This window comes from Oncorhynchus mykiss, chromosome 13, assembly GCF_057628025.1.
Source record: "Oncorhynchus mykiss isolate SJ-2025 chromosome 13, ASM5762802v1, whole genome shotgun sequence".
In the NCBI taxonomy this organism is placed as follows: Eukaryota; Metazoa; Chordata; class Actinopteri; order Salmoniformes; family Salmonidae; genus Oncorhynchus; species Oncorhynchus mykiss.
In genome coordinates, this window is record NC_143034.1 from 56,519,438 (window position 1) to 56,591,526 (window position 72,089).

A 72,089-nucleotide genomic window follows, 5' to 3' on the forward strand; every position below is an offset into this window, starting at 1 on the left:
TGTCTCTCACTTAATGTATTTGTCAAAGAAGAAAGAGTAGGGCACAACTGCTAAAAGCAGATAAGTGGTGTGACTTGAACATTCAATAGTGAATTGAAGGAAGTGTGTCTTTCTCTCCTGACGTACACCACTAAGTCCAACTCCTTATCCTGGGGTTCCATTGTGTATTCAACCTTATGCACTTGTTCTGCCCTTTGTTGATTGTTTAAACTGCTTTGAGGGCAGGTTTGCCTAGGATTACATTTCATTAATTTGCAGTGAATGAAATGTGTTCGTGATAAGGATAATAAATATTGTTTATGTATTATATAAATAAGTTACAGTATTAACATCTACTTAATATGTTTTCTAATATTACAATCTATTCATTATTTGTTGTTGTTTTGTACCTCTGTCAGGATCAAATTATGTAGCTGCCAAAGGTGACATCACTGTACGCTTTGACAGCTGAGAAATCACTTCCACCGTTTCTTCCACTATGTAGTAAAGTCCAAATAATCTGCATAACAGTGCTCAGTTGGCCAACAGAATCAATACTCCATTCTACCTTCCAATACATACATTCCCAAAGGTAAAAGGAAGTTGGACTCTCCTGTTTGACTTGGTTTAAAATAGCACAGACTCGGAGGTATATTTATAGGCAGCATTTGCGTTGCTATGCGTCCCTGTGACACCAGACACTACAACTAAATGGTTTGCTTGCGTCAGAGGAGCACCTACAACACACTTTGTCACTTTTGAGGGCGAACCTTACCCCACGCATAGGGAAGCTCCTTATAGGGGGAGAAAGGAGTCATTCAGACACCTGACTCTGAGACCAAATGTTAATCACTTAGTAAGATGTGTCCCTTTTCCACATGACAGGTTACCAGCAGCTAGGGCTAAGAAGCAGTGAAGTTGGAAAAAAGGGGTGACCTGATATGGGATTTAACAGGTGCTCTCCACAACCGTACCCTCTTTCTGAATTTGTTGTACGTCACTTTTTTTTTGTTCCAGGGACTGCCAAGCAGATAATTATGTTTATGAATAAGACAAAAGTGAGATTGGATCAAATTCTTTGAATTGAATCGAAGAAGCCCATAATGGCTAGCTGTTACAAGCCAGAATGGGATGAGCACAATTAAAAGTAATGAGGCCAACATTACAGGGATCCTTTTCAGTCAGTTACCTCCAATCAAATACTTGATTAAAAAAACCCCAGAGAAGCATGACTTAACCATAAACAGCTTGAAATAATCAAAATATGTGGTACCAGAGGAGCAAAGGGCTTATTTATTACAGCTTCTATTTCAAATGACGTCCAATCAATGACCTTGGTTGACCTGGAATATGAGGTCAATGTTTTAGAAATATTTTTTTCATCGTTGCTTGTGAGCTCACCCTGTTATCATCAGGCTGTTAGGGCTGTTGGTGTAAAGGAAGACAAATTCTCACATTAGGTGTCTGCACACAAATAAGACGGCTCATGTTCTTGAACAGTCCAGCCCAAATGGAAAAACAGCTAACCATATCCTAATAATTGTGGATTGTTCACTTGAAAACAGTGTTACAATTATTCACTTCAAGAGATACGTTGCTGTTATGAATATTAGAACTGGGTTTCTGATCAATGTGAAACTGTCATTTGAAGTATTCTGTGGTCAGAGCTTCTCATATGTCCAAACCATTGTAAATTCATTTTGAGGTGACCTTTAAGTTGCTCTACAAGAGCTGGTGGGTTAAAGAGCTGGGAAGTGACTGTTAGTTGCTCTACAAGGGCTGGTGGGTTAAAGATCTGGGAGTGACTGTTTAGTTGTTCTACAGGGGCTGGTGGGTTAAAGAGATGGAGAGTGACTGTTTAGTTTCTCTACAAGGGCTGGTGGGTTAAGAGCTGGGGAGTGACTGTTTAGTTGCTCTACAAGGGCTGGTGGTTTAAAGAGATGGAGAGTGACTGGTTAGTTGCTCTACAAGGGCTGGTGGGTTAAAGAGCTGGGGAGTGACTGTTTAGTTACTCTACAAGGGTTTGTTGGTTAAAGAGTTGGGGAGTGACTGTTTAGTTGCTCTACAAGGGCTGGTGGGTTAAAGAGATGGAGAGTGACTGTTTAATTGCTCTACAAGGGTTTGTTGGTTAAAGAGCTGGGGAGTGACTGTTTAGTTGCTCTTCAAGGGCCGGAGGGTTAAAGAGCTGGAGAGTGCGTCAGCCACCTTTCCCCTGGACGATTGGCCCATGTCACTACTTCCTCTGTAAACTCACCCCACCTGACACTCAGCGACCATGGGCACAGGCCAGCTGATGCAGGAAACAATAGGCAGCTTGCCTGCTTATCAGACACAACCCTCCCATTTCTTGAACGTGAGCAGTTCTTTGATGGTTATGTCAGTGGATACAACAAAAGTGGAACCTTGGCAATCAGGAGAGGGTTTTGATTAGATTGTTGCAGTAGTCGCTTGTAAGAATGCTTGCCTTCCCAAATCTTCACTGTCAGAAATATTTGTTCACTTGGAGTTTCAAACTTTTAAGTTTGTGCCTCTGCTGAATTTCAACATTGGCCCATGTTCTTGAAAACTGAAAGAGCAACCACTGAAACATGCTAAATTCCATGTATTGGTTCAGCCCTTCAGATATTCCAATCTATATTTCAAGCGCCTCGTCAAGCAATGTTTTCTTCCTGCTCCTTCTGAAAGGTACTAAGTGCACACCGTCCAAGGTAAATAAATCGCTTATCAAAAAGTATTTCAAGGCAATCGTTAACCACAATTATGGTGGTGGTTCTCTTAAACAAATGATTATTGTGATAGCTGGGAGAGGATAAACATATTAATAACTTTTTATTGGAAGAAATCCAGACTACATCCATTATCCAAGAAGCACATTTTACCTTAAAAGGAACAGAAAAGCCACTATGGCATTCACAACAGTTATCTTCACTGGCACTGCCCAAGACTGTCTTTTCTTTCATGCTGTGCCAACAGCTCTCAAAGAGGTGTCTGAAGTGCTGCCTGCCCCGCTGCCTCTGGGGTCCTAACCCATGGTATGTCCTCATTCCCATGCACACTGGAGGTAAAGCCCTTCCTGACAAACTCAACAACTCAGAGGGATAGAGGATGCACTGGATCGCCATTAAATCTCAGTTCAACCCAAGATTTCCCACTGTTGTTTTAAAAGAAAAACTTAAGCACAGCTTTTTAAAGACTTTTTTAAAACTGTAAAGTTCTTCACCCTCTTGTATCTGGCAGTTTAACTTGAGTTTTGAATCTTGATTCAACTTGACATGAACAACTCTCAGCAGAGTAAAATAAGTCTGAACAACAAACAATGCAAGATCAGTAGACACTGTGACGTTATTGAGTCTGGACATTGTGTAGAACCTTGGTGGGTCAGGGTCTCTAGAAACAACTCTTTTTTTGTTTTGTATTATTTCCCTAAATTTTTATTCAGACTACAGGGCTCTCTTCAGCCATAACAAAAGGCCATCTTGACTGATACAATCTTGACGATTGAAGCAGCTGCAGCTCCCCCAATGCCCAACAACGACCAACTGTTGAACGAGCACATTCATCTTCTAATCGATTGTGCTGTGTAGTATCTTACCTCTTGTCTCCTTGTAGCCAGCCACCCTTCTGTCTCTCTCCCCACAGACTTCCTAATTAAACCAAGGAGTGTACTGCTAACAGGGTTTTCCCTTTGTTTCTCTTTCCTCATCAAGACCTCTCTCAAACATAGTGAGCCTCAACCAGCTGCCTGCTGGAAAAGGGTGAAAATGATTCCCATCATGCAACAAAGACGGAAGGACGTCAAAACGGCACAAAGGGAAACCACAAAAGTGACATCCTATCGTGACTGTATTGTTGACTCCGTCAAGCATGAAGATACATTTAATCCATTTGTCTGAAAAGAGGAATGAGAACAGACTTGGTCAGAGTTTGGTTTCACTGTGATACATAATACAGGATAGTTGGCCGACTTCCTGTTGAACCATGGTGTATGTTGTATCTTGTGATTTACAATGCATTGCAAAAAGCTTAGAGAAATAAATAGTATGAACAAGGCAGTGACGGATATGTTATTCATGGTCAATATGTTGGCTCAATGTTGATCTTGAAAGAAGTTCTCACCCTGAAACAATCTAATCCTCGTACCCTTGTTGGAACAACAGTGGAACAATCACTCCTGTCACGGTGTAAAAGACCAACAGGGCTGTTTCATGTCAATCTCTGACACCAACAGGAAAAAAGCGACTTCCACAGTGTTTACCAACTCTGCCTCAGGAAATCTGTTTGTAATTTGCAAGTTCTCCTTTGAAACCAGGGATTTGGAAACAGCTGTAATTGAAGAGTTATCTATTAATCAGTGTTTATTTTTTGCACTTCCACCTTAATTAAAGTGTGTGTGTGTGTGTATATTTGTGTGTGTGTGTATGTGCACGCGCATGTGCGTGCATTGTGGACAGTGAGTTAATGCCGGAAGACCTCAAGTGTAATTGGTTAAACTGCAATAATACATGCAAGGTGTTCACTCTTTCCAGTACCATATTCTTGCATGTGTGCCAAGAAACATCTTGGCAAGCATGGCCAGTCTTTTTCCCCTAAGTAAATTAACTAAATAATTGGAATGGTTCAGAGAGGAAATGACAAGGTGTGTCTGACACAGCTGCAGAGGTCATTTAACAAACAATGATGTCATGGGAAGTAGCTTCTTCACAGCACTTGGTTTCCTTTCATCTGAACAGCTGAGCTACTTTGTAAAAGGTTGGATTTTCCTCTATAGGCGTTCAAAAACTCCATTGCATAGATCTTTTTGAATGGTAAGTAGAAACTTCTACTTCTGCTGTTGGTTAGGTTACCACCTTGATATTCCTCAACAGATAAACTAACACAGTTATGCTATAAATGTATTGATCTTTGGGGGGAAATGAAAAAAATTCAAGGAAATAACCTAAACACTTCATCCTTGAATGCATTAATGGAGACCAAGACAGGAATGTATATTTATTTACCTTCTTCTGCCCTTATGTGACATGAAGTGAAAGCCCAGAGGCTCTCCTATTTGCCACGCTCTGTCAGGTAACTTTCACACCCAGAAGCTATGGCCCCATAAACCTGCCTGGGAGCCTAGGACTTGGTCAGACTTGGTCACACAGAGCACAACAAGGGAATGTGGCCCATATGAGAGTAGTGGGACCCCAGCTCCAAGCACCACCTAATCTTGAACAGGTGTGAATAGGTTACTGTGGGAAACAGTGGGGGAGCGTTTAATGTGGTCTCGGGGTGTAAATCGGCATGCTTTTAATCAGCTCTGGACGTTCTTCTGAGCGCTGCCTATGGAAGAGAACGGCAGCATTCCTGATGACGTATGCAGGGCAATGGAGAGGGGACACAGTCAGGGCATCTGTTTTGTAGTGCCCCAATGACTTATTACTGTGGCCAATGGGACCCTCATGTAAATCTGAGCTCCTCTGGAGCTGCAAGGTGAAAGAGTCTCTTTGATGGTGAGTGAGATTTAAAACAAATAAAACAAGTCAACAATGCATTAGACGGAGAAAGAAAACCCTTCGACAGCTCTCTGTCCTCCTGAGTATGTAGAACATTGCTATAGGTTGCAATGTGTTCTGAGAAATATGGTCAGGAAGAGTGTTACAAAGGATTACACAGGCTTCATGTAGAGTAAAACAGTTAATTGAAATCCTATTACTCCATATTACATACGTGTCTAAGTAGGCTACAGATGTAGGATCTTAATTTGAGCCAGTTTAGTACAGCAGGAAACATTTTGTTAGGGCAAATCATGCATATAAAGTCTGATATGTGGAAATGACTAACTTTAGAATCCTTTTAAAACCATGAATACACTACAAGTTTGCATTTCCTCTTGTGCAAGAAAATTCTCAGCAACAAAAGAGTGAAATTAAAATCCTACATCTGTAATTTAGTGCTGTCTAAAAACCATTTCAATGATTCATGTGGTGTTTCGGTAAGGGTCTTTACATGTGTCACATGCGCTTTAACACCACTGTAAAAGCACTCCTCTCCCAGGCTAGGCTTTAAATGTAAGTCACATGGTACACAGACTGGTGGTGCTTTGTGGGGTCCTTGACTAGAGGAAGCCATGAGCTCTGGGAGGAGCAGGTTCCCACACCCAGAAGAAGAGATGGAGGACAGGCTAACACAAACAGTCCGCCTTTCAGGAAGGAAAAGGCTCCCTTTAGGCCTTTATCAGATCTGCGAGCGCCTCAGTCCGCCAGTCGCCTGCCAGCTGCTGTCCCCCCGAGAGGTACGGCTTCACCCTGGTCCAATTTAATGGTCCCTTTACTCTGAAATAATCAGTCATCATAATGCACTACTAATATATCAGGCTAGCTGCTAGGTCACTCCCTTATTTGGGTCTGAGGACAAAATGCATACAGGGGTAAAGTCTGGAACTAGTCTGTGAGTTTTGGGACCAATTTCAAGAATGCAGGCTAATGGCAACACTATCAGATAGGGCTAGACCGGCAGTGCAATGTGTGATGACCTGTGCACGGTAGGCCTACACCCCCTAACACATGTTCAGGAAGGTCTGGCCAACATGATACAGCAATGTGGTAACAATTACTATAGAATGAACAAAATAACAGATCTGTGGGTAGAGTGTGGGTAAGCTTGGTTTACCACACCACACATGGATTCCTTCCCGTTCAGGTCTAATTTCCTGATCAAACAAGTTATACTATTCATAAAAACAATTCTGAAGGAAATAAACACAGCACGAAACAAATCCTCAACCCCCTGGTTCCTCAGTCTAGATCCCCTCTACTCTCTGTGCCCATGGACCAGTATGTCTCTCCTGTGGTATTCGTACACAATGCGGCCGAACAGGAGCTGCCCTCGGCTGTCTTTTGATTGCATAACCCTGCCTCTTTGCTTACCTCATGGAACATCTCTGGAGTAACTCATGGAGACTGAAGACACAAAGAACAGGGACACGTTCACAACGTCTGCTGGCTTCAGCACCTCATGACTGTGTATGCCGCTTGGACAACTCCGAGTGAGTAATAGTTCCCTTATGTCCAGTAAAGAGGGCTGTGTCTATGTTGATCTTTTTTCTAAACTTACTAAACCATTATGTAAAGGAATCGGGTGTGGAACGGTATATTTAATGGGGGAAGGAAACTTTGATACTTTGAAACTTCAGTTTAGTTAAACCTTTCAGCAACAAATGTTTTCTTGGTTGACTCCTCCATTCTTTAGATAGAAACAGATCTCAGCAACAGTCATGTAGGATAGGGACTAGGAGAAGATGATATCCCACTAACGTCATAGGGAAACCTTTGCCACATCGAGGAGGTCTCGATTTTATGGGTTGTTGAGAGAAATTGATACACTAACGCATTACAAAATTAGCACTCTGGTTTAAAAAAAAACCTCTGCCTGAAACCTCTGCAATATTTTTTACTGGCATGGCTAAACTCTCCAAACTTGTATAAAATATATCTTACATTCGTTAATAGTAGAAAGAACACAGTGTACGCCACTGTCCGCCGATTGAATTTCAATATTACCAGATCTGTAAAACAGAGCATTTTAACCTAAAATGTAAACATGCTGCCTTTTGATTGATGTCAGTTAAGTTGTAACAACTGTCTACATTTGGCGCACCCTCATGGTTGCCCACAGAGGCACCATGGCAACAAAGACAAGAGTGCTTGAATACATACATGTCAAGACAAAGGTCTATGCTGTTCAGTATTTGAACGTGAAGCTAGTATAGGCAAGAAAGGCTCTTGGGGCCCTGTAGTGCCGATTTATCACATTGTGTTGGATTGCAGAGAGGGAGGGACCTTTTGAATGTGTATGCCTTGTAACTCATTTGTTGTGGACTTGGAGGGCTGAGGGTGGGGGGTCAGGATATGTCTGATGGAGGGAGGGACACCACCGAGTATTAGTGGCATGCTGGGAAAATAAACAAACATGGAGCAGAATTGTGTCTCTTTCCCTTGGAGGTAAAGTCTTTGTGCTCTAGCAGAAAGTGAGGCTTTTGTTAACAGAAAAGTCAAAGAAAAGACTAACCCCCCTAGCGCCCTCAGACATCTACACACAGAAAGGTTCCATCCAGACAGAGACGACAGATGGGAAGGCCCAAGGCCCTCCGGCAGGTTTCTTTACATACATATCCTTTCTCCCCAGCACTCTCAGGACGTCTGTCTGCTTCCAGTCCCGTGGAGACAGCCGGACACCCTGGCACCAGGTCTGGAGCTGGGAAAGATCGCCGGCCCAGATGTAAACAGGAGAGAGACCCCACCCATGGGCATTGGACAGACAGACAAACCTGACATATCCTCTCCTGTAATCACTTCCAAAGAACTCAACAAAAACATCCCTCAGCTTTTCCTTCAACCCAATGTTAATGTGCTACTTTTTGTTTAGCAATCTTGAAAATGAAGCTATATGGATTGCAACGCACAAAGTAATCTCATTGATGCTGCAAATGACCGTACCAATATTAAACCATACCCACAATGTCATTTCATTGCCAAAATGTACCATTTCCCAGAAGGAAATTCTGGCCTCCAAAAATAAGGTTGATGTTTGCTAAAAAAATGCATGTTGACTATGTTCTGCATATCAATTCACAGACAGACAGGCTGACTGTATTAATGCTGAGGCCGCCACACAAGGGCGTAGCCTTTTCCAGATGCTCATTTTGGGAATTTGACCAGATTAACAAGTGATGACGAACTGACTGACGTACAGAGGACTGTCAGAGGACATGGTTGCTCAATGAGGACTTTTTACTCAAAGACAGAGAAGGCATTAGTCTTCTTCATAAGCTTTCATGAAATATTGTGCCGATTGTCCTTCAGAAGCCAAAATAACCCTCTAGTTTTAAATCAATGTCCAAATGGACAGTTAGATCATGACATGTTGGTGTGGCTATGAAAAATCTTTGTAACCTTTGACATTGGTCACAAGAACATTAAAAACGTATTAAAGGCATGAAAATCCAGTTCTGCTATGAAGTAACAGTGAATCCTAACTAAGCCTCTGATGGTATTTGGAAACATGAAACCTATTTTTCAAAGAAATCCTTACTTTTTCGAATTAAAACAGCTCTGTCCTTTGTTCTAAAAGCCCATGTCATCTGTTTGGGGCTTGTCCACAATCATCCTGATAAATGGCAAAATGAGCCAGAGGAACATGAACTCTAAAAACAGAGCTGTTAGAAGTTCATCAATTCACATAGGATCTATCTGGTTTTATCTAAAACTCATGCACTCATAAAAATGCACCAATTATCTTTGTATTGAAGCGCCTAATAAACAAATATTTATTACGAACGACATCAAGTTACATTACAGTTTGCCTGTCCACATACATTTAACCTTTATTTAACTAGGCAAGTCAATTAAGAACAAATTCTTATTTTCAATGAAAGCCTAGGAACAGTAGGTTAACTGCCTGTTCAGGGGCAGAACGACAGATTTGTACCTTATCAGCTCCGGGGTTTGAACTTGCAACCTTCCAGTTACTAGTCCAACACTCTAACCCCTAGGCTACCCTGCCGACAGACACAGGAGTGTGTGTATGTGTGTAGGTGTGTGTGTGTGTGTGTGTGTGTGTGTGTGTGTGTGTGTGTGTGTGTGTGTGTGTGTGTGTGTGTGTGTGTGTGTGTGTGTGTGTGTGTGTGTGTGTGTGTGTGTGTGTGTGTGTGTGTGTGTGTGATGGCAGTCTGGGTCAAAGTTCAGATTATCATCCTATAGATGGTGCTGTTCCTACTGCGCAGCTCATGTTGGCGATGATGACTGCCCTCTGCTGCTCATCTAACCCTCTCGCTTGAAAGCAAAAGGATGAAAACCATACCACAGGAACAACATTAGCTTCACTCAGTAAAAATATATCAGTAAATAAATATGGTAAAGAAATGTCCTTGTGGTGGACGTTTTGTCTTCCACAGAGCATGTGTATTTGAAAATGAAAAATGGCACTGCCTTAATTGACATGCGTCAGCACAGATTATTGACCTCATAGGAACGCTTTCAATTCCGTTAATCCGCCCTCTGATATCTCTGCAGCGGCAGCCTACAACGACTGTGTCAATCCTCTGCTACACACAGTGAACAGAAGAGTACTGATCACACATATTTACCACAATAAATATGCCTGCATTGATATTTAACATTGAAATATGAAAGTCAAAGACCCCTCTTTCACATCTGAGTAGCTTTTTAAGTCTCCATCTCGGGTCTCTATTTAGCCAGATGGCTCCTCTCTCAATCCCCACTCACAATCAAGATTAAGATTACACACACACACACACACACACACACACACACACACACACACACACACACACACACACACACACACACACACACACACACACAGAACACAGTACTCATAAATGCGTCATACACATGTTCATACTAACGACAGACTGTCCGTCCCCACCCTGCTTTTTCTGTTAATTCTCTAAATCCGTGCTGTTTCCGACATTAATATGCCCTTGATAAACAGATTCTGGTGATATAACACAGGCTTTCAAAAATGGCCTTTTTAAATGGGCAGAATCCTATATGAGATTCAGTTGTTGAAATTACAACTGAGGCTTAAGTTATTAAACAGAGCAGCTTTAATCATTGATCACAGAAATTCAAGGTTGGAGGAATGGCATGGATTAAAGTATTTTTACCACAAAGCCACATATCCACTGTGATCTGAGAGAGAGAGAGAGAGAGAGAGAGAGAGAGAGAGAGAGAGGGGAGATTGACGAGGATAGATTGACAAGGATAGAGAGACAGCCCTACTGTCACTTGCTAGTTTAGTGATTCCAGCTCCACTGAAGGCGACCGTCTTCCATTCTCCGTCCCATCCACCAGCTGTTTCTTCTGGGCCTGTGGGCCGCACAGTATGAGGCAGCTACCATGGGCTTTAAGGAAAACTTCTCGGAGATTGATCCTGTCACTTTGAACCTCTGCATCCTTATCGCCAGCTATGTTATCTTGCTTCTGGTGTTCCTGATATCTTGTATAATGTATGACTGCCGGGGCAAGGATCCAACCAAGGAGTACGCGCCGGACCCTGTGCCGACCCAATCCCCCATCAGACTGGTGGTGATGCAGCAGACCACCCCTTCTCCGCAACATCAACGCTGGGACCAGACCAATATGGTCACCTCATATGAGCCTCAGCCCAGTCCAGACTTCAGGGAGAAGAAGAGCACCATGGTCTAGATTCTAGAAGGGCTACTGTGGTGCTGAATAACTCAGTCCACAACCCGTTGGAATTATCGCAGCGGAATAAACTTTTGTACATATATGTTTTTTTTAAATCTGTTTCTACATTTATTTTTTAGATTATATTTTTCCCTGGTGGCCAGGACAATGCTAGGATTGGACCTGCAGAAGACCAGTCTGAGACGGTAAGAGAGAAGCATGTGTGTGCAGTGTTGATGCACATGAAATCCGTCTTTTAGAAAGCTCTGGTGGATCACAGAAGCCTACAGCCTGTTCTAAAACAAGAAATGTCACAACTGATAATCAACATGGAATTCAGGAGCTGTACTATTAACAGTGGTTTGTGTTACACAACATGAGAGGGAAATGCAATTGACTGAAAAAGGGTTGCAGTTTTCAAACCATATCTTTGCACGTAGCTCAACTATTTACTACATCACAAAATGCCTCAGTGTTTAAATGTGATACAAAGTATTACCAGTTATAATTGTTCATTTTTAAAGAGAGACAGGTCTGTCCCCTCTCAGTGAACGTTCATTGTCATCTTGCTTCACTACTTTGTCAAATGTTACTTGATAGACATTTGTATGATGCTCTGCTAGTATAATGTTTTCATCGATGACAGACTTGTTGTCCTATCTCAACCAGGACTCAGGAGGAGTGTATTACAAAGTGTCCCCTGGCATTTTCAGATTAGGAGACTGCCCAACATTTCCTCGTATTGTTTATAGGCAAACTAAGGTAGCCATTAGCCAATTACATAACTTGACAGTGTTGAGTCTTTATGAAGTAACCAACCACAGTTCAGCCAAGTGCTGTCCAACCATGGTCCTGACCTGTGAGGCCCAGATTATTCTGCTATTTTGAGACTTGCTTCTTTAATCGCTCTCCCACCCGCCATGAGAAACAGGTTATTTATGGAGCCCTTTTCAGATATGTACCTGCTAACCCTTTGATGTCAAGACATGTGACTTGATTCAGCCAACGGTATATTGTGAGACAGAGGTTGTAGCTAACACTTATCCAATTATTCAGTCAATCTCCTTGAATTAGGATCTCTAAAAGAGAGTGCAAGCTGAAGCTATTAACTGAATTAAGTCCTTGCATGTAATATAATTAAACACCAGTAATCAGACATTCACTCGAAGGTGTGACGGAAACCCGTAGTAGTCACTGCCAAAACTAGCACCTGTACACACCGAAATAGCTTTGCCCATGCCGTCTTATCTGGAGCATAAACAAATTAAGCTGTTTTAGTCCTTATACTTAGAAATGCTACATGTATGCACCTTGCCCTGAGCTGACACACCTGGCAAAGCAGCTCCAATAGCTTGATTACAGTACAACAACATCAACACCTACAGTACCAACAGAAGATTACAGTACAGCAACATCAACACCTACACTACCAATATAATATTACAGTACAACAACATCAACACCTACAGTACCAATATAATATTACAGTACAACAACATCAACACCTACAGTACCAATAGAAGATTACAGTACAACAACATCAACACCTACAGTACCAATATAATATTACAGTACAACAACATCAACACCTACAGTACCAATAGAATATTACAGTACAACAACATCAATACCTACAGTACCAATAGAAGATTACAGTACAACAACATCAACACCTACAGTACCAATAGAAGATTACAGTACAACAACATCAACACCTACAGTACCAACAGAAGATTACAGTACAACAACATCAACACCTACAGTACCAATAGAAGATTACAGTACAACAACATCAACACCTACAGTACCAACAGAAGATTACAGTACAACAACATCAACACCTACACTACCAATATAATATTACAGTACAGCAACATCAACACCTACAGTACCAATAGAAGATTACAGTACAACAACATCAACACCTACAGTACCAATAGAATATTACAGTACAACAACATCAATACCTACAGTACCAATAGAATATTACAGTACAACAACATCAACACCTACAGTACCAATAGAAGATTACAGTACAACAACATCAACACCTACAGTACCAATAGAAGATTACAGTACAACAACATCAACACCTACAGTACCAACAGAAGATTACAGTACAACAACATCAACACCTACAGTACCAATAGAAGATTACAGTACAACAACATCAACACCTACAGTACCAACAGAAGATTACAGTACAACAACATCAACACCTACACTACCAATATAATATTACAGTACAGCAACATCAACACCTACAGTACCAATAGAAGATTACAGTACAACAACATCAACACCTACAGTACCAATAGAAGATTACAGTACAACAACATCAACACCTACAGTACCAATAGAAGATTACAGTACAACAACATCAACACCTACACTACCAATAGAAGATTACAGTACAACAACATCAATACCTACAGTACCAACAGAAGATTACAGTACAACAACATCAACACCTACACTACCAATAGAAGATTACAGTACAACAACATCAACACCTACACTACCAATATAATATTACAGTACAGCAACATCAACACCTACAGTACCAATAGAAGATTACAGTACAACAACATCAACACCTACACTACCAATAGAAGATTACAGTACAACAACATCAACACCTACAGTACCAATAGAATATTACAGTACAACAACATCAATACCTACAGTACCAATAGAAGATTACAGTACAACAACATCAACACCTACAGTACCAATAGAAGATTACAGTACAACAACATCAACACCTACAGTACCAACAGAAGATTACAGTACAACAACATCAACACCTACAGTACCAATAGAAGATTACAGTACAACAACATCAACACCTACAGTACCAATAGAAGATTACAGTACAACAACATCAACACCTACAGTACCAATAGAATATTACAGTACAACAACATCAATACCTACAGTACCAATAGAAGATTACAGTACAACAACATCAACACCTACAGTACCAATAGAAGATTACAGTACAACAACATCAACACCTACAGTACCAATAGAATATTACAGTACAACAACATCAACACCTACAGTACCAATAGAAGATTACAGTACAACAACATCAACACCTACAGTACCAATAGAATATTACAGTACAACAACATCAATACCTACAGTACCAACAGAAGATTACAGTACAACAACATCAACACCTACAGTACCAATAGAAGATTACAGTACAACAACATCAACACCTACAGTACCAATAGAAGATTACAGTAGAACAGCATCAACACCTACAGTACCAATAGAAGATTACAGTAGAACAGCATCAACACCTACAGTACCAATAGAAGATTACAGTACAACAACATCAACACCTACAGTACCAATAGAAGATTACAGTACAACAACATCAACACCTACAGTACCAATAGAAGATTACAGTACAACAACATCAACACCTACACTACCAATAGAAGATTACAGTACAACAACATCAATACCTACAGTACCAACAGAAGATTACAGTACAACAACATCAACACCTACACTACCAATAGAAGATTACAGTACAACAACATCAACACCTACACTACCAATATAATATTACAGTACAGCAACATCAACACCTACAGTACCAATAGAAGATTACAGTACAACAACATCAACACCTACACTACCAATAGAAGATTACAGTACAACAACATCAACACCTACAGTACCAATAGAATATTACAGTACAACAACATCAATACCTACAGTACCAATAGAAGATTACAGTACAACAACATCAACACCTACAGTACCAATAGAATATTACAGTACAGCAACATCAACACCTACACTACCAATATAATATTACAGTACAACAACATCAACACCTACAGTACCAATAGAAGATTACAGTACAACAACATCAACACCTACAGTACCAATAGAAGATTACAGTACAACAACATCAACACCTACAGTACCAATAGAAGATTACAGTACAACAACATCAACACCTACAGTACCAATAGAATATTACAGTACAACAACATCAACACCTACAGTACCAATAGAAGATTACAGTACAACAACATCAACACCTACAGTACCAATAGAATATTACAGTACAACAACATCAATACCTACAGTACCAACAGAAGATTACAGTACAACAACATCAACACCTACAGTACCAATAGAAGATTACAGTACAACAACATCAACACCTACAGTACCAATAGAAGATTACAGTAGAACAGCATCAACACCTACAGTACCAATAGAAGATTACAGTAGAACAGCATCAACACCTACAGTACCAATAGAAGATTACAGTACAACAACATCAACACCTACAGTACCAATAGAAGATTACAGTAGAACAGCATCAACACCTACAGTACCAATAGAAGATTACAGTAGAACAGCATCAACACCTACAGTACCAATAGAAGATTACAGTACAACAACATCAACACCTACAGTACCAATAGAATATTACAGTACAACAACATCAACACCTACAGTACCAATAGAAGATTACAGTACAACAACATCAACACCTACAGTACCAATAGAATATTACAGTACAACAACATCAACACCTACAGTACCAATAGAATATTACAGTACAACAACATCAACACCTACAGTACCAATAGAATATTACAGTACAACAACATCAACACCTACAGTACCAATAGAAGATTACAGTAGAACAACATCAACACCTACAGTACCAATAGAATATTACAGTACAACAACATCAATACCTACAGTACCAATAGAATATTACAGTACAACAACATCAACACCTACAGTACCAATAGAATATTACAGTACAACAACATCAACACCTACAGTACCAATAGAAGATTACAGTAGAACAACATCAACACCTACAGTACCAATAGAATATTACAGTACAACAACATCAACACCTACAGTACCAATAGAAGATTACAGTACAACAACATCAACACCTACAGTACCAATAGAATATTACAGTACAACAGCATCAACACCTAGGGAATCACACCATCTCTTTATCAGTTATTGACAGAGAGAGACACATAGATTATTGAAGTAATTTACTTGGGAAAATGTATTTCTCAAAAGCTGGAGAGACTCCAACTGATGAGAAACTAGCAATCTGAAAGGATCATGATCAGCTGAGTATTAAGATGTAAAAATAATTACCACTAAGATAGAATACCACGGAATCCCATCTAAGAATATACTGTATGGGAACAAATAATTGTACCATTTAGAAAAGGCAACATGTTGCAGGACAATGGGGCTCCAAAGGTCTAATATGAACATAAATCCAAATGTTCCAAGTATCTGAAAATGCTTGCAGTGTTTTTGTCAACAGTGAAGAGCAATGTTGCACCAATGTATTAGCTAGGTGCAGGTCGACTGTCATGCCTCTATGCAGACACTACACCAGTAATCCTTTGCTACAGGGGGAAATGTGCTTTACAGTCTAAGAACACGCCATACTCAGCTTGTTAGCTACTAGATCAATTCTGATCTCTGTTGAGGCTGGGACACAACACAGGCTCTATCTTACTTTACAGAAGTTTGATTTATTGATTGAAATGGGAATTGACAGCATGGCTATAACATACACTAATATATCCACCATGAATTGCAAAAAGCAGCCATTTTATTTTTTCTCTTTACTGAAACCTCGAAGGGCATAGCTATGTATTTAGATGTTTAGCCTTTTCACATTGACAACATTGATTCATCAAGCATCTGAATATCACACCTTTACATTTCTTGTCGTCTTTGTCAGACAGAATTAGCGTTGTTGTTATCCTAAGTGTGAGGATGGAAATATTCTGTGGCTTTTCACTGAGGTGTTTCCAGCGTATTGTAATCCACAGTATTGGGATTCCCATGTCTTCCCTTTTTAGAGGTACTGCATTCCAGCATGAAACAGTAAACCAATTACAGAGCTGTTTAACCCTGCCATCACGTGTCTTCACAAAGCCTCTGTTATCCTGTGTGTAGTCCCACCAGTTTCTGTCTTACAGTAGCCACTAAAGATGTCATATTAACAGCATGGCCTGCTGTGTGCATGTACAATACAGTACATTGCTGTTGGGCAGTATGGAGCATTGTTTAATACTGTTGATCTACATGGTGTAGAGAGCTTTTACATCCTGGCAGAGGGCTTTGTTGGGCAAGCTTTGAGTGTTTAAAAGCAATCAATGAAAATAGGTCACACACAGCCTTTACAGTATGTGTAGTTATATTGTGACACAGAGGGTGATTCTTGTGAGATGCTTAACATAATACCTGACCTGAGGGACCTTTAACCACACTTCCACTGTAACATGAGCTCTTCCACTTGCACTGCCGTTGTGGCTCGTGGAGGAAGTGAAATGGGTCTTCAGGTTGTTGACTGTGAGCAGAGTGGGGTAACGGATGAACTCTCTCTGCATGTGCCTCCAACATGTAACAGTGTCAGAAATAGAATGAGCTAAACACTGTTTTATAGCATATTTAGAAACACAGGGACACTCTGCTGAGCTGCTAAACCTTGTGTTGTATGACAGAATGCCAACCTCCATGTCTCAGTCCTGTATCGCATTAGGGGTGTTATGGCACCATGGGGGAACTGCAGCTTTGCAGCAAGAACAAGGAAACGCTAAACCCTAACATATGGCTGCTCGCATCCTCCCGTTGTCTCTGCTAATGTCATTCTTAAAAACCCTGCCTGCCTGCCACCCACCATCTCAGCTGTACTTCCACAGCTCGTAAACCATGAGCTCCTCCTGGGCTGGATAAACAACATTTGAACTGTCTGATGCATGGTGTACCCTAGGGATAGGATCTTGTGCAAAAAGTGGATTTTACTTTCATGAACTACAATACACATTAGGCTAGGGCTACTTTTGTAATCCTTTGGCATCACAACATATAAAACCAGAGAGATTAATTCATACTTAGAGGCTTACCCGTCTGTCCAAATATAACATGTGAAATCTTTCTCTAAGGGGTTGATTATACATCTTATTCTGAGTTTACCAATGCAAACATTTAAAATGGATACATTTGGGAATGTTATCTTCTCATGCATAAATGTGCTGGTTATTAATGGTTCTGAAAGGTATTTTGCAATGCCACTGCGTTGAAGTTGAGTCAGTATGGGCTTATGTTTCACTCTGGTTGTAATAGCCCAAAGAGAGAAAAAAAACTGCAGGCATTTGTCAGTTTGAAACTCATTAAGACTGCATATCGCACTTAAAGTCTTATGTAAACAGCTATGTGTTGTGTTATCTAATGTTGTTCCTGAATGATCCAGTTACATTACTGTCACTGTTATGTAACTCTATGGGTTAGAGAGTGCTCATCAGATACATTGCTGAGTTACAATGCTGTCACTGTTATGTAACTTTATAGTTAGAGAGTGCTCATCAGATACCTTGCTGGTGTGCAATTCAACTTTGGCTAGCAGCACAGCACTCTTATGATCCAAGATGGCGTAGCAGTGAAGACGTGTTTTGTTCGTGTCTCGTGTACTTTTGTATTTTTTACATTTTTTAAAAATACATATTTCAACTTTATTTTCAATCTCTTTATTGACTTGTTTATTGTTTACTCCATGTGTAACTCTGTGTTGTTGTCTGTTCACACTGCTATGCTTTATCTTGGCCAGGTCGCAGTTGTAAATGAGAACTTGTTCTCAACTAGCCTACCTGGTTAAATAAAGGTGAAATAAAATAAAAAATAAAAAATTGTGTTCTGTCCACATACAGCACAACACTATTACCCATAGGGACATATTTGCATCTGATAACATTGTGAATTAATCTCTTGTTGAAACAGGCCTATGATGTACTATCAGTTTATTTGCTCAAGTTTATTGACACTGAGATAAAAAGTCAATACTAAAAGGTTGAATTTGGAAAAATAAATTATTCATTCATGACACAGGACATGATATTGAACTCTGAACAGAATACAAAAATAATTGTTGATGCATATTCAGGTTTTCGTCACTAGTTGCCACACCCACAAGGTCATAAACCCCGGCAATTTATACAACTTCTCTTCTTGAAATTAAAATCTGATTTAAAAGCTAACGCTAACATTAACCTTAACCACACTGCTAACCTTATGCCTAAACCCGAACCTTAATTTAAGACCAAAAAGCTACTTTTGGCTCTCATGAATTTGTTCGATAATGTGTTTTACTTTAGGGTTGTAGTAACTAATGGAAACCCATATTCAGGGTTGCTGGTTGAAAAACAAAAGTAACTACTACTGTTACATCTGTCTATCATGGTGTGACAGATTTTGAGACCTCCTCCAGCCACCCACACTGTCATCAGATCTTTGATTGGTCTGATAGGTTGATGTCCCACACTTTTAGTGCTATTATTGGTTCAAGCATCCGTCATTCAAAATCTCTTCGCATGAACTAAATACATTTTAATCGTGAAAAAGGGAACAACGCCGGTGTCTACAAGGGGACACAAGTGTTAGGAGGATATGTCTTTGCTAAATGATTGTATTAATGTAATCGATTGAAGCTAGTTTATATTTGCAGCACAATGGTATTAAGGAAAATACTAAAATAGTGTATCGATTTGGACTGGGGGTATCTTATTATGTGTACAGATTACTGATTAGTTGATGACGTTAGCTGGGCCTTCAATTTCTCTTGTTTTGGCTAGCTTTCTAATTTCCCATTTGGCTAGTTTGCGGATTTTCTATTTGACTGTAGCTCGCTAGCTTAATCTTGCTTCGTGATTTCCTCCCTTCGTTTTGCGTGAAGGCATTGAAATGAAGAGAGTGAACAGCCTTCAAAGGTGGGTTAGCTAACAATGTGGCAGTCATCCAATGTTTGCATTATGATGAATTTATCTATAGATAGATAGCTGGCGTTTATTTGTTCAGGCAAGTGGTCTTGTTAACGTAAGTGAACCTAGCTATTGGCATTTACTGAGCCTTAATCTGAGATGGATTGGTTGTTTGTAGCCATGAATGAAGCAGAAACATGGTTATTGTATCATGCAGTATTATAACCTACGAGCTACAATGTTTCCCACCAGGAAATGCGATATAGCGCAGGGAAATGGAATCCGGTAAAACAAGTCGCCATAAATGTCCAATCATAGCTTTGTAAATAATTGGTATATGTCCTTGATGAAGGGTAATTCCATGTTATCAGAGTGACGCTGAGACTCACTTTAAAATGTGTGGCAAACATAAACGATTGATCGCAATGTTTAAAAAAAACATACACCTATATGCAAAAGTATAGTTTTAACAATTGCCACTGAACATTTTACAAATATCCTTATTTGAGGAACAGTGCAGAAGCAAAGTTTGGTAACAGTATAACAGTAAAATCTCCCTCACTTTTTTATGTGACCACGTTTTTCAAAAACTTAAGTACTTCGAATTACGATTCAAAGATGATTGCATTAAGAATTAGGTGTCAGCTATGATATGACACCTTGAGTATGAACAAATCTGTTTTGGTTATTGAACTACACTAAGTGAAGTGGATCAATAACCGGTAACTGAATGACTGTAACAGATTGACATCATGGGTCTGTACTATACATGTATAATTATGAATATCATTCTCTTCATGGTGACGTGTCCTATACAAAGGTAGAAAAATGTAATATTCTCCTTTGCATGTTTGAGTATTATTCTACACACTGGCTATTATTCAAAATGTTATTTTTTAAATGTATTTAACCCTAATGAGCTCTGCCTCCATACTTGACCAAATGTGGTTGGTCCAGACCGGACCAAATCTCTACCAATCATGGATGTCTATGTTTTACAAGTTTGGACATTACAGTAAATTAAAGGTATAGTACAGTATAGTGCTGTAGAGTATATAGTTCAATATAGCACAGTATATAGTTCAATACAGCACAGTATAGTTCGGTCCAGAAGAGTATATTACATTATATGGTATATATGGTATAAACTTCCATCTCTGTGCCCAGAAATCAAAGCTTTTGCATATTCCACATTTTTAGGATTTAAAATGGTTGAAAAATGTAATTAAAATTTAAAAAACACAGACTCTTAGCTTTCATTTGGAACAAGATGTTATATGCTCCTATAAACTCCTGTAAACTTCAAGATAGTGCTGATGGGTCCTTTTTACATGGAAATGACCTGAATCTAAACAACTTTAATTTGTTTTCTTTGGTCAATCACTAAAATGTGATGTGTTAGTTATATGCAATTTTTCTTTGAGATGTACTGTATGTCAGTTTCTGGTCTTCTCGTGTTATTTTCCTGCTTCCTTCAATTGGCATGGCATACTGTTGCATGAACAACCCAGAACAGTGTGAGAACAGCCCTGAATCAGGATAACCTCTAACACCGGTATTGTACCAGCCCCTAGTCCTCCCCGCTACCTGCCCCACTAACACTTGCTGCATGTTGCTGTATGTTTCAGGTTCATGAACAGGCGGGCCAGTGCTAACTGCCGCTACCAGCCCACCTGCTATGAGCATGCTGCAAACTGCTATACTCACGCGGTGAGTTCACCTTCTCTAAGTGTAGGCCTACTGTACAGTCGTGGCCAAAAGTTTTGAGAATGACACATATTAATTTCCACAAAGTTTGCTGCTTCGTTGTCTTTAGATATTTTTGTCAGATGTTACTATGGAATACTGAATTATAATTACAAGCATTTCGTAAGTGTCAAAGGCTTTTATTGACAATTACATGAAGATGATGCAAAGAGTATATTTGCAGTGTTGACTCTTTTTCAAACCTCTGAAATCTGCCCTGGCATGCTGTCAATTAACTTCTGGGGCACTGATGGCAGCCCATTCTTGCATAATCAAAGCTTGGAGTTTGTCAGAATTAGTGGGTTTTTGTTTGTTCACCCACCTCTTGAGGATTGACCACAAGTTCTCAATGGGATTAAGGTCTGGGGAGTTTCCTGGCCATGGACCCAAAATATCAATGTTTTGTTTCCCGAGCCACTTAGTTATCACTTTTGCCTTATGGCAAGGTGCTCCATCGTGCTGGAAAAGGCATTGTTCGTCACCAAACTGTTCCTGGATGGTTGGGAGAAGTTGCTCTCGGAGGATGTGTTGGTACCATTCTTTATTCATGGCTGTGTTCTTAGGCAAAATTGGAGTGAGCCCACTCCCTTGGCTGAGAAGCAACCCCATACATGAATGGTCTCAGGATGCTTTACTGTTGGCATGACACAGGACTGATGGTAGCGCTCACCTTGTCTTCTCCGGACAAGCTTTTTTCTGGATGCCCCAAAACATCGGAAAGGGGATTCATCAGAGAAAATGACTTTACCCCAGTCCTCAGCAGTCCAATCCCTGTACCTTTTGCAGAATATCAGTCTGTCCCTGATGTTTTTTCTGGAGAGAAGTGGCTTCTTTGCTGCCCTTCTTGACACCAGGCCATACTCCAAAAGTCTTCGCCTCACTGTGTGTGCAGATGCACTCACACCTGCCTGCTGCCATTCCTGAGCAAACTCTGTACTGGTGGTGCCCCGATCCTGCAGCTGAATCAACTTTAGGAGACGGTCCTGGCACTTGCTGGGCGCCCTGAAGCCTTCTTCACAACAATTGAACCGCTCTCCTTGAAGTTCTTGATGATCCGATAAATGGTTGATTTAGGTGGAATCTTACTGGCAGCATTATCCTTGCCTGTGAAGCCCTTTTTGTGCAAAGCAATGATGACGGCACGTGTTTCCTTGCAGGTAACCATGATTGACAGAGGAAGAACAATGATTCCAAGCACCACCCTCCTTTTGAAGCTTCCAGTCTAATATTCGAACTCAACCAGCATGACAGAGTGATCTCCAGCCTTGTACTCGTCAACACTCACACCTGTGTTAACGAGAGAATCACTGACATGTCAGCTGATCCTTTTGTGGCAGGGCTGAAATGCAGTGGAAATATTTTTGGGGGATTCAGGACTTTGCAATTAATTGCAATTCATCTGATCACTCGTCATAACATTCTGGAGTATATGCAAAATGCCATCATACAAACTGAGGAAGCAGACTTTGTAAAAATTAATATTTGTGTTATTCTCAACTTTTGGCCACGACTGTACAAAGACTGGTTTTCAAATGTCAGACCTCAATTGCTCTTTTCCCCCATGCTTAATTCTATTGACAGAATTCTACCTGGTGTTGATAGCGTTATGGAGAAAACACATTTGACCAAAAACACTATCATTGTAGACTATACTGAGTGTATGTTACAAGGATAGTTTTCAACAGTTGGTCATGTTAATCTGTCTCCCTTTGTCTGTACCCTGCAGCTACTCATCGTACCAGCCATTGTGGGCATGGCCCTGCTGCACCGTCTCTCAGACGACCGCTGGGAGAAGATCACAGCCTGGGTGTACGGCATGGGCCTGTGTGCCCTCTTCCTGGTCTCCACTGTGTTCCACATCATCACCTGGAAGAAGAGCCACATGAGGTGAGGAGGCAGAGGAATGTTCTATCACACTAGACCAGGGGTCTTCAACCTTTTCTTGCCAAGGGACCCCCTCCCAAGCCAAACGGTGACCCAGGGGCCCCATCATAAGATAGCACTTTTTTTTTTCTATGTCTTGTCTTATCAGGTGAATGGAAAGGAGAAGTAATCAACATTTTAAAATGAATAGATTTGTTTGATTATTTTGACCTCCCCACATTCTAATTGAAAGAGGAAGTGTAAACTCAAAGCCTATTAGTTAGAAAGGTAACTCCAAACTCATTTTCACTAAAAGCAGCTGTTTAGCTGGTTAAACAAAGGTTAGCCATGTGTTGGTAAAAATGAATGTCTAAGCCGAGAGCTTAACAGGTCTGATTACAGTAACCGGTCTGACTACCTGAGTTATATTATACAGCACCCAGCACATAATTTTAATTGCATACTAGGCATGAGTGGGCAGGCACAATCAAAGGCCAAAGAGAGAAATACTGAATGCTTGGTCTTGATTCTAGGTCTGTGGAGCACTGCTTTCATATGTGTGATAGAGTGGTCATCTATTTCTTCATCGCTGCCTCCTACACACCATGGTAAGTTCTATTTCTAATACCAATTTCCATATGTCACTTATGGGATGCACCTAAGGGGCGGATCGCAAACTCGAAGTATCCAATCACACAGCGTCTGTTGGAGACAGCGTGACGAATGAGGTGAGCCCCTCTCCTTCATTAAGGTAGCCACTCGTGGAATTGGCCAAGATGGCTTCGCTGTGAGAGGGAGTGTTTTCGCGCTCTTCAAAGCAATCTTAAAGGTTAGGTGGTTAACAGTCAAATATTGGCTATTAATATTGAAAGAAACTAACTATAACTTGTTTATGGACATGGGATAAGTTTAGAGTTAGCTTTTGTCAAGTTGAATGGGAAGAACACGACAGAAAGACAAAAGTAGACGAAATATCCAAGTCTCACAGAAGACGTCTGACATGCTAGCTAGCCACAACGAGGACCAGAGCAGCATGGATACACAAGAAGCCGCGATCTCAAGCAAGAGAAAGAACAAAGCTGACCAGGAGGAAATCCTTGCAACCTCTTTACCTCAGACCCTAAGTAAAAATCCACTGGTGAAAAAAGTAAAAGAAGACATTTCCATGTCGGAACCTTTCTCTGCAATCCAGTCCCTGTCTACTAAACAAGACGCCACGCTCTCCAACGTGTCTATCATAGAGCGGGCTACAGAAGAAACATCAAAGAAGATCGATAATTTGTCAAACTATCAATCAACTACACAAAATTGTGAGCGAGAACAAGGAAAAGATAACGTTCCTAGAGAATGAGCTGAAGAAAATGCAATCCCAAAATAATGAGCTGTGTGAGAATGTAGCTGAACTTCAAAGGTACTCTCGCAGGTGGAATCTGAAAATCCAAGGTGTAAAAGATGTAGAGGGAGAGGATGTTAGAGAAGGAGTCATTAATGTCCTGGGAAAAGTGGCACCATGCATCAAAGACAGACTAAGAGACGTGATTGATGTGGTACATCGACTTGGGAAACGAAGATCTGATGGACTCCCTCGCAATATCATCTTGCGCTTAACTATGCGCCATTACAGAGACATCATCTGGAAAATGGCCAAGGGGAACAAGTTTCTGGACGAGAAGAAACTCCGCATCAAAGAAGCTCTGATACCGCAGGATCAGGCTGCCAGAGAGAAACTGTGGCCGCTTATACAGAAGGCGCGACAAGAAGGAAAGAAGGCGGGGTTCAAGGGCCCACACGCGTTTATCGAAGGAAGAATGATTACTGGGTAACTTTGTTGACATTAAGCAAATTGGAACTGTGAGTACTACCATGCGTACAGTTAATGTACTGCCAATTATACATGTACCGTTCGAACTACAACTGATGAACACTTGCCAAAGAAAATGAAGTAAATAGATTTGTTATTCTGTTAACCACCGCTACCTCATCTGAGCGTAGTTTTCCGTCAAGTAATCCTCTCAAGGTTCACTGTTTGTTTTATTGTTCACATTAATACTTGTTATCTAATTTGTGTTCTTTCTTTTTTAATGCAGGAGTTCGTTTTCAATTCACTCAATATCGTTAGTCTGAATGCTTGGGGTTTGAGAAGTCCTACAAAAAGGAGAGCTTTATTTTTATACTGTAAACGCAGTAATGCAGATTTTGTCCTTCTTCAGGAAACTCATTCGGGTGAAAGTGATTTGAAATTTTGGAAAGCACAATGGGGAGATATGGCCTATTTCAGTCATGGATCAAATCATTCTGCTGGTGTTTTGACACTTATTCACAAGTTTAAAGGTGACATTCTAGAATCCACATCTTCACAAGATGGGCGATGGGTCATAGTAACTGTTAAACTTGACAATGCTATTTTCATCATCTGTTATGTATACGGACATAACTCACATACTCCTAATAAGACCCTTTTTACCCAATTTACCAGGAAAGTACAGGATTTAAACAACAAATACTCGATTTAAACAACAAATACTAAAATCGTTTTCCTCCTAGAACGAGTCAACCTTCAAAATAGTAACATTATGCAAGGATCTCTGTGTTGAGGATGCCTGGAGTTATTTCAAACCGGATGCTAAGGGTTATACCTAGACCAACAAAACTATGTCACGTAAATCTAGAATAGATTTATTCATAATTTCCCCCTTTTTGTTACAATTTGTTATAGATGTAGATCATCAGTTGGCTCCCTTTTCTGATCATCACTTGATTTCCCTGAATTTACAAGCCACTAAAAAATGGAAAGGTACTCGAGGATATTGGAAATTAAACAATACACTTCTTAAAGATACTGATCTCATTGAAAACATCCAATCATTAGCTAAAGATATTTTTGCTAGAAAATACTTGGGTCATGGAAGTAGATGGGAATTTTTCAAATATAAAGTCAGTGGTAGCCATTAAACGCGCCAAAGAGCTGATGCACTTAGAGAAAAAGAGTTGATGAGCAAGCTTGACAGTTTTCTAAAGAAAGATAATCTATCTGAAGAAGAGGAGTCTGTGTTCAGGTCTTTGCAACTAGAATTAGAACAGACTTACACGGATCTGGCAAGGGGCGCCTTTGTAAGGTCAAGAGCAAAATGGATCTTGAGACTCGTCTGACGTTGGTACTGCCGATTTGCCAACTTCTGTAGCGTCCGAACAGTTTGCTACACACTAATCTAACTACATGTCAGTTGTTTTGCTCTAGGACGCCCACAGGCCTCACAAGAATTGTCTGAATGTCTCCTGTAGCAGTCGGAAAATTGTATGGAAGTAAATTATATATACAAAGTATGTAGACTCCCCTTCAAATTAGTGGATTCAGCCATTTCAGCCACACTCGTTGCTGACAGGTGTATAAAATCGACCACACAGCCATGCAATCTCCATAGACAAACATTGACAGTAGAATGGTCTTACTGAATAGCAACTGTAAATGCTGTTATTGTGAAGTGGAAACGTCTATGAAAAACAACTGGTCAGCCGTGAAGTGGCAGGCCGTAAAAATCGTCTGTCCTCTGTTGCAAAACTCACTACCGAAGTCAAAACTGCTACTGGAAAGAATGTCAACAAAATAACTGTTTGTCGGGAGCTTCATGAAATGGGTTTCCATGGCATAGTGAATGCATAGTGACAACTTTAAAGTTTGGTGGAGGAAGAATAATGGTCTGGGGCTGTTTTTTATAGTTCGGGCTAGGCCCCTTAGTTCCAGTGAAGGGAAATCTTAACGCTACAGCATACAATGCCATTCTAGAAGATTCTGTGCTCCCAACTTTGTGGCAACAGTTTGGGGAAGGCCCTTTCCTGTTTCAGCATGACAATGCCCCTGTGCACAAAGCAACATCTATACAGAAATGGTTTGTCGAGATCAGTGTTGAAGAACTTGAGCCCTGACCTCAGCCCCATTGAACGTCTTTGGGATGAATTGGAACGCCGAAAGTGAGCCAGGCCTAATCACCCAACATCAGTGCCCGATCTCACTAATGCTCTTGTGGCTGAATGGAAGCAAGTCCTCGCAGCAATGTTTCAACATCTAGTGGAAATCATTCCCAGAAGAGTGGAGGCTGTTATAGCAGTAAAAGGTGGACAAACTCCATATTAATGCCCATGATTCTGGAATGAGATGTTTGACGAGAAGGTGTCCACATACTTTTGGTCATGTAGTGTATATACATTCGAAAAGTGTTCACTCTCTTTTTTTTTTCTCCACATTTTGTTACGTTACAACCTTCTTCTAAAATGGGTTAAATAAAATGTAAATTCAGTGTCCTGAGTCTCCTACATGTCCTTGAGTGGCCCAGCCAGAGCCCGGACTTGAACCCGGTCGAACATCTCTGGAGAGACCTGAAAATAGTTCTGCAGCGACGCTCCCCATCCAACCTGACAGGGCCTGTCTAAGGCACTGCATCTCAGTGCTAGAGGTGTCACTACAGATGCCCTGGTTTGAATCCAGGCTGTATCGCAACCGGCCATGATTGGTAGTCCCATAGGGTAATGCACAATTAGCCCAGTGTCGTCCAGGTTCTTAACTGACTTGCCTAGTTAAAAAATAAATAAATGAGAAAGCAAAAACAGTTTTTTTCGAAATGCTTGCAAATGTGTATATATATAAAAAACAATACCTTATTTACATAAGTATTTAGACCCTTTGCTATGAGACTCGAAATTGAGCTCCGGTGCATCCTGTTTCCATTGATCATCCTTGAGATGTTTCTACAACTTGATTGGAGTCCACCGAGACTCTTCCTAGAGCTGGCCTCCCAGCCAAACTGAGCAATCGGGGGAGAAGGGCCTTGGTCAGGGAGATGACCAAGAACCCGATGATCACTCTGACAGAGCTCCAGAGTTCCTATGTGGAGATGTGACAACCTTCCAGAAGGATAACTATCTCTGCAGCACCACCAATTAGGCCTTTATGGTTGAGTGGCCAGACGGAAGCAACTCCTCAGTAAAAGGCACATGACAGTTTGCCAAAAGGCCCTTAAAGGACTCAGACCATGAGAAATAAGATTCCCTCATCTGATGAAACTGAAATTGAACTCTTTGGCCTGAATGCTAAGTGTCATGTCTGGAGGAAACCTGGCACCATCCCTACAATGAAGCATGGTGGTGGCAGCATCATGCTGTGGGGATGTTTTTCAGTGGCAAGGACTGGGAGACTAGTCAAGATCGAGGGAAAGATGATTGGAGCAAAGTACAGAGAGATCCTTGATGAAAAGTGCTCTGGAGCAGGTTAGGACCTCAGACAAGGGCAAAGGTTTACCTTCCAGCAGGACAATGACCCTAAGCACACAGCCAAGACAATACAGTAGATGCTCTGAATGTCCTTGAGTGGCCCAGCCAGAGCCCGGACTTGAACCCGATCGAACATCTCTGGAGAGACCTGAAAATAGTTCTGCAGCGACGCTCCCCATCCAACCTGACAGGGCTTGAGAGGTGCAGCTGTCTAAGGCACTGCATCTCAGTGCTAGAGGTGTCACTACAGATGCCCTGGTTCGAATCCAGGCTGTATCGCAACCGGCCACCAGAAACTCCCCAAATGCAGGTGTGGGAAGCTTGTATTGTCATACCCAAGAAGACTCAAGGCTGTAATCGTTGCCAAAGTACTGAGGAGTACATGGTCTGAATACTTACGTAAATGTTATTTCAGTTTTTGTATTTTTAATGTATTTGCTAACATTTCTGAAAACCAGTTTTTGCTTTGTCATTATAGGGTATTGTGTGTAGTGGGGGGGGGGGGGGGGGTGGACTATTTAATACATTTTAGAATAAGGCTGTAACGTAACAAAATGTGGAAAGAGTGAAGAGGTCTGAATACTTTCTGAAAGCACTGTATATGAAGACTGTTTTGTGCCAAAAATAAGGGGTTAAATACATTTATCTGGAACTATCTGTTCTACCATGTAGTCAATGCGTTTGTATGGGCCAATAGCAGTAAGGCCCAACATTTTTAATTAAATAAAATTTAAATTTATATATATTTCTGATAACTAAAGAGGTCTTAAAATTCCAAATCAAATAGCAAAATGATCCTTGGTATGACCTTCTTTAAAATAATTCAATTTAGCTTAGTAGTAGCTCAAGCCCTGATGTCTCTGTATCGATTGGCCAGCTCTGGAAAAATACTCCTATCCCGCATGGCCCCGCTAAGAAACTGCTTCCCACGGTGACAGCCTGCCTCAGAGAGGCTAGGAGCTCATGGAATAAGCCCCTTACCAGCAGCATCCTGAATCGGGGTTCCCTAGCAAGAACATATATGATCCGGGTTTCGCAACCCTCCCAAGGTGGAGCCGTCACTGGCTGACCACCTCCACCCCACACACTGTGCTGCTAGCACTACTGGCACTTCCCTCCCCGGAAAAATGGATCACTTTATTGCCTCCATTTTCCATAAGTCAATGGACCTTTTGGACCTTTAAATCTGAGAACTTAATGTGACCTCTTTATTGTTGGCCTACCAGGCAGAGTTACAGGAGGATGTGGGGGAAGCAACTGGATTCAGGTACTCTGAATCTGGTTTCTTGGGATGAGATCTGTATGGCTACAGATCTAAACCTCTGTGCCTCCCATAATGCCATCCAAGGCTGTGGTCATACTATGAGTCTGGCGGTGGTGGGAGAATGGGCTCTTTGGCTAAGCTTGTCCAGCTTGACAGAGAAAGAAAAAGTGGACCTTCTGGATGCTCCTGTGATACCCAAGGAGTTGTTCGGCCCGCTGTCGCCGCCATGCAGCAGAAGTGCGATGTGTATGGAAGGTTAAACCTTCAACTTCTGCATGCCCTGCAAACCAGACCCTTTGGCAGCCCATTGGTCACTGCAACTCGTCTTAGCCTCACAGGGGGCCCTAAACCCCAGCGACACAGCAGACTGCCAATACCCATGCTAAGCCCTTGAACCAAGGCAAACCTGAAGCCAAACAAACAGGAAATCAGGTTTCCGGGGTTCACTTTAAGGATGAGTCTTTTTTGGGCAATTTTATGGCAACTTAGCTCTATTGATAGAAAACTATTTTTGTTGAGCTATAGGACAGTCTGTACAGCATTCCATATTCCAAAAATAAGAGGGGGAAATGGTTACTGTTTGCTGGGCCCCGGAGCCCCAGATAGCAATATGGTACACTAAGTCCAACGCGCTCTGGCGTTTTTTTTCCTCCTCCCGTTCTTACCTGTGCTTGGTTTGCACAGTCTGAGATTAGTTCAGCTCCACCTTTGCTTTCTGAACGAGCGGCTGAGGAGATCTTTTCTCATTCTAACCTTCCCTTCCGGGGTAGGGCCAAAACAGAGCAGACACATACAGGCAACTGCCAGAATAAAGGAAACACCAACACAGAGTCTTAATAGGGCGTTGGGCCACCACAAGCCGCCAGAACAGCTTCAATGCGCCTTGGCATAGATTCTACAAGTGTCTGGAACTCTATTGAAGGGATGTGACACAATTATTCCATGAGAGGCTTTGATGGTGGTGGAAACCACTGTCCTAGGCACCACTCCAGAATCTCCCATATTGGGTGGAGATCTGGTGACTCACTCACACACACACACACACACACACACGCTTTAAACCCCCTATGCTTCTTTGAGACCCCTCTTTCAAAGACAATGAACTAATGGGCAACTGGGCATTTTTATACATGAGCATGATGGGATATTAATTACTTAATTAACTCAGGAACTACACCTGTGTGGAAGCATCTGCTTTCAATATGCTTTGTATCCCTCATTTTCTCAAGTGTTTCTTTTATTTTGGAAGTTACCTGTAACTGATCTATTGCTTAGGATTAGGATCTGGTTAACCAGCATATTTCATTATTTTGGCTACACGGGTTGCCCCTGTTAGTCATTCCATTGGCCAGTCTCTCTTGCGCAAAGAACCCCGCTCAGTGACACGGTATAGCCATACCTGTAGTCCAAGAGGATCAAGCAGGTTTTGCAAGAAACATTCATGCTCATATGCCTTCGACCCATTACGAGGTATCCTAGTTAACTGGGACACTCTTTGCCTCTCCCCCCGTGGTGTTATTATGCCCTGGGGTGAGCATGACACTCACGTGCTGGCACTTCAAACCAGTCCCTGAGAACCCGGCCTCCCCATCTATCCAGACTGACTCGAGAAGACACTGTTAGAAGGAAGGAAGGTTTTTATGGCAACCTCTCAAGGGTAATGCCCTATGCTTTTTCTCTCTCCTAGGCCTGACACCCCCACTCTAAGCAGAGCGATGTAACAGGCTTATCCCTGATCTTCGACTCCTGCAATGACCAGGTGCACCCTGGTTAGCAGAGACCACTCTCCTGCTCTATAACTAGTCCTGGTAGCCACTGTTATGCAGGGATCCATGGACCCTAACATACGGAGAGATTTGCACCCTCACCCAGTAGCCGTGACCCTCTGACTACATCTTGGGCACTGGTCTAAGGCATCTCCTTAGGGGAGATTAGCGCTATAGAGTGTTGGGCCATCCCTCATATGTTTGTGGTCTTCACCGACTGGATGTCACTGCACCTTCGTGGGGCATACTCCCTCAGTGTCGTAGCCTCTGAGGGGTGATGCTGTTGGAGCTACCCTGGCTTCAGAGAGCATGTCTGTGTTAGTTGTCCATGTCCCATGAGTGACGCATCAAAATAAGTATAAGAAATATAGAACCCTGGTTCTATTAGAATATGAGTGAGATGTGTCACCGCTTTTCCCTGTTCGCAAGAGCGCAAGGACTAGAGGCATGGTTGAAAATGACTAGTTGGCTGGCGAATGGCTCCCTTTATGGGGGAAAGGGGCTCACCTCATTCGCCATTCCACCAGTTTGTCTTCAACACGCTGTGTGATTGGATAATTTGAGCCTGTGACCCGCCCCTTAGGCATATCCCGTAAGTGACACATGTCACTGGTATTCCCATAGAACCGGGGTTACACAAGTAATTCAAAATGATCTCGTATGTGATGAGGATCCTGTAGTTAGTATGTTTCCCTAGGCTAAAGTGTGGAATGAACATCATCTTTCTCTCCTGCCAGGTTGAATCTTCGTGAGCTTGGCCCACTCGCAGTTCACATGCGTTGGTTTGTATGGCTAATGGCTGCGGCAGGAACGATATACGTCTTCAACTACCACGAAAAGTCAGTATAATAATCTTTCTGCATTTTAAGTGTGCCTTTTTTGCAATGTAAATATATATATATATATATATATATATATATATATATATATATATATATACAGTGCCTTGCGAAAGTATTCGGCCCCCTTGAACTTTGCGACCTTTTGCCACATTTCAGGCTTCAAACATAAAGATATAAAACTGTATTTTTTTGTGAAGAATCAACAACAAGTGGGACACAATCATGAAGTGGAACGACATTTATTGGATATTTCAAACTTTTTTAACAAATCAAAAACTGAAAAATTGGGCGTGCAAAATTATTCAGCCCCTTTACTTTCAGTGCAGCAAACTCTCTCCAGAAGTTCAGTGAGGATCTCTGAATGATCCAATGTTGACCTAAATGACTAATGATGATAAATACAATCCACCTGTGTGTAATCAAGTCTCCGTATGAAAGCACCTGCACTGTGATAGTCTCAGAGGTCCGTTAAAAGCGCAGAGAGCATCATGAAGAACAAGGAACACACCAGGCAGGTCCGAGATACTGTTGTGAAGAAGTTTAAAGCCGGATTTGGATACAAAAAGATTTCCCAAGCTTTAAACATCCCAAGGAGCACTGTGCAAGCGATAATATTGAAATGGAAGGAATATCAGACCACTGCAAATCTACCAAGACCTGGCCGTCCCTCTAAACTTTCAGCTCATACAAGGAGAAGACTGATCAGAGATGCAGCCAAGAGGCCCATGATCACTCTGGATGAACTGCAGAGATCTACAGCTGAGGTGGGAGACTCTGTCCATAGGACAACAATCAGTTGTATATTGCACAAATCTGGCCTTTATGGAAGAGTGGCAAGAAGAAAGCCATTTCTTAAAGATATCCATAAAAAGTGTCGTTTAAAGTTTGCCACAAGCCACCTGGGAGACACACCAAACATGTGGAAGAAGGTGCTCTGGTCAGATGAAACCAAAATTGAACTTTTTGGCAACAATGCAAAACGTTATGTTTGGCGTAAAAGCAACACAGCTGAACACACCATCCCCACTGTCAAACATGGTGGTGGCAGCATCATGGTTTGGGCCTGCTTTTCTTCAGCAGGGACAGGGAAGATGGTTAAAATTGATGGGAAGATGGATGGAGCCAAATACAGGACCATTCTGGAAGAAAACCTGATGGAGTCTGCAAAAGACCTGAGACTGGGACGGAGATTTGTCTTCCAACAAGGCAATGATCCAAAACATAAAGCAAAATCTACAATGGAATGGTTCAAAAATAAACATATCCAGGTGTTAGAATGGCCAAGTCAAAGTCCAGACCTGAATCCAATTGAGAATCTGTGGAAAGAACTGAAAACTGCTGTTCACAAATGCTCTCCATCCAACCTCACTGAGCTCGAGCTGTTTTGCAAGGAGGAATGGGAAAAAATTTCAGTCTCTCGATGTGCAAAACTGATAGAGACATACCCCAAGCGACTTACAGCTGTAATCGCAGCAAAAGGTGGCGCTACAAAGTATTAACTTAAGGGGGCTGAATAATTTTGCACGCCCAATTTTTCAGTTTTTGATTTGTTAAAAAAGTTGGAAATATCCAATAAATGTCGTTCCACTTCATGATTGTGTCCCACTTGTTGTTGATTCTTCACAAAAAAATGCAGTTTTATATCTTTATGTTTGAAGCCTGAAATGTGGCAAAAGGTCGCAAAGTTCAAGGGGGCTGAATACTTTCGCAAGGCACTGTATATATATGTGTATATATATGTGTATATATATATATATATGTATATATATATATATATATATATATATATATATATATATATATATATATTTTTTTTTTTTAAAACTAAATCTTCAGTGGAGTAATTGGATATGTACAGACTACGGTCTCAATGAATCCTATAACAATGAAGCTGATGAACAGGGCCATTGTTATATCTGCTAAACATCATCACTTTTGTTCTCAATTTTGTAGTTGTTCTGGTGATAAAGTAGGTCTTTTTTATATGGAATATTCTGTGTGTTTTTTGTTCTAGGTATAAAGTTGTTGAGCTCGCCTTCTATTTGACTATGGGTTTTTTCCCTGCGTTGGTTGTGACATCAATGGTAACGTACTCAGTTTTACATATTGACTTTCTGCTGTAATCTCCTTACTCAGTCACCACCCACACTCACAGTGGTAGTGGCAGTGCTGCTTACATCTGCATCTGCTGCTTGCTGTTTGCTTTGACACTCTGTTTCGAGCTCTCTGGCAGACGCATTAAACATGACCGGTTCTCCATAACTTAATTAAAATGGCCCTATAAAATCTGGAATCTCTCAATTCCACCAAACCGGTGTCTCCATATGTGAAAACAGAGCATTTCTATGATCTGTGGTTAACAAAATAAGGTCCTAAAAAATGCTTCTCTGTGACATCACAGGGTAGGATTAAAAGGGAAAAACAGATTTTCAGAACCTTGTGTTTCTTGCCCAAGGGAGGGTATTTTCTTACTCCCCACGTCTCCATCAATCTCATAGTGTTTGAAAATCACTGTTTTTAAAATGGTTCAACTTTCCATGATGGAACTTTTCACTTCATATTTTTCTATAAAACTTAGAAATGGGCCGTTGACGCTGGAGTTGTGCTGGAGATAGTGAAAATGAGGTTGGAAAGTGGTGGAGTTGTTCTAAGGTGCTCTATCATTTTGCACCTTTGTAATGCCTACCGTCATCTGGTGTTCTTGCAAAAACATCATGTTAATGTGTGTATTAGTGACTTACTATACATTATCAGTAGCATCCATCACCAAGGCATAGTGATCACAGCCTCCATCACCACCCTTCACTTGTGTACCACTATATCCCTCAAACTCAACTCTGGACCTTGAAGCCAGTCCCACTGCATTTTTTCATTATTCCCCTCTAATCAGGGTCTGATTTAGACCTGGGACACCAGCTGTGTGCAATTGATTATTAGGTAGGACAGAAAACCAGCAGGCTCCGGACCTCGTAGGGTAAGAGTTGAATAGCCCTGCGCTATATGATCAGCAGAATATCTGTTGTTCAGCTTCCTATGCCCCCCTGTGGACTTCTTGTGGTAGTTCACTCAGACTCCAAATGTTTTTAGGGTTTGTATATGCTGAACCTTGGAGTATAATATTCTAGTCCTTTACATGAGATTTTCCCCCAAATTTTCCACAGAACAACACGGATGGACTGTACGAGTTGGCCTGTGGGGGACTCATCTATTGCCTGGGCGTGATCTTCTTCAAGTCGGACGGGGTCATCCCGTTTGCCCATGCCATCTGGCACGTGTTTGTGGCGCTGGCTGCAGCCGTGCACTACTACGCTATCTGGAAGTACCTCTACAGGAGTCCCCCTGCTAATACTATTCGGGACGCCTGACCCCCCCACCGCATCAAGTAGGCTAACTGAAAACACATTGCCCTCCAGTGCCTCTCGACATAGGCACCAGCAAATAAAGACTCCCACAACTGCCCACCGAGGATGCAACCACAGCCGGAAAGTTTACGAAAATGACCATGCATTGTTTACTGTTTCCAGGTAGGGAACAGTTTTTCTGTTTATCTTTGACTGTACAAACGTTGAACAAAGGTTATTTGTAATTCTGTTTGTGTACAACTGTTATTCCGTTGGAACCCCCAAAACAACTAAAATGATAAACTTTTGACTTCCATTTGGAAATTGTTCTCATCTTCTACACATAATGATACGTTGGGCTGAGTTGATATCAGTGCTTTGTATCACTTCACATTCCATACTTAGTATCTTCTGTCAGTTGTAGTGATTTTGTCAGTCATCTTATTGATTGGAAAGCAGTTGGGAAGGACATTCAATAGAGTTGGGCTTTTCACTCTGAGGTAAATGTGCACGGTACACATTGGACACACAATGTCTGAATCAGTATTTATCAGTATCTAAGTGCAGTCTCATTTTTCAGAAGCACTTTTGTATGATAAGAACCACAAAGAACCATTGGATGTGATGTTTAATAAGTACTCTGATTTGTGTAATTGTATTCTTTCCCACAAATATGGAGCCCTCAGAAGGTGAGTATTTGAGTTGGTATAGCTTTTAAAAAGGGTCTCTGTGATTGGACTGAACTTCCAGAAAGATACAATATCTACAGTACATCTGAGATGTCCTGTACTTCTGCACATATCACTGCTGACACTTTAATGGTATAGTAGATAGTTCCATTATATCACACACTTCCTGATTTAAAAACTCCTCACATCCTAAATTACCCTTCCGTTCTTTGTATTCATTTGAACCTGTTATGTGTTTTTGGATCTTCAATGGTACTCCATTCCCTACCTTTCTTTTGAGGAGTATTTGCCATTTCAGTTGAGAAACTATGAAGACCAGTACCATTATACTATGAAGTTGAATTGATTGAGAAACGTGTCATGTACAACCAACCCTATAATGATTTTTAATGGTTGGTAGATTTATCCATTTTTAGCTTTCTCACTTGTTTCTCAAATTGCCAGAGACAGTTTTTGGAACAGGTGTTCACAAATGTTCCTTGTGTAAAACACTGTACAGCCCTTGGTGAGCATGCCTTTTTGTTTTCCCCTCCCTGACATTTTGTTAGCTATGCTAAGTGGAGAAGTCAGATGATTTTTGTTATGGATTGTAGCCATTCTGAAATGTCTTGCTCCCTTTACCACAATGTTTTGTAATATTTGTACATTCTGTTTTGGCACATGATCCTGTACTGGCCTTTTTAGGGAAAACATCTGCTTCTTATTAACTCTCTACTTTATCCATTGGGTGTATTGGTGCTGTACATATAGAAAACAATGTTCACTCTGTAAGATAGGTTACTAATGTGTTGATGAAAAATAAATGCCCTCAACGTCGTTCCTTTCTTCTCAGTTTGTCCATGTCTTGTAAATGTGTACTAGATCTATAGGTTGAAACTATAGCTGACCTCTGGGGGCTTGTCACAGCACTTCATACAGACAGAAAACACATTTCTCCATTGTTCTGTGTAGGAAACCAAACCTTCATTAAAGGAGTTGCATTTCCCCTTAGCTCATTTCCTCCATGGACAGAATGGTAGCCATACAGAGTCCCAGCAAGAGACCTTCCAATCACTGACTTTGATGCTTGAGACAACTGCTGGGCCTGGGAGCTTTTTGATCAATCAAACTGGCAGGTGGATGAGGAAAACACACAAGCCACTGAAATGTTGATACCAGCGGTTTCATTCATTTAGTACCGTGTCCTGAACATACCACAACTGACCTTAACCCAGCCACCTGTAAAGGTTTTTTACTCCTTAGAAATACTAGTTATGTGACATTACTTTCCTAAATGTATGCTAAACATTAGGAACAACTTCCTAATATTGAGTTGCACCCTTTTGACCTCAGAACAGCCTCAATTTGCTGGGGCATGGACTCTACAAGATGTCGAATGCATTCCACAGGGATGTTGGCCCATGTTGACACCAAAGCTTCCCACAGTTGTCAAGTTGGTTGGATGACCTTTGGGTGGTGGACCATTCTTGAAACACACAGCAAACTGTTGAGCGTGAAAAATCCAAAAACCGTTGCGCCCGCCACCGAATACCATACCCCCTTCAAAGGACCTTCAATCTTTTGCCTTGCCCATTCACCCTCTGAACAGCACAGATACACAATCCATGTCTATTGTCTCGAGGCTTAAAAATCCTTCTCTAACCTGTCGCCTCCCCTTCATCCACTGATTGAAGTGGATTTAAAAAAGTGACATAAATAAGAGCTCATAGCATTCACCTGGTCAGTCTATGTCATGGAAAGAGCAGGTGTTCGTGTTTTTTATAAACCGGGTGTTCGATCCCTGAATGCTGATTGGCTGAATGCCATGGTATACCATGGGTATGACTAAAAATTACTATTTACTGGTCTAATTACGTTGGTAACCAGTTTATAATAGCAATAAGGCACCTCTGGGGCATGTGGTACAGTGCCTTGCGAAAGTATTCGGCCCCCTTGAACTTTGCTACCTTTTGCCACATTTCAGGCTTCAAACATAAAGATATAAAACTATTTTTTTGAGAAGAATCAACAACTAGTGGGACACAATCATGAAGTGGAACGACATTTATTGGATATTTCAAACTTTTTTAACAAATCAAAAACTGAAAAATTGGGCGTGCAAAATTATTCAGCCCCTTTAAGTTAATACTTTGTAGCGCCACCTTTTGCTGCGATTACAGCTGTAAGTCGCTTGGGGTATGTCTCTATCAGTTTTGCACATCGAGAGACTGAATTTTTTTCCCATTCCTCCTTGCAAAACAGCTCGAGCTCAGTGAGGTTGGATGGAGAGCATTTGTGAACAGCAGTTTTCAGTTCTTTCCACAGATTCTCAATTGGATTCAGGTCTGGACTTTGACTTGGCCATTCTGACACCTGGATATGTTTATTTTTGAACCAGTCTATTGTAGATTTTGCTTTATGTTTTGGATCATTGTCTTGTTGGAAGACAAATCTCCGTCCCAGTCTCAGGTCTTTTGCAGACTCCATCAGGTTTTCTTCCAGAATGGTCCTGTATTTGGCTCCATCCATCTTCCCATCAATTTTAACCATCTTCCCTGTCCCTGCTGAAGAAAAGCAGGCCCAAACCATGATGCTGCCACCACCATGTTTGACAGTGGGGATGAGCTGTGTTGCTTTTACGCCAAACATAACGTTTTGCATTGTTGCCAAAAAGTTCAATTTTGGTTTCATCTGACCAGAGCACCTTCTTCCACATGTTTGGTGTGTCTCCCAGGTGGCTTGTGGCAAACTTTAAACGATACTTTATGGATATCTTTAAGAAATGGCTTTCTTCTTGCTACTCTTCCATAAAGGCCAGATTTGTACAATATACGACTGATTGTTGTCCTATGGACAGAGTCTCCCACCTCAGCTGTAGATCTCTGCAGTTCATCCAGAGTGATCATGGGCCTCTTGGCTGCATCTCTGATCAGTCTTCTCCTTGTATGAGCTGAAAGTTTAGAGGGACGGCCAGGTCTTGGTAGATTTGCAGTGGTCTGATACTCCTTCCATTTCAATATTATCGCTTGCACAGTGCTCCTTGGGATGTTTAAAGCTTGGGAAATCTTTTTGTATCCAAATCCGGCTTTAAACTTCTTCACAACAGTGTCTCGGACCTGCCTGGTGTGTTCCTTGTTCTTCATGATGCTCTCTGCGCTTTTAACGGACCTCTGAGACTATCACAGTGCAGGTGCATTTATACAGAGACTTGATTACACACAGGTGGATTGTATTTATCATCATTAGTCATTTAGGTCAACATTGGATCATTCAGAGATTCTCACTGAACTTCTGGAGAGAGTTTGCTGCACTGAAAGTAAAGGGGCTGAATAATTTTGCACGCCCAATTTTTCAGTTTTTGATTTGTTAAAAATGTTTGAAATATCCAATAAATGTCGTTCCACTTCATGATTGTGTCCCACTTGTTGTTGATTCAGTTTTATATCTTTATGTTTGAAGCCTGAAATGTGGCAAAAGGTCGCAAAGTTCAAGGGGGCCAAATACAAGGTACTGTATATGGCCAATATACTACAGCTAAGGTCTGTTCTTAGGCACGACACAACACCGCCTCAGGCCTTATTGCTTAAGTACTATATAGACTCAGTGTATACAGTAAACAGTTTGAAAATGTTTGACACTAGCAGAAATAAGTGTGACACTCGTCAAAAGAAACAGAAAATACTTTATTAGACACTATGAATTACAGATCGGGAGGCCAAGGCCTGAATATATGTTATGCATTCATTCCATGACAAACAAGACAGAATACTCCTTTCATTGTGTATCTATGTACCCTCTGTGAAACAGTCCATTGGTGTTGCCATTAATACAATGGTAATTAGTTAATTGTGTTTTAAATAAGTAAAAAGAAAATTGTAAATATATAGAATATTTGCTGCATTAGATCTGAACCTATTCAAGTGGTGATAATGACATTACATCGCTGAGAGACTGAGGAACAGTCAGTGTATTCAAGGCACTGGAATAGACTCAGAATTATGGTTACTTTTTTCCATTCATGGGTGAGGTAGTGAAGTCACTCTACAGGGAGGTATGTGGGCAATGTGTGGACTGTTAATGGCTTTATCCTATTCTTTCATATGGTACAGAATAGCATGTTAAAGTACATGGACACACAGCTAACAAAACCCATATCTGTACGGATGGGCTATAGAAATGTGAATAAGGAAAATCACCTCCAGCCGTTTCTCTACAGCCAAAACATATCTACTCTCACCTTGGCTGGACCATGATCTGCAACAGGTAAGGAACACTACACTGTATTTGGTCAACTGTGAAAGTATTATAGCAGAATTAGAGAGATTTCAGTAAGCTATGCAGTGTCATTGAGAGTAATATCACTCAGGCAGTGGGCTTACTAGAACTGCAAAGGTCGAACAAGCAGACAAACAGCAGCTACAGTAACCTGAAATGGCCCTCCCCTTCATTGTAACATCGTTCTAACTAGTGAGCATAGATGTCTCCAAATATTAGTCATATTAGTTTATATCAGAATATGACTAAAGGTAAACCTTTTCAGTTTTACCATCAAAGGACTCCGGTGACATATTTTGGTCATCTCTGAGTGAAGGGACCCATAACAGGAGTCTAATTGAGACACCTAGTGGTGACATCGGGGACAATCAATAGCAAGCAAGTATTGGCATCTCTTTTGCAATAGTGGGTCTCTACAGAAACCGATTAAAGATCATTCCATACATTCCGTCCTCCATACTCACAACTTTATTTCATGTTAACGTTGGGGAGACTCGAGCTTAAAGCACTACGATTCCATGACACAAGGAACTAAAGGTTACTGACGGCTAAATCTATAGTATATACCCAGGATACAGGAGTGTCTTTCCAATAATGCCCAACAGTATCCGTTACTGCTGCTGGATTTGGAGGAATCTCTGTAAAACTACCACATTATTATGGTTAAGATATCAAAACACTACTATATTGGTTCTTTGAGTAATGTATTTGTATTCTTTAATATAATAATAATAATATTCTGGATTCTGTGCCTTTAAAATACATAGCCAGTAATGTATAGGAAAAATACTGTACAAAAAAACACATATAGAATAGCTTTATATAAACATCTCTTATAACCAATGTATCATCTCTGTACTGAATATTTTGGTTTGTAGTAAACTAATTGTTTGGGATAACCACAGTACTGGACAACACCATTCAACTTTTTTTCCCCCAACATCTTTTACATTCATACAGCCATCTTACAGAAGGCAAACACATATCTACAAAAATACAGATATCTCTATTGATTATTAAAAGAACCACGCTTGTTAATCATGCTAAATAAAAAGGAAATCATTCAACCACTTTGCGATTAGCTTGAGGTTTGTGTTCTGAGAAATCATGCTGAAATATTCAAATAAAAATGCTGAGATGATAATAAGAACAACAATATCAACGACACAAATAGAAGTCATAATAATAACAATTCAATATTCCAAAAAATTAATCTGTCCTTAACAGAAAAGATACATAAATATCAGGCAGATTAGACTGAGGAACATTGCACCAGGGCAGATTGTGACACGTGTTAGAAGATTGGTGCAGAGAGGGTTAGCGGAGTTGTGGTTGTGGAACAGGCTGCAGCAAAGAGACCACTGAGCACAGGGTGGGAAATCTGTCCACCATCACCATGCTAGCTGGTGCAACTCCCAACAGAAAATGACCGTGCCGTGCAACGCGAGGCAAGAGGGTTGTGGGTTCTACTGGAGACCAAGAGGTGCTCTGATTGGGGAATCGGTGTGGGAGGAAAAACTTGGTAGCATGAATTAATATAGCTTTGGAAAAGATTATTGCTCAATGTGTGATAGAAAAGAATCGCTGGTTTTTCTTTTCAACTGTACAGTTATACTGAGGTTTGAGAGAGAGGTTAAGTGCTAACAAAGAAAATATTAAAATCACAAGAGTAGCTTATAGTCCTGATGTGATGAACTGATGGTACAGCGCCACAATAGAACAAAAATGGACACGAAAATGTATAATATTAACGGAAGTACAATAACAAAACGAATTGCAATACGAATGTATGGTACAAACCGTTTGAGAAAGGATGCTACAGGAAGGTACAGGACATAACAACAGACAGGAACAGGGTCTTAGGAAGGAGGAGAATCCCTCTGAAAACAGCACTGGAAGAACATAAGGATGGGGAGGGAGATACATTACAACAGCTCTCAGTCCTGATCACACGTATAAAACAGGTGAGAAAGGGGGAAAACAAACCTCATGGCATCATTTACAAAATGAACAGTGGAAGGAGGGGACAGGGTAGGGATCCGGAGAGTAGGTTGTTGGCTCAATAACACTCAAAGTGCCTTGTAGTACTTGAAAGAGGAAAGTGTGTGTGCATACTGTACATACATGTTTGTACATGAAGGATGAGGGAGAAAACAAAAAGGAACAAACAATCAGATGCCAGTGACAGAATTCAAAATGATAGAATCTTATAGGATTATCATGTACAGGGGTGAGGGGCTGGTGTGTGTGGGGGCCAGTGCCACCAAAAGGGAGGCACATTGTCCTTCAATCTCTTGGGTGAGGGGGTGAGAGGGAAGGGTGTGGCGCGGACGTTGGGGAGGTTTGGGGAGGTTCACAGGGGCCCATGACGAGCCTCATATTTGGCCACAATGTTTTTGGTGCGACCCAGTTCCTTCCTCAAGTCGGCCACCTCTGAGCGAAGTGCACCGTTCTCCTTCTCTAGGAAACCAGCCCGGATGGCAATTTGGTTCTCCTTCAGTCGCCTGGCATCTCGTGATCTTTTGGCTGCTACGTTGTTCTTTCTGCGTCTGGCCCAGTACTTGTCATCCTGGAAAGTGGTATTGTAAAAATATAAGTGATTCATCTGAGTAATAAACAGTATTCCAAATGTGACCTATTATTTATGTCATCACGCATCTCATTTTCACTTATTACATTTCCATAATGTTGTTTAAAACTGCCTGACACATTCAACCTCCTTTGCACCCTGCAGGAAGCCATCTTACCTCAATAAACAAAATAGTACATGTGATACACCTCTTCCAACATTGTATGACTTGGGTAAAGGGTGAATGACCACGGCTAAACCTGTCAATCTAAATCCTGGTCAAGTTCGCCTCCTCCCTATCAATACTGAAAAAGCTGCCGGTTTGGGTTTGCGCCAACACTCCTCCTTATATTGTGGTTTAAAATACTTCTGGTTATTTAGGTGGAATAAGTCCACTTGCTGATTACATAACATAAGAAAACATGGTGCTTAACGTTTTTGGCCAAACAAGTGGCGAACTCTTTCAACCTTCCACATAAGTAGGCTCCAGGTAGGTTACCTTGAGATCTTCAGGGATGAAGATCTTGCGTGCCTTTTTGATCATGGGCTGTGGTTTGAGCTCCTCTGGGGCGAACTTGCGTTTTCGGGGGTCAAACATCTCCTGTCCGGGTACGCTGGACAGAGCCAGGTCTGCAGGGTCGGGCTCGTAGCCCACTGGAACTTGAATAGACTCTGGATCGATGGGGCTGGGGGTGTTCCTGGCAGCTGATGGCAGCACTGCAGGAGAAAAGGCAAAGGAAAACAGGCTAGAGGGTCTGCTGAATTACATCTGGGCACTGTTTAGAAGAGACTGTACTCTCTGAAAGAGCAGGCTTTGAGGCGCAATGATCCTTGAGAAAGTAATGGTTAGGCCTTATTAGACCTCAACTAGTTTCCTTAAAATGAAGGTTCTAGAATCTGCCATTAAATGTAATATAAAAAGATATGACAAATGTGGCAGTCATTAGTATACTACTACCCCATACCATACATACTAGTACCCCATACCAGGGGTACTTTTGAGTTCTCTAGAAAGCCCCCTTTAAAAAGTCCCTAGGAGGGCACTTGGGGGAAACTAACACACGTGTGCCTATTTATATCATAGTATTCTGCCATTCTCTTCTTTAACATGGTTGTGCTTTACAAGCATACCACTGCTGGCTTGCTGCTGAAGCTAAGCAGGGTTGGTCCTGGTCAGTTCCTGGATGGGAGACCAGATGCTGCTGGAAGTGGTGTTGGAGGGCCAGTAGGAGGCACTCTTTCCTCTGGTCTAAAAAATATCCCAATTCCCCAGGGCAGTGATTGGGGACACTGCCCTGTGTAGGGTGCCGTCTTTCGGATGGGACGTTAAACGGGTGTCCTGACTCTCTGAGGTCATCAAAGATCCCATGGCACTTATCGTAAGAGTAGGGGTGTTAACCCCGGTGTCCTGGCTAAATTCCCAATCTGGCCCTCAAACCATCACGGTCACCTAATAATCCCCAGTTTACAATTGGCTCATTAATCCCCCTCCTCTCCCCTGTAACTATTCCCCAGGTCGTTGCTGCAAATGAGAACGTGTTCTCAGTCAACTTACCTGGTAAAATAACAGATAAATAAAAAACAAAACAATGCTGATCCTCTAGAACAGGGGTGTTAAACATACAGCCCGGTTCAACGCGGCCTACGGGTGGTTTGAGTTTAAAAATCTCTCGTTTGTTTTTCAACAGGACAATGACACCTCCTTGCTGTGTAAGGGCTATTTGACCAAGACGGAGAGTGATGGAGTGCTGCGTCAGATGACCTGGCCTCCACAAATCACCTGAACTCAACCCAAATTGAGATGGTTTGGGATGAGTTGGACCGCAGAGTGAATTCTTCTACTTCGAAGAAACTCAAATATATTTAGATTTGTTTAACACGTTTTTTTGTTTACTACATGATTCCATTTGTTATTTCATAGTTGATGTCTTCACTATTATTCTACAATGTAGAAAATAGTAAAAATAAAGACAAACCCTGGAAGGAGTAGGTGTGTCCAAACTTGACTGGTACTGTATACATACATACACTTTATCATTTCTACACATTTTCAATTTGGTTTTAGACATTTTAATGGACCTACATTCATATAGTTTCTTGACTGTGTCCAGCTCGCTAATAATCACCAAAATGAAAGCTAGACAGCATCGGAAATTCAGAAAAGTACAAGACTATTTATTGCAAATTTTGACAGCAAGGAAATGTAAAAAAAATTGTGTGGCCCCCGGGACCTCGTTGACGACCGTATGCTGCCCCCGGGACCTCATTGATGACCGTATGCTGCCCCCGGGACCTCGTTGACGACCGTATGCTGCCCCCGGGGAAAGATTTGTTTGACAACCCCTGCTCTAGAATCAATACCAGCCTTGCAAGTGAAGACGGACTATATTCTTATGTCCATCTTATTCTATACATGCTCATCAAGTCAATTACTATTTCAGCTAAATAATTCTACAACTGGCCTTGCCCACAGGGAAGCAAAACAACTGTGGTTGCACCTTTTAACCAACAGGTGGAGCACAGAGAACACAAACACAGATTTACCGACACACAGACACTCTCACAAACACAGAAGATATGTTATTTAAGCTTTTCTGGGGCCCTGTTATCAGTGCCTCTAGTCAGCTGAGCTCAGGCAGACAACATTTTGTCTGTAAATTGACTGAAGGCAACCTCCTCCTCAGCCAGCCTCAACATGTGCCTCTGCAATCTCTCTGTGGATGTTACGTAACACCTAATAGATTTCTATTGCACAGAGCAGCAGGTCAGCAGTTGACACAGTTTCACATTCTACCCTTCATAATTCAGTGGATTAGCAAGCAGAACTGAAGAACTTAATTGGATGGCTTCATCAAATCAGCTGTAATTTGATTGGTGGCTGGCAGTGAGCATCTTATGACAGTAAGCTAATAGAGCCCAATGTCAGTGTATTTACTTGAGATTCATCCACTTAAACAGCTTGACAATTACAACGATTCACAATCGAAGGACTGTAGTCTTTTGTAGTTGGTTTGAAAACTTAATGAGGATTGAAAGAACAAATTCTTCCTGCTGACGGTGAAAACACTTCACTCAAACAGAATTCAAAGGCCGACATTTTAGGTCACTTCCTACGTCACGCCCCAGCTTCTCTGTGCTTTAAGCTGGCTACAGCCTTAAGCCTTCTGACCTTTGGTCACAGCAGCATTTCTAGCTCCAGCCAGTCCTGGTTGAGATTTAAGCCGAGGCCAACATACAGGTCTGACCTGCTTGTGCGTTATGCAGAAGGAAGTAAGACAGCTACTCCAACCCTTTCAGAAGAGAAAACAAATATGTATGAATTTAGAGAAAAAAAAATATGGATGAATATGTATGCACTCACTACTATAAAGTCGCTCTGGATATGAGCGTCTGCTAAATTACTAAAATGTATACACGCAAGCGTGACAACTACACTCTAGCGTTACCAGTGAATCACTGCATCAGTAGTCACCGACACATTAAGCTAAAATGGCTGGCCATACAAAGTGGTACTTCAGCGGGGGTCCAAAATCAATGCCTCATTTTAGTGAATTGTCAACAAACACGTTGGCTGCATGTTAGTCCCCAACAATGACAGGCCACTGACTTAACACTGTCAGCTTAGTGCCAAGCTACTTACAAGGGCTAAATCAGACACTGTCCAAAACAATCTGTCAAAAGTATATCACCTGTATAAATAACAAGCACTGTGGCCCAAACATCTCATCACTTTAACCATTAATTCTGACCAGATTACTGGAGTAAAAATACAGTGACATGCTTTACTGGCTAAGAGTGGCCTGGTGAAAAGCTTGGCTGATAGTGCCCTATAGTATTTGGCTGTGACCTCTCCTCTATGAACCTCCAATAGGAAGAGACAACACACACCCTTCTGACAACATGTGTCAAACGTCCACCAAACATAGATAGAAGGTAAGAGCTCTGCGTCTTGTTCCTTCTCCTGTAGGTAAATGCTCAGATTTGCATTGTATGGGTGGGTAGTAGAACCAGTGCAGATGGGATGGAGGGCTAAGATGGCTCTGACCTGACTCTTACCTGCATGTTCTTCTTCTGACAGGAGAGAAACTCAAACCCTCTTAAAACTGGTTTGATTTTCATTAACATGTTAAGCTTGACCCCTAAGGAATGACAACATCGAGTCTGTGCCCTTTCCAACCAATCTTCAAAATGAAGTGTGAGCTAGTAGGGGATTCATATTATTGTGTTAAGTGTTTACTGTATATGAATGTGTTGCTAAACAACATGGAGTCAACAGAACTAACCACGCCTCCCCTTTATCTGTTTACTATAGGGAGAGGATTTCCATAGGTACCACACACCTTAGACAGTCACTTCCATGGCACACAAGTTTAGACCTGACCTTTGACCTAGTCTACGTTCCACTTCCCTTTTGGCCCCTGCCAACAATACACTGTGGGCCCCATATTGAACCAGCAGTGGGACCCGCCCATCGCTAACTCCACTGGATATCTGCTGTGATAACAAAGCTATCTCAGGCTGCATTGTGCTTGCATGCAATATGGAATTGGGAGGTTGGTGGGGCGGGCTAGGCTGGAGGTGTATGTGATAGCAGTATAGCCTTGACCATGTGATCTCATCAGGGTTCAGCCTGTGCCTCGGCTATGGCTCTGACTGGGATCTGTCTGGTGAGGGACAATTAAAAGGAAGGAGGAGATGCTCATGCCAGTGGGGAAATAAATACTGAGAGGAACATTGTGGTCACTGTACATACACTGACGAAGGACATACATATGGCTGTGTTTGGCATGAGTACGAATGTCATCATTAGAAACAAACTATTACACTTCTGTCTGCGACTACTTTCAAGGGACAAGCTAAATCATCTTAAAATATGTCAAACAGAATGTCATACATCAGAAGAAGTTGTGAATGTTTTGTTTTTTGTCCATGGCAATTGTGAGGTTATTTTTGGAATGGATGGGAATTTAGGGCATTTGTAATTCCTTCAAATGTGATTGCAAATCACAGTAAAAGCATGCTGGTTGGATCAGAGTAATAGTGGGGGGGAATTGATACAGTAGAGTATCGTAATATTAATACTATTTATGACAATATATACATTTTATGACTCCAAGTATCAATTCTCAACAACAAACCTTTTGTATATTTTCTGCTAGGTAGTTGACGTTAGCTGGCGCTAGTCGGCTGTACCTGTGCCAAAACGTTGGTATTTGGCCTCAATCTTCTATTAAATGGTGAGCCAACATGTTTTCAGCACATTTATTTCCATGACCGATCAAAACGAATGTTTATCATTGGTCTCTCGTGTCTCCCTGCAGCAGACATAGTGAGCAATATGTCATGAACATCAAATCACAGAAATCGCTGTATCAAATCAGAATACATATAGAATCGCAATAAATATCGTATTGGCACCTAAGTATCGCGATAATATCGTATCGTGAGGAGCCCTAGTAATTCCCAGCACTACCATTTAAGTGGTATGTCATATGAATTCAAGTCCACTACACAGGCCAGTTTCACTAGATCGCCATCACTGTTCACGTCGGGACATGGTAGATCATTAATGACTAAGATGAAAAACCTTTGGACATACATAGGTCTATTGGAATAAAAATGCAGCAGAATGTGTTTTGTGTGAGAGTTCAACTTCTATTCAATCTGAGGATGTTTACTGATAATGGTGTCAACTCATATCCATAAAACCTCAAGAAGTATGGGACAAATAATATAGGTCCCACCGAGCAGAGACATTGTAAACATGAGCTTCTGTTATACACTGGAACATTATAAAAAGGAAGGTTTCCATACAGTGTGGAAGTGATTATAAGGATTGTAGTTGACACACTGTGCTCTACCAACAATGGTAATGAGAAGATATCACACACACACACCAACCAAAATACGTACCAAAGTTACTATATAACACAAACCAATGGGCACACAGAAATATTCCCATTAAACATATTACATACTTATAACTGATGTGATAATCAAGTATATGTAAATAAGGTGTTCAATAAAATAGGGTCATAAAGACAACTACCATCCTCATCATTAATTAACTCGTTTCAAAATAAAACAATTACAGGCAATAGAATCACTGTTTTCCCCTCGACTAGAAGATTCAGACAGGATGTCCATTTTTTAGAAACAAAGAATTGGCTAGCACAAACCAGATCACATCTGCCTGCTCCAACAAACACACCAATTACACGGACCCTCTTTATTCACTCCCCCACTTTCAAGAGGCTGAAACCATGACAACTAGCCTGAGGGAAGATGTTTGCCTTGGTGATGCCTGTAAATAAAGGTATGTTTATCCCCACACCTCTAAATAACTGGGTACCAGGAATGCGTGTTTCATTAAGGAGGAACGTTTTACTTGTTTCTGGTTGTCACTTCAGTAGGCAGCAACAGATACGTCAGGATTCACCTTAGGTAAACAAAGCAAACAAAGCAAAATGGAGCATCGCGTGCCAAGCAACAAAATGAGCCTAATCTAAATCAATATTGGAATTTCATCAGGTATGTAGTAAAACTGTGAATGTTTGTTGACAAAAACTACACAGTTGAGGGATCAAAACTACAACCCACCCAAGTTGTACAACTACTGTCCCTCCAGTTTAACTTTCTAGTACTTGGCACAATGCCACTCAAGCTACAAAGTCCAGGGCCAGAATTGTAGAAGAAATGTCCTAGCATACACAAAGACCCTGAAGTAGCCTAAATACTGAGAAACCTCTATCTGTGCTTTTGGTCAGAGTGGAATGGGGTATACAGTAAAGGAGAATGTTCAGTGTTGAGAAGACAACCTGGTCATGATATGCGTGCTGAGTATACCAGGTGGATAAACAGCGCCCGGGGCATATTATTACAAAGCGCAACAACTAGGCTTTGACCATAGAGATTTGCCCTAATTTGAGAGCTGTAGGAGGGTTGTGTGTGTGCGCGTGTGCGTTTGGTTGACCTTGCAGATGTTAGCACTCGTTTGAGAGTGTTCCTGTGCTGTGTGTTGTGAGTGATATGGTCTTTTACCTGCTCTGGCTGGGGGGCTCTGGAGACAGTTCTGGGAGACCATGGCTGTATGAACGGAGGTAGTGGCGTGGCTGCTGAGGTCGACCACAGAGGGTATGGGGGGTGCTGGGGAAACCTGCTGGATAGTGGGCTGCCGGGACTGCTGTGGCTGGTTTAGGTTATTCTGAGCTGGGTTTGCGGGGATGCCATTCTCTGACAGAAACTCTTCCAGGTCCATGTACTCTAGCTGAAAGTTGTCCCCATCATATGGCAAGGTCTTGTCCCACAAGGTTGGCCCTAGGAAGGCCGACTGTGGAGTATTGGCACCGCCTTCCTCATCCAACTTTTTCTCTTTCGCATTCTTCTCTTTTCCAAAACCTGCAAATATTTGGAGAGAGTCATATCACTGTTAGACCAAAACAGCCAAACAATGCCTTTACAATGTCAAAACGGCTAAGCCAATAAAAGGCAAAGTTTTTTTATTTTTTATAAATAAAATGTCTACTTGAGCTGTATTTGAATGTTTATATACTTGATGCAAATAGATAAATATCCAAACTACAGTAAACACCCCATCAACTCCAATAGCATACAAAAAACCTCTAGGGGACAACCTCCAGTCTCAGGAAATATATTTTAATTTCTCTTCAACCTATTTCCAGAAGTTTTAAAGAGTTTTTCAAATCTTTATCTATATATTCCCTATCAAGTTGTTGACAAATAAGTACTAAATGGTTTCTAGACTGGCTAGTCTTTGGAATACTAACTATAGTGTATTTACAGTAGATAACAAACTTCCCACAATGTACTACTGTTGGACTTGCTTTTGCCCATTAAATGTATTTTTGTAGTAGTGTTAAGATTTTTGCCTAAATTGTTGGGAAAGTGGTCCAAATAGCTGATGTGTCAAAAGTCTAAATGTTTACTCATTGTCTCATGGTAGAAATGTGCTCACCAAGTGCTATAAAATGTTACATTTCTGAAAGTTATATGACAGTTAATTCAACAGTGGGAAGTTAGCTCAACGAATGCAGTGGATAACCATTACTAAAACAGCTGTCACTTTTGATCAGAAGAAGGTAATTCTGTTCTGATTACAGATTTGAATGTGTTGTCACGACACCAGAGTTTTGACTTCGATACCAGGTTTAGTATCACAATACCAACAATGATACCAATTGAAAAAAAATAAAGGGTATTAGCCAAAGTCACAGAATGGTAATTGATCCAGATGGATCTTTTGAGTCCATTATCATTACATTTGTAAAATGTTTTAATGTATGCATTAATTAATTAATTATTAAATAAATGTCTTCTTTTTGTTTTTTACCAATCAAACTTCATAACATTATGGTCATTGTTTATTTGAATGGTAAATCTCTAGTCTATTGATAAACTGGGTAAATCAAGATGTAGCCTAGGTCTATTTACAATACAAGTGAATGCATATTCAATAGGAGTGTGTCCATGCATTTAGTTATTGACCTTGTCTTGGCTGATTTCATTGGAATACAGATGAAAACCAATCTGTTTTCCTTCCATTTTGGGACTTATTTTAAAGTATGCACGTTCTCTTTAAGACCCATGACGTCATTCACACATGCAAACACTTTTGAAAACATTTATTAACATTTATTAACAGTTTATTAACAGTTTCAACATTTCTACATGCTGTGTGTGTTAACTTATGTGCCGCATAAGTGATGATGCAGCTCTGACTGCCAGTGGTTCCTCCTGACAGGCTTGGGAAAGCAATGAGTAAATGGAGCAGGCACGGTGCTCTCGCGCTATAAGGGGACATTGGCTACGCTGATAGACAGACTTGGTCCTACCTCAATCCGTAGACGACATGAGACATGACAGAAGTACCAAATATAACAAAAATGCTGGTACCCAACCGTTTTTCAGGTTCTACTATAGAAAAAGTACTGAAGTTTCGGTGTATCGTGAAACACGCATTTGAATAGCAGAGAAGTAAAGTGCTGGGGAGTTCGGCAAAAACAATTTTTTTCAGAAAATGCAGTTGATGCGCTTACTAAAACAGCTGTACCGTTTTATCGCAACAATATATTTTTGTTACAATTTCAGATTTCAATAGCAGAAGTAGAGGAAGATTCCATACACCCTAACTTTTTGTCTAACTTGTTGGCAAAGTGTCTATGTAGCTGATTGTTGTCACAAGTTATTGTGCATAGAATGTTGGATGTAATGATGTCACAATAGGACCTTTAGAATGCTGAAATCCCTTTAGAGTGGATGGAGGACAAAACGAAGGGCAAAAAGCTTTATAGTTTATAAAGTGCATCCAAAAGTTGTATTCAAGCACACTGGTCCTGACCACTCTGCACTTTTTAAACGTTTGAATGACGTTTATAGCTTAAACGGTGTACGAAAAAAATAGCACTCCAAATAATAATAAGTACTGTATGCCAAAACTTACAGTGGGACGTTTTCTGTCGTAAATCACATCAATTAAAGGGATAGTTGTTACACTGTATCCTTATCAGGCTGGAGCTGTCATGCTAGGAATGTATTTTGACATTTAATGACAAATTGCAACCATCATGGATCATACTGTACTCCTTCCCGATCTGGCTAGATGTAGTAGTACTAATACATTACACTTAATGCGGAAATCAGCAGTATAAACAATAACAAAGCGGATCCCCGACACTGGTTCGGTAAAAAGCTGAGGGATGGGGCTAGAGAAATGTAACCACCGAAATGCATAGACATTAAGAGTTTGAGTTATGGATACAAGGATTGTATTAGGGCTATATAGTGTTTGTTTACAAACATTGGAGTAAAACAATCTTATATTTGGGGTTCTGATGGGGTATGACAGTTTAACTAAGCTCATGAGGCATTTTATTTATAAGTTCTACTCTTCAAGAATCAATGAATTTATAAGTCCAAAAATGGATGTAGCAACAGTGATTGTCCCTTTAATTTACACTTGAATCAACGCCAATTCTTAGTAAACAAAGGTAAGAAACACCGGGCTACTGAAATATTGTAGCCATCCGAGACGTTGTTTTTTTTCTGTATTGTTACTTGCTTGCTCACGCGCTGCAACACTGACAGATCATGCTTGAAAGCAAGAACGACAAAACAATCGTCTCAAAAATGAATGTAAACTACCACGTAACAAATTATTTGATGTCTGCGTTTTGTTTACCTTCATGATGAAATGGCAGCTTCATTGGATTCTCCAACAGGGATTTCAGTACGCCATTAGTTGGAGTTTGGAAAGATGAGTTTAAAGGAACAGGTCTGGCCATTTTCTCCATTGGTCTGGAGGACGATAGTATAGCGTACAATTGCTGTTATTCCAAAAGAAGACCCACGTTTGAAAATATGTTAAACAAACACCAAACGTCAATGCTTGACCCAACCTGTAGTTCAGACCGAGAAATTGATATCCGCGCAGAAAATAACAATTACGGTTTTCGTCGAACGACGCTAGTTCGAGAAGGCAGAGAACTAACTGGATGTGCAGCTCAAGATGGTTCACAATCCATTTGTGGACACCTATGTACATGACGTCAAACCTTTGGCAAATACTTGAATACCGACTCTGCGAATGAGAGGGAGGGAAGGAGGGACTGACCACTGCTGAATTGGGAACTTATTTGTTTCACGTTTTTTCCCTATCATTTTTTTCTCAGTCCTTTTCTCCTTGAAAATATATATGTCAATCATGTTAATTGACAGATTACTCCGACATGGCGTACAAAATCGTTGTACTACCCACATCCATTAGCCTTGGTATGTAGTGCAAGATCCATAGATTGAGCCCCCCATACAGTTCTCTCTCTCCCGGTTAGGCTACACCATTGTGTTATTTACTGTATGTTTGTTCATTCCATGTGTAACTCTGTGTTGTTGTTTGTGTCGCACTGCTTTGCTTTATCTTGGCCAGGTCGCAGTTGTAAATGAGAATTTGTTCTCAACTGGCCTACCTGGTTAAATAAAGGTGAAATAAAATAAAGGAAGCACTGGTGGCAGCAGTGGGCTCATTGTGGTGTTCTCTCAGGGCCTTGTAAGCATGTGAAGCTTTGAGTGTGAGGACATACAACCCTTCTTTAAAGAGGGGGAATATTGTAATTTAGGCCTACTGCAATGTGGTGTAGAGAGCTTTGTTGGACATATACACAGAGGCCTGTGTTATTAGGTGCTCAGCTCTGTAATAGGATATGGATCAAGCCCCCATCATAGCGCTCTCGCTCCTGTACATTCAATAGATAATTTAAAGCTTGTTTCCACCAAACTGGTAACTATTCAACTCTAATAATTTGTCACACACACACACCGCATAGTTGTAGTGAAATGTGTTGTTTTACAGGGTCACCCATAGTAGTATGGCACCCCTGGAGTAAATTAGGGTAAGTGCCTTGCTCAAGAGCACAGCGACAGATTTTTCACCTTGTCAGCTCAGATATTCAAACCAGTGACCTTTTAGTTACTGGCCCAACGTGCTAAACGCTGGGCTACTATAAACACTAGGCTTATAACAGGTGTGCCAACTGTACATTTCTTAACCTTAGACCTATAGACCTACTATTGGCCACATAGTAATTGAATTAGACAAACATTTATTTTATCTCTATTATGCCCTACAAACATTTAACCTATGGTCTACAACAGCCCTCTACACTCATTGTATTTCTTCAAACCAATCAATTAGAATGTTAGTACAAAAAAATGCCCAGGCAATCTACAGCACCCAATGTCACAGGAAAGCAAAAAAGAACATCAAGCACATCAGTCACATGCGCCGAATACAATAGGTCTAGACCTTACAGTGAAATGCTTACTTACGAGCCCCTAACCAACCACACAGTTTTAAAAAATAAGAGATAAAAGTAACAAGTAATTAAAGAGAAACAGTAAAATAACAATAGCGAGACTATATACAGGGGGTACAGATACAGAGTCAATGTGCAGGGGCACCAGTTAGTTGAGGTACTATGTACATGTAGGTAGAGTTAAAGTGACTATGCATAGAAGACAACAGAGAGTAGCAGTTGTGTAAAGAGGGGGGGGGGGGGGGGGGGGGGGGGGGCTGCAAATAGTCTAGGTAGCCATTTGACTAGATGTTCAAGAGTCTTATGGCTTGGGGGTAGAAGCTGTTTAGAAGCCTCTTGGACCTAGACTAATGAAGCTGGTTGAGAGAATGCCAAGAGTGTGCAAAGCTGTCATCAAGGCAAAGGGTGGCTACTTTGAAGAATCTCAAATATAAAATAAATTTTGATTTGTTTATGACTTTTTGGGTTATTACATGATTCCATATGTGTTATTTAATAGTTTTGATGCCTTCACTATTATTCTACAATGTAGACAATAGTAAAAATAAAGAAAAACCCTGGAATGAGTAAATGTGTCCAAACTTTTGACTGGTACTGCATATTAAAAGTCAAATGTTTGTCCCGGATTGGGTCCATATCAAGTGAATGATTGGCCTATGTTGGGATCCCTATATCTGAAAGTTTGGGAAACAACCTCAGTTCACCTCAACAGAGGAGCTGAGTCTAACAACTTGATAAAACATAAATAAATATCTAGTTTTATTGGCTAAGTTGCTTTAAAAAAAAAAGAAGAGTCAATTCAGGCCATATTTCAGTCATGGCTTGTTGTGGGTGGTAGTGGTGGTGGTGGTTGAGATGGATGTATTCCTCAGATAGAGTAGTTCTGACTAAAACTGCACCATTCTACACAGCCTACCAGAGTGGGAGTACAGAGATCACAAATACTGTATGTGAGAACCTTACTTTGCCTGCAGCCGTTTTTGGGGTTCTTGTGAATAGGGTTGAAATGATTAGTATATCCAAACACACTACCCTGGACCTTTCCCCCTCACTCCCCCACAACCAAAATATAGAATTGAAGATTCAACTGGTTGAAATGTGTCAAATGAAACCCACAGCTTAATTTGAATTGTACCGACAGAGAGGAGACTATGGTTTTTCAAGAAGATTGTCCCACTTAGCCGTGGAAGTCATGTGAATAAGAATTCAGGGGCTGGACAGAAAAATAACAACTCACTGAAACGAGCCACAGTACACTAGCCAAAGGCCTGTGGAAGGGACTGAAACGAGCCACAGTACAGTAGTTAAAAGGCCAGTGGAAGGGACTGAAACGAGCCACAGTACTGTAGTTAAAAGGCCAGTGGAAGGGACTGAAACGAGCCACTGTACTGTAGTTACAAGGCCGGTGGATGGGACTGAAACGAGCCACAGTACAGTAGCTAAGGCCTGTGGATGGGACTGAAACAAGCCACAGTACAGTAGCTAAAGGCCTGTGGATGGGACTGAAACGAGCCACAGTACAGTAGCTAAGGCCTGTGGATGGGGCTGAAACGAGCCACAGTACAGTAGCTAAAGGCCGGTGGAAGGGACTGAAACGAGCCACAGTACAGTAGCTAAGGGCATGTGGATGGGACTGAAACAAGCCACAGTACAGTAGCTAAGGCCTGTGGAAGGGACTGAAACGAGCCACAGTACAGTAGCTAAGGCCTGTGGATGGGACTGAAACGAGCCACAGTACAGTAGCTAAGGGCATGTGGATGGGACTGAAACAAGCCACAGTACAATAGCTAAGGCCTGTGGAAGGGACTGAAACGAGCCACAGTACAGTAGCTAAGGCCTGTGGAAGGGACTGAAACGAGCCACAGTACAGTAGCTAAGGCCTGTGGAAGGGACTGAAACGAACCACAGTACAGTAGCTAAGGGCATGTGGATGGGACTGAAACAAGCCACAGTACAGTAGCTAAGGGCCTGTGGAAGGGACTACTGGGTGGTGCCCACTAAGTACCTTTAAGATACATGATATGGATAACATTGGGTCTTAAAACATTCCTTGAGAGCCCTTGATATTGACCAACTATTTTGGGACTTTTGATTAGAACCACTTGACATGATTTATTGTCCACCACAGCCAATGAAAAGTATATTTACCATTCAAAATGATTGATTTTATTTGCAATTATTATACATTTAAATCAATTTCAGTGGCCTAATGTAGACATATTACAAATCAGTGAGGTGCACTTGCCATCTCGAAAGGATGTTGTGTGTATTTGATCTCATAGATCTACCAACCCTGTTCTAGCTCTGGCCATGATGGTTAGACCTCCGCCTTAGCTGCACTAGCTGTGTCATGTTCCCCATGGCTCCCCACCTGGGCGTAGGCTTCCTGTGAAACTACTGGGCCTGAAAAAGAAAACATGACAGATCTCACTCGGCCTGTCTGAGGAGCTAGATGGGAGACCAAGCCCAGAAGGGTTTAGAATCCTCTCCTCAGTAGTGGCAAGCTACTCAAGCTGGAAGTTTTCATTGTTTTAATTCCAACTTCTTTGTGCACTGTGTATTTTGTACTTTTAAATATGCAGTGCACTTCAACTTGAAGTTGAGCCTGTGAGAAGAGTCACATTTCAACATTCTCTTTGTCATGTTTCAACTGGACCATAGCATAGCTCTATCCTCTGTGTTTTTTACAAGTAAAAGTGATGGATTACCAGTAATACAAGTGTAAGTGTTGATGAATGCAGTCAATTTGACTGGCTTTTAAAGTACAGCTGAGAGTAGACTTGTACATTTCACAGTTGGCCCTCCTTACTCTGCTCCATGCAATGCAGATATGCCACCGTGTATTTTCAATGTCACTGCTGTGGCTTAAGTGCATGTTACTCAAGGAATATATAATTTATTAATTGTTCATAAAGTGTTGGTCCCCTCCATTTTCCATTTATTTTGTTATGTAAGTGCCCGACAGTACTGTTCTGTGAAATACATGCAGAGTCTAATTCAATGCAACATCCCCCTCCCAATGCTCCCCTGACAAGAATTCACACTGAGGGTTCAGATGTGGTTTTGGGCAAGATGTGGCACACAGAATCCTGCAACACGGTGAGCTAGGGATAACGGCCTGAGTCCGCATGTAATTACTCTGTGAAATGTTACATAACATGAATAGTTTTCAGTTGAAAAGAGCTTCAGCTTCATTTCAGCTTCTGCAGCATGCTACCCTAGACCTTCAGGCCTGCTGGGGTATTACAGTACAGCTTTTTATCTCATCGTGTTTATTCATTCACAATATCCTTTTTCACAGAAAGATGACGTGACATTGTTGACCTCACGACCCCTGGCTATTTCAGGCACATCATATACGTACAGTGGCTGATGTTAATCCTTTGGATTTCGTTATATTCCCAAGGGGAATCCAAGTGGCCTGGGCCAACGCTAAAATAAACCTTATTTAGGGTTGGTTATTTTTAGAGGAGTGTAGTCGTCAAGATGTTCTGCGCTTATATATAGTTTTGAGTCAATTTGAGTGAGGCGTCCTCAAAGATAATCCCAGATTATGGAGACATTTGACCTACCTGGAACCCTGCTCCTCCTTCTCCAAATGGAAGCACTTCAGGGAGCTCATTCTTTACCACAGCATTGCAACTCAAACATCCCCAAACCTGAGAGATTGCCAAGGGTTACACCAAAACCTCTTCAGAAATAGAATGGGAATGAATGTACAATATATAGCAATAACAATTCCATGAGAACCCAGGAAAGCTTAAGGCAGGGTAACACTCTTCAGTTTCTGATTCCGTTTGCTTTGATTTATCCTGCGGCAAGTAAACATTTCTTGGAATCAGAGGAGCTCAGAGGACCTCTGGCTTTGTGAGGTAGAGCAGAGAAACAATCAAGCAGAAGTGGGACGGACGCGATACTCTAACCAGATCTAATTTCATTGACAAATAGAACTCTCAACAAGACAGGTGGGCGGCATGAGACAAAGGCTACGTGTCAAATGTCTCCGTGGTAACACCTTGCGAAGAAGTGGCAATAGACAGTCGGAGACAAGGACATGATCGGTATGTTTTTCCATTTGAATGTTATCACTACAAGGGGGAAAGAACTCGACTATGTTTTGTTCATTTACATTAGGAACAAGAAAGGGTTTTAGGTGTAACGCTCGTCGAAATGGGCAAGGAACAAGAAAGGGTTTTAGGTGTAACGCTCGTCGAAATGGGCAGACCAAGGCGCAGTGTGATTTGGGTTCATTATATATTTATTTAAATGTGAACCAGCAACAAAACAATAAAGAGAAACAAATGAACGTACAGCCTTGTAGGGCTCAAAAGCAACAATACAACAACAAGATCCCACAAACAACAAGTGGGAAAAGGCTACCTAAATATGATCACCAATCAGAGACAACAATAGACAGCTGCCTCTGATTGGGAACCATACCAGGCCAACATAGATATACAAAAACTAGACTACACATAGAAATAATAAACTAGAACACCCCCCAGTCACACCCTGACCTACTCCACCATAGAAAATAAAGGCTTTCTATGGTCAGGACGTGACATTAGGGCTGTACAGTATTTGCTCTATGCAGCTGCATGCATGCATTCTTAGCTTCTACTTCACACACTGATTCTTCATCCTCTGCATGATTCTGCTTGTCTATCACCTCCTCTCCCTGCCTGAGATGTGAGTTATTGAGGGTCATCTCCAGCTCCCATACACTGCATTAAGCTCTCTCAGCGCCAAAATACTGAGCTGCTGCTGCCCACACACACATCAACAGCAATGCAGGTGAAGAAATCTCTCTGCGTGGTTGCCAGATATGCTTGATTTATTAAGTGCACATATAGGTAGAAGTAAGAGTAAAGAACAGTCAATTGACTTGTACTATTCAGGTCATCAGAGTTTGTTTACCTGGAGATGTAGCATATAGATACATTTAAAAAATGCTGTGCTTTGGAGACATTTAGTCACAATGACCCACATCTTGGTGACATTGAGTCCAAGCAGATTTCTTGAGATTTGAAGCAAAGCACAAAGCATGTGTTGACATACGACCATTACATGTTGCCATTAATAAAACAAAAAAATGTACTTCAAATAAGCTTTTCTACACATGACCTGCTGGAATCCATTGATTGTATTGACTTGGCCTTTGAACAAAAAGTCAATAGGGAAAGCTGCTTAGTGGTTTACACTTAGAGAGGTTACTGAGGATGAAGAACATATTTTCAATACTTTTCAACCTACTGGAAGTGCATTTGACAAATCTCTACACAGAGTAATAATCATAACAAACATATCTGTCTACCCTTTGTTCAAGGTGTGCTGTCACTTGTCCATGTCATTCAGTTTCTATGCCCTGGGGAAACGACTGTACATTTCACAATATGGAGTTGTGTACTTTCAGAGACATTTTGGGTACATTGTGACTTCAGCAAAGTGTTTTGCCTCATAGCTTACCTTACCTTGGCCAAGATTCAATCAGATAAAGTGTTAACCGAAGACAGCCGACACCCTCATAGCTGATGTTTTTGCAGTGTCTGAGGTGTAAAGGCATCCACGTATTAGGTTCGGTTTGCTTCTAGCAGAACTTGGATAAGCGAAGCGAACGTCTGTGCCTCGCATACTCCCTTAAAAGACCATTGCTTGAAAAACTGCAATATTACTGTTTGTCCCTCTTGAGACACCATAGCAACAACATACCCAGTATAAATTTCCTCAAAATAGTCTGAATTAATCTAAGATAAATCAAGAATGAATTAAAATTAAATTGAAGTTTTTGCTGAGATCTTAGTCGCGCAATTTTACATCTAACTAAGATATTTGGTGCAGTATTTCTCAAGTAAAAAGTATCTGCATGAAAACCAGCCATCTCTCACTGAATGATAACAAACACTTAATTGAAGAATCACTTCCATAGCTCTCACTCCTTCTAGGAGTAGTACTGTTGACCAATCACAGAGGAACCGAACAGCTTAAAAAATAAAACCTGCCGATCACCAAAACAAACAAAAACATCACAGAATGTTGTCATAATATATGCACAAACTGTTTTGACTGGGGAGCATGCGACAGGCTTGACTGCATCGGAGCTGTCGAATCGGTGAGCAGCTAATCTTGATCATTAACATGAAGCACGTCCCACTCCTGTTAGAAGTTCAGAATGAGAAAGTGTAGGCTATATAGAAATAATGATGCTCAAATTGAAAATCATCAAATTAAATCACGAGGATTTCTATCAGCCTAATCGAGGTGTAGATTACGTCTCACATTTCAGTGTTCAAACTTGTAAACAGGGCTGCATGGGATTTCTCTTAATGCGACTTCGTGCAGCCAATGGCAATGTCCGCTTTAGGTATAATGCCAGCAGACACTTGTGGATTTGACCGCTCTAACACAGTTCCACCTCCAACACTGCCAAAACAGTGTTTTTACATAACAGAAATGATGCACATGATTGAGCATAATAACATTCTTAATAAAAAACATTACGCTGCAGGACATCACTCCTTTATGGTTTAGGTAAAATACACATTTGATATGACTGGCTGCTCTAAATGGACAATTTATTGATTACTTATGCTTTTAATGACTTAATATGATTTGAACTTTAAAACAGCATTACAATGTAAATGGAGTTGTTTGCATGACCTCTGGCTTTAGTGTGGTCTGGCAGGAAGAAAACAAATAGTTTGATTAAAATATAATATTAACTCTTATAATGAATCAGTCTAATCTCTGAACTACAGACTGGTGGTGATTGCTCCGTTAAAGTAATCTCCTTTTTATATTGGATAGGGGACTTTCTTGTATCATTTTTGCAAGGCACAGTAGCACTTCTTTCTTTGCCATCCATCCCTTGCTCCTCTCCTCCTCTGCAGGGTATTTTTCCGTGCTTAGTTATCATCATCCACGTCCACATCTGCTCTTTGATGGTTTGTTGTGTCACATTGCTGCCCAGTTGGCCTTCACATGGCACACAGTAGAACCCGACAGGCCAGCCGCATTGCTGCCCCAGGGGATGTGTGTCCCTCGGGGATCTGCTGGGGAGAGACCACCCTCAGCCTACACACAACACTCAGCATCCCTGCAGAAAATACTCTTCTAAAACAACAGTATCCCCACAAACACACACACAGTAAGAAGTCACATGCTGCCAGTGCACACAGACACGTTTTCTCACACACACATAAACATTCAGGGGAGAACGGATACATCTCCTCTTTCATCAGTGGATACACACAGCCACGCACGCAGGCACGTTCACACACACACACACTGAAATAGAGCTGTGTCCATCTGTTGTGGCTGGTTGTTTTTACAGTCAACAACAGATAGAGACAGCATGTTGGCTAGGGACCAGCGGAGATGGAGCGTTCAAGGGGAGTGAGTCAGAAAGTGAAGATGGAGACAGGGGATGTCCACAGCATAGCAGACCATTCTCTGTGCCTTGTCTGTCATTTCTCCATGACACAGACAACAGTCTGAACCCAGACACCTCTCTCTCTCTCTCTCTCTCTCTCTCTCAATTCAATTCAATTCAATTCAAGGGCCTTTATTGGCATGGGAAACATGTGTTAACATTGCCAAAGCAAGTGAGGTAGATAATATACAAAGTGAAATAAACAATACAAATTAACAGTAAACATTTCACATACAGAAGTTTCAAAACAATAAAGACATTACAAATGTCATATTATATATTATTATATATACAGTGTTGTAACAATGTACAAATGGTTAAAGTACACAAGGGAAAATAAATAAGCATAAATATGGGTTGTATTTACAATGGTGTTTGTTCTTCACTGGTTGCCCTTTTCTTGTGGGAACAGGTCACAAATCTTGCTGCTGTGATGGCACACTGTGGAATGGCACCCAGTAGATATGGGAGTTTATCAAAATTGGATTTGCTTTCGAATTCTTTGTGGATCTGTGTAATCTGAGGGAAATATGTCTCTCTAATATGGTCATACATTGGGCAGGAGGTTAGGAAGTGCAGCTCAGTTTCCACCTCATTTTGTGGGCAGTGAGCACATAGCCTGTCTTCTCTTGAGAGCCATGTCTGCCTACGGCGGCCTTTCTCAATAGCAAGGCTATGCTCACTGAGTCTGTACATAGTCAAAGCAGTGGTCGGGTATTCTGCCACTGTGTACTCTCTGTTTAGGGCCAAATAGTATTTTAGTTTGCTCTGTTTTTTTGTTAATTCTTTCCAATGTGTCAAGTAATTATCTTTTTGTTTTCTCATGATTCGGTTGGGTCTAATTGTGCTGCTGTCCTGGGACTCTGTGGGGTGTGTTTGTGTTAGTGAACAGAGCCCCAGGACCAGCTTGCTTAGTGGACTCTTCTCCAGGTTAATCTCTCTGTAGGTGATGGCTTTGTTATGGAAGGTTTGGGAATCGCTTCCTTTTAGGTGGTTGTAGAATTTAACGGCTCCTTTCTGGATTTTGATAATTAGTGGGTATCGGCCTAATTCTGCTCTTCATGCATTATTTGGTGTTCTGCGTTGTACACGGAGGATATTTTTGCTGAATTCTGCATGCAGAGTCTCAATTTGGTGTTTGTCCCATTTTGTGAAGTCTTGGTTGGTGAGCGGACCCCAGACCTCACAACCATAAAGGGCAATGGGCTCTATGACTGAGTCAAGTATTTTTAGCCAGATCCTAATTGGTATGTTGAATTTTATGTTCCTTTTGATGGCATAGAATGCCCTTCTTGCCTTGTCTTTCAGATTGTTCACAGCTTTGTGGAAGTTACCTGTGGCGCTGATGTTTAGGCCAAGGTATGTATAGTTTTTTGTGTGCTCTAGGGCAACAGTGTCTATATGGAATTTGTATTTGTGGTCCTGGCGACTGGACCTTTTTTGGAACACCATTATTTTGGTCTTACTGAGATTTACTGTCAGAATCTGTGCAGAAGATCTAGGTGCTGCTGTAGGCCCTCCTTGGTTGCTGACAGAAGCACCAGATCATCAGCAAACAGTAGACATTTGACTTCAGATTCTAGTAGGGTGAGGCCGGGTGCTGCAGACTTTTCTAGTGCCCGCGCCAATTCGTTGATATATATGTTGAAGAGGGTGGGGCTTAAGTTGCATCCCTGTCTCACCCCACGGCCCTGTGTGAAGAAATGTGTGTGTTTTTTGCCAATTTTAACCGCACACTTGTTGTTTGTGTACATGGATTTTATAATGTTGTATGTTTTACCCCCAACACCACTTTCCATCAATTTGTATAGCAGACCCTCATGCCAAATTGAGTCGAAGGGTTTTTTGAAATCAACAAAGCATGAGAAGACTTTGCCTTTGTTTTGATTTGTTTGGTTGTCAGTTAGGGTGTGCAGGGTGAATACATGGTCTGTTGTACGGTAAGTTGGTAAAAAGCCAATTTGACATTTGCTCAGTACATTGTTTTCATTGAGGAAATGTACGAGTCTGCTGTTAATGATAATGCAGAGGATTTTCCCAAGGTTACTGTTGACGCATATCCCACGGTAGTTATTGGGGTCAAATTTGTCTCCACTTGTTACGGTGCGTGAATGAGGACCCAAAAGCGAATTAACGTAAACAGAACTTCTTTAATAACAAAACATAGGTAGGCTCAGATGGACCGGCAGATTCCGACAGGACAGGACAAGGTTGCAGCAAACATGACGATAGTCTGGTTCAGGCATGAAAAACACAAACAAGAATCCGACAAAGACAGGAACAAAAACAGAGAGAGATATAGAGGACTAATCAGAGGGAAAAAGGGAACAGGTGGGAAAAGGGGTGACGAGGTAGTTAGGAGGAGACAAGGAACAGCTGGGGGAAAGAGGGGGAGAAAAGGTAACCTAATAACGACCAGCAGAGGGAGACAGGGTGAAGGGAAAGGACAGAAACAAGACACAACATGACAATACATGACAGTACCCCCCCACTCACCGAGCGCCTCCTGGCGCACTCGAGGAGGAAACCTGGCGGCAACGGAGGAAATCATCGATCAGCGCACGGTCCAGCACGTCCCGAGAGGGAACCCAACTCCTCTCCTCAGGACCGTACCCCTCCCAATCTACTAGGTACTGATGACCACGGCCCCGAGGACGCATGTCCAAAATCCTACGGACCCTGTAGATGGGTGCGCCCTCGACAAGGATGGGGGGGGGGGGGGAGACGAGCGGGGGCGCGAAGAACGGGCTTGACACAGGAGACATGGAAGACCGGGTGGACGCGACGAAGATATCGCGGAAGAAGAAGTCGCACTGCGACAGGATTAATGATCCGAGAAATACGGAACGGACCAATGAACCGCGGGGTCAACTTGCGAGAAGCGGTCTTAAGGGGAAGGTTCTGAGTGGAGAGCCAAACTCTCTGACCGCGACAATATCTAGGACTCTTAGTTCTACGCTTATTAGCAGCTCTCACAGTCTGCGCCCTATAACGGCAAAGTGCAGACCTGACCCTCTTCCAGGTGCGCTCGCAACGTTGGACAAAAGCCTGAGCGGAGGGGACGCTGGACTCGGCGAACTGAGATGAGAACAGCGGAGGCTGGTACCCGAGGCTACTCTGAAAAGGAGATAGCCCGGTCGCAGACGAAGGAAGCGAGTTGTGGGCGTATTCTGCCCAGGGGAGCTGTTCTGACCAAGACGCAGGGTTGCGAAAAGAAAGACTGCGTAAGATGCGACCAATAGTCTGATTGGCCCGTTCTGCTTGACCGTTAGACTGGGGGTGAAAGCCGGAAGAGAGACTGACGGAAGCCCCAATCAAACGGCAAAACTCCCTCCAAAATTGAGACGTGAATTGCGGACCTCTGTCCGAAACGACGTCTGACGGAAGGCCATGAATTCTGAAAACATTCTCGATGATGATTTGTGCCGTCTCTTTAGCAGAAGGAAGCTTAGCAAGGGGAATAAAATGAGCCGCCTTAGAGAACCTGTCGACAACCGTAAGAATAACAGTCTTCCCCGCTGACGAAGGCAGTCCGGTGACAAAATCTAAGGCGATGTGAGACCACGGTCGAGAGGGAATGGGAAGCGGCCTGAGACGGCCGGCAGGAGGGGAGTTACCGGACTTAGTCTGCGCGCAGACCGAACAAGCAGCCACGAAGCGACGCGTGTCATGCTCCCGGGTGGGCCACCAAAAACGCTGGCGAATGGAAGCAAACGTACCCCGAACGCCAGGATGGCCGGCTAACTTGGCAGAGTGAGCCCACTGAAGAACGGCCAGACGAGTAGGAACGGGAACGAAAAGAAGGTTCCTAGGACAAGCGCGCGGCGACGGAGTTTGAGTGAGTGCTTGCTTTACCTGCCTCTCAATTCCCCAGACAGTCAACCCGACAACACGCCCCTCAGGGAGAATCCCCTCGGGGTCAGTGGAGGCTACTGAAGAACTGAAGAGACGAGATAAAGCATCAGGCTTGGTGTTCTTAGAGCCCGGACGATAAGAAATCACGAACTCGAAACGAGCGAAAAACAGTGCCCAGCGCGCCTGACGCGCATTAAGTCGTTTGGCAGAACGGATGTACTCAAGGTTCCTATGGTCAGTCCAAACGACAAAAGGAACGGTCGCCCCCTCCAACCACTGTCGCCATTCGCCTAGGGCTAAGCGGATGGGGAGCAGTTCGCGGTTTCCCACATCATAGTTACGTTCCGACGGCGACAGGCGATGAGAAAAATACGCGCAAGGGTGGACCTTGTCGTCAGAGAGGGAGCGCTGAGAAAGAATGGCTCCCACGCCCACCTCTGACGCGTCAACCTCGACAACGAACTGTCTAGTGACGTCAGGTGTAACAAGGATAGGTGCGGATGTAAAACGATTCTTGAGGAGATCAAAAGCTCCCTGGGCGGAAACGGACCACTTAAAGCACGTCTTGACAGAAGTAAGGGCTGTGAGAGGAGCTGCCACCTGACCGAAATTACGGATGAAACGACGATAGAAGTTCGCGAAGCCGAGAAAGCGCTGCAGCTCGACGCGTGACTTAGGGACGGGCCAATCAATGACAGCTTGGACCTTAGCGGGATCCATCTTAATGCCTTCAGCGGAAATAACAGAACCGAGAAATGTGACAGAGGAGGCATGAAAAGAGCACTTCTCAGCCTTCACAAAAAGACAATTCTCTAAAAGGTGCTGGAGGACACGTCGAACGTGCTGAACATGAATCTGGAGTGACGGTGAAAAAATCAGGATATCGTCAAGGTAAACGAAAACAAAGATGTTCAGCATGTCTCTCAGGACATCATTGACTAATGCCTGAAAGACAGCTGGAGCGTTAGCGAGGCCGAAAGGAAGAACCCGGTATTCAAAGTGCCCTAACGGAGTGTTAAACGCCGTCTTCCACTCGTCCCCCTCCCTGATGCGCACAAGATGGTAAGCGTTACGAAGGTCCAACTTAGTGAAAAACCTGGCTCCCTGCAGGATCTCGAAGGCTGAAGACATAAGAGGAAGCGGATAACGATTCTTCACTGTTATGTCATTCAGCCCTCGATAATCTATGCAGGGGCGCAGGGACCCGTCCTTCTTCTTAACAAAAAAAAACCCTGCACCGGCGGGAGAGGAGGAGGGGACTATGGTACCGGCGGCAAGAGCTACAGACAAATAATCTTTGAGAGCCTTACGTTCGGGAGCCGACAGAGAGTATAGTCTACCCCGGGGGGGAGTGGTTCCCGGAAGGAGATCAATACTACAATCATACGACCGGTGTGGGGGAAGAGAGGTGGCCCTGGACCGACTGAACACCGTGCGCAGATCGTGATATTCCTCCGGCACCCCTGTCAAATCACCAGGCTCCTCCTGTGAAGAAGAGACAGAGGAAACAGGAGGGATAGCAGACATTAAACATTTCACATGACAAGAGACGTTCCAGGAGAGGATAGAATTACTAGACCAATTAATAGAAGGATTATGACAAACTAGCCAGGGATGGCCCAAAACAACAGGTGTAAAAGGTGAACGAAAAATTAAAAAAGAAATGGTTTCGCTATGATTACCAGAAACAGTGAGGGTTAAAGGTAGCGTCTCACGCTGAATCCTGGGGAGAGGACTACCATCCAGGGCGAACAAGGCCGTGGACTCCCTTAACTGTCTGAGAGGAATGTCATGTTCCCGAGCCCAGGTCTCGTCCATAAAACAGCCCTCCGCCCCAGAGTCTATTAAGGCACTGCAGGAAGCTGACGAACCGGTCCAGCGTAGATGGACCGACAAGGTAGTGCAGGATCTTGAAGGAGAGACAGGAGTAGTAGCGCTCACCAGTAGCCCTCCGCTTACTGATGAGCTCTGGCTTTTACTGGACATGAAGTGACAAAATGACCAGCAGAACCGCAATAGAGACAGAGGCGGTTGGTGATTCTCCGTTCCCTCTCCTTAGTCGAGATGCGGATACCTCCCAGCTGCATAGGCTCAGCACCCGAGCCGGCAGAGGAAGATGGTAGTGATGCGGAGAGGGGGGCAACGGAGAACGCGAGCTCCTTTCCACGAGCTCGGTGACGAAGATCAACCCGTCGCTCAATGCGAATAGCGAGTTCAATCAAGGAATCCACGCTGGAAGGAACCTCCCGGGAGAGAATCTCATCCTTTACCTCTGCGCGGAGACCCTCCAGAAAACGAGCGAGCAAAGCCGGCTCGTTCCAGCCACTGGAGGCAGCAAGAGTGCGAAACTCAATAGAGTAGTCTGTTATGGATCGATTACCTTGACATAGGGAAGACAGGGCCCTGGAAGCCTCCTCCCCAAAAACAGATCGATCAAAAACCCGTATCATCTCCTCCTTAAAGTCCTGATACTGGTTAGTACACTCAGCCCTTGCCTCCCAGATTGCCGTGCCCCACTCACGAGCCCGTCCAGTAAGGAGAGATATGACGTAGGCGACACGAGCAGTGCTCCTGGAGTAAGTGTTGGGCTGGAGAGAAAACACAATATCACACTGGGTGAGGAACGAGCGGCATTCAGTGGGCTCCCCAGAGTAACACGGCGGGTTATTGATTCTGGGCTCCGGAGATTCGAAAGCCCTGGAAGTGGCCGGTGGATCGAGGCGGAGATGGTGAACCTGTTCTGTGAGGTTGGAGACTTGGGTGGCCAGGGTCTCAACGGCATGTCGAGCAGCAGACAATTCCTGCTCGTGTCTGCCTAGCATCGCTCCCTGGATCTCGACGGCTGAGTGGAGAGGATCCGAAGTCGCTGGGTCCATTCTTGGTCGGATTCTTCTGTTACGGTGCGTGAATGAGGACCCAAAAGCGAATTAACGTAAACAGAACTTCTTTAATAACAAAACATAGGTAGGCTCAGATGGACCGGCAGATTCCGACAGGACAGGACAAGGTTGCAGCAAACATGACGATAGTCTGGTTCAGGCATGAAAAACACAAACAAGAATCCGACAAAGACAGGAACAAAAACAGAGAGAGATATAGAGGACTAATCAGAGGGAAAAAGGGAACAGGTGGGAAAAGGGGTGACGAGGTAGTTAGGAGGAGACAAGGAACAGCTGGGGGAAAGAGGGGGAGAAAAGGTAACCTAATAACGACCAGCAGAGGGAGACAGGGTGAAGGGAAAGGACAGAAACAAGACACAACATGACAATACATGACACCACTTTTGTGGATTGGGGTGATCAGTCCTTGGTTCCAAGTATTGGGGAATATGCCAGAGCTAAGGATGATGTTAAAGAGTTTTAGTATAGCCAATTGGAATTTTATCATTTCATTGAGGATACCATCAACACCACAGGCCTTTTTGGGTTGGAGGGTCTTTATTTTGTCCTGTAACTCATTCAAGGTCATTGGAGAATCCAGTGGGTTCTGGTAGTCTTTAATAGTTGATTCTAAGATTTGTATTTGATAATGTATATGTTTTTGCTCTTTATTCTTTGTTATAGAACCAAAAAGATTGGAGAAGTGGTTTACCCATACATCTCCATTTTGGATAGATAATTCTTCATGTTGTTGTTTATTTAGTGTTTTCCAATTTTCCCAGAAGTGGCTAGCGTCTATGGATTCTTCAATTACATTGAGCTGATTCCTTCTTTTTCTGTAGTGTATTTCTGTATTGTTTTAGTGATTCATCATAGTGAAGGCGTAGACTCAGGTTTTCCGGGTCTCTATGTTTTTGGTTGGACAGGTTTCTCAATTTCTTTCTTAGATTTTTGCATTCTTCATCAAACCATTTGTCATTGTTGTTCATTTTCTTCGGTTTTCTATTTTGAGATTTTGAGATTTGATAGGGAAGCTTAGAGGTCAAATATACTGTTAAGATTTTCTACTGCCAAGTTTACACCTTCACTATTACAGTGGAACGTTTTACCCAGGAAATTGTCTAAAAGGGATTGAATTTGTTGTTGCCTAATTGTTTTTTGGTAGGTTTCCAAACTGCATTCCTTCCATCTATAGCATTTCTTAATGTTACTCAGTTCCTTTGGCTTTGATGCCTCATGATTGAGTATTGCTCTGTACAAGTAGACTGTGATTTTGCTGTGGTCTGATAGGGGTGTAGGTGGGCTGACTGTGAACGCTCTGAGAGACTCTGGGTTGAGGTCAGTGATAAAGTAGTCTACAGTACTACTGCCAAGAGATGAGCTATAGGTGTACCTACCATAGGAGTCCCCTCGAAGCCTACCATTGACTATGTACATACCCAGCGTGCGACAGAGCTGCAGGAGTTGTGACCCGTTTTAGTTGGTTATGTTGTCATATTTGTGCCTAGGGGGGCATATGGGGGAGGGAATGCTGTCACCTGCAGGCAGGTGTTTGTCCCCCTGTGTGCTGAGGATGTCAGATTCTTGTCCGGTTCTGGCATTTAGGTCGCCACAGACTAGTACATGTCCCTGGGCCTGGAAATGATTGATTTCCCCCTCCAGGATGGAGAAGCTGTCTTCATTAAAGTATGGGGATTCTAGTGGGGGATATAGGTAGCACACAGGAGGACATTTTTCTCTGTTAAGATAATTTCCTTTTGAGTTTCTAGCCAAATGTAAAATGTTCCTGTTTGATTAATTTAATGGAGTGACAGGGGGGGTGCTCAGAGGGGGTGAGAGCCGCTGGGCTTGGGGTTCTTCATTTGTCTGTTCTGCTGTGATGTCGACGCTATGGTCAGGGTCTGGTGTGGACTGTTCTGCTGTGGTGTCGAGACTTTTGTCGGGTGCTGAGGTGGGCTGTTCTGCTGGCTTCTCTGTGGGGGTGGCCACCTCTCTAGTGGATTGTTCTCTGTCACACACCATCCCCCTCAACCTCTCCTCCAGCAGTCTGATCCTCTCCTCTAGTGTTCTGTTCTTCTCCTGCTCCTGCTCTTTCTCCTGTTGAAGTTGTCTCACCACTGTCTAGAGAGCAGATATGTCTGTCTCCACCTCCAGCACTCCGGGTCTGGTTAAGGGGGTGTTGTTGTGCTGGACTGTTGTCTGGGTCTGTGCTGACTGAAGTGTAATCACCTGCTGTTCCAGCTCCACCTGCCTTACCTCCAGCTTGGTGAATTTATCCTTAATTTCAATGAGAGGGTAGTACTCTGTGCTGGGAGGTTGACTTTCCGCTGGTGGTTGCTCGTCTGTGGGGTTATATAATGAGGTCTGGTCTAACACCCTCAGGGTGGGGCTATCTTTCCCAAGGGAGAGCTTTTCCTGCTGGGCTAATTCTTTAATTAGGTGAAAGTCCAGCTGAAACTGTTTGGGGTTACCCTGTACCATTACTGTTCCAGACTTATAGAGATTTATATTAGCTGACTCAGAGTCCTCGTTGTCAAGTATCCTGAGT

General features: G+C 42.1%; 2 protein-coding genes and 1 long non-coding RNA gene across 5 annotated transcripts; 2 read left to right on the forward strand and 1 right to left on the reverse strand.

Annotated features, from left to right (window-relative positions):
- Window positions 1–6,687: 6,687 nt before the first annotated feature.
- LOC149978932 (uncharacterized) lies at window positions 6,688–8,958 on the forward strand. The gene is made up of 2 exons (XR_016486011.1): window positions 6,688–7,003; window positions 8,143–8,958. It is a non-coding gene; the product is annotated as an uncharacterized LOC149978932 (long non-coding RNA).
- Window positions 8,959–10,653: 1,695 nt separating this feature from the next.
- Window positions 10,654–37,543, forward strand: LOC110486595 (monocyte to macrophage differentiation factor). Of its 3 annotated transcripts, none has more exons than XM_021558316.3 (7): window positions 10,654–11,374; window positions 21,580–21,661; window positions 23,424–23,584; window positions 24,094–24,168; window positions 32,593–32,694; window positions 34,712–34,781; window positions 35,859–37,543. In XM_021558316.3, exons 1-7 carry the CDS (start codon window positions 11,271–11,273, stop codon window positions 36,060–36,062), a joined length of 798 nt encoding a protein of 265 aa, XP_021413991.2. In that variant the 5' UTR covers window positions 10,654–11,270; the 3' UTR covers window positions 36,063–37,543. The 3 variants fall into 3 exon arrangements, with proteins under 3 accessions (XP_021413991.2, XP_021413992.1, XP_036797210.1); XM_021558317.3 differs by lacking the exon at window positions 10,654–11,374 and adding an exon at window positions 19,497–19,960; XM_036941315.2 differs by lacking the exons at window positions 10,654–11,374; window positions 21,580–21,661 and adding an exon at window positions 19,545–19,960.
- A 2,827-nt stretch (window positions 37,544–40,370) lies between these two features.
- Window positions 40,371–54,151, reverse strand: LOC110486596 (transcription factor HLF). Its single transcript, XM_021558319.3, has 4 exons — window positions 53,749–54,151; window positions 50,592–50,948; window positions 44,050–44,267; window positions 40,371–43,550 (listed from the first exon to the last, which is right to left on the reverse strand). The coding sequence occupies exons 1-4, from the start codon at window positions 53,858–53,860 to the stop codon at window positions 43,335–43,337; spliced, it is 903 nt and encodes a 300-aa protein (XP_021413994.1). The 5' UTR covers window positions 53,861–54,151; the 3' UTR covers window positions 40,371–43,334.
- Between the last annotated feature and the right edge of the window lie 17,938 nt (window positions 54,152–72,089).

Bases quoted from the DNA above. Each gene is read 5' to 3' on its own strand.
- LOC110486595 (XM_021558316.3), top strand. From the start codon at position 11,271: ATGTTTTTTTTAAATCTGTTTCTACATTTATTTTTTAGATTATATTTT. The intron at 11,375-21,579 runs GTAAGAGAGAAG...TGTATGTTTCAG, and splicing joins CAGAAGACCAGTCTGAGACG to GTTCATGAACAGGCGGGCCA. The intron at 32,695-34,711 runs GTCAGTATAATA...TTTTTGTTCTAG, and splicing joins GTCTTCAACTACCACGAAAA to GTATAAAGTTGTTGAGCTCG.
- LOC110486596 (XM_021558319.3), bottom strand. From the start codon at position 53,860: ATGGAGAAAATGGCCAGACCTGTTCCTTTAAACTCATCTTTCCAAACT. The intron at 44,268-50,591 runs GTAAAAGACCAT...TTTCTCCTGCAG, and splicing joins GAGCCCCCCAGCCAGAGCAG to TGCTGCCATCAGCTGCCAGG. The intron at 43,551-44,049 runs GTAACCTACCTG...ACCACTTTCCAG, and splicing joins TCATCCCTGAAGATCTCAAG to GATGACAAGTACTGGGCCAG.